This window comes from Lycium barbarum, chromosome 12, assembly GCF_019175385.1.
Source record: "Lycium barbarum isolate Lr01 chromosome 12, ASM1917538v2, whole genome shotgun sequence".
NCBI lineage: Eukaryota > Viridiplantae > Streptophyta > Magnoliopsida > Solanales > Solanaceae > Lycium > Lycium barbarum.
Window position 1 is genome coordinate 4,358,157 of NC_083348.1, and position 72,089 is coordinate 4,430,245.

Here is a 72,089-nt window from a genome sequence, read left to right on the forward strand (position 1 = left end):
GATCATTTTACTTGCTTTCTAGGTTAGTTTACATTTTTGCATTAGTTATAATTTTCTCTCAAACAAAACCAAAATATTATCCATCGTTTGGCTTTAGCTATTATTGGTGAAAATTCCTACTTTTCCTAATCGCCTACATATTGTTCTCTGTGGGATTCGACCCCGACTCATAGTTGGGTAAATTATATTTGCATACGACCGTGCCCATTCTAATTAATAGGGTGGATTTGGACGTTATCAGGGCACCCATAGTCTTCCAAATGTAATTAGCAGCTCTTCCTTCCACAAAGACATGTTGCATGGTTTCATTCTTAGGATCAGCACAACATGAGCAGTACACCTCCTCTTGATTTGCAATCCAGTGCATAGCTTCTTTGAAAGGCATTTTACCAAAGAACAGTCTCCAGCAGTTGAAAGATTGTTTGAAAGGGATAGATTTGTGCCATATTTTGTGTATTACCTGATTTACCTGTCTATGATCTCTGGTTAGATGCCAGGCAGTCTTATTGTTGTATTGGCCATCTTCAGAAAGGTTCCATATGGCATAGTCATCTGCATCTTGTTGGCCAATTTCAATGGAGAGAATATGCAAGGCCATTTGAGCAGGTAGACTATTATAGAGTTTTAGTGCATCCCACCCATTATTCATCATAAAGTCCCTCACCTTAGCTTTAGCATTTCTTTTATTCATGTAAGAGTTATAATTTTGTGCAAGAGGACCTAGTTCTGTCCAATTATCCCACCAGAAGCTGCAGTTTCCTTTATTGATCTTCCAAAGTATATGACTTTCGCATGGATCCCTTGTCTTCAACAGAAATTTCCAGGCCTGGGAGTTACCAGCCACCCACTTCTTTCCAACAACATTCATTCTTGGGCAATATTTGCATTAAGAAACTATGCCCATATAGAATTTTTGGACCTGAACAGCCAACATCTCTTAATTGTAAGAATATCAAAGATTTCTTTCATCCTTCTTATACCAATTCCATTCTCATTTTTAGGAAAGCATAGCTTCTTCCAACAACTCCAGTGATATTTGTTTTGTCCATTGGCTTGACCCCAGAACAAATTAACAATGTGCTTCTCCATGAGTTCGATTGTGCCCTTAGGAGGATTGATAGCCGAGAGGATATATATGAGGAGTGATTGGATCACACTTTTGATGAGTACCTGTCTACCACCACAAGATAATAGATTTCCTTGCCAAGCATTTAGCCTTTTAATGATATTAGAAACCATTTTGTCAAAATAAAGGATTCTTTTTTTTCCAATGTAAATGGGGCATCCAAGATAAGTAAAGGGGAAATCTTTATCCAAATATCCTGTACAATTTCTAATTCTATTGATCCTATAGGCACAAGTTTTAGGACTAGTGAGGAAGCAACTTTTATCTTTGTTAACTAACTGTCCAGAGATGATCTCATACTTCCTAGTATGCTTCATGATAAGTTCAATGGACTTAGAGTTACCACTGCTAAAAATCACAATATCATCAGCATATGCCAAGTGAGTAATTATAGGTCCATTTCTATGCATGGAAAAAGGAATGAAGTTAGGATTATGAATAAGATTATTGAGTGATCCGGACAGAACCTCAGCAGCTATAACAAATAAGGATGGGGACAAAGGATCACCTTGTTTTAGACCTTGTGAACTAGTAAAGAAACCATGTCTATTACCATTTATGATGACAAAATACCATACATTAGAAATACTCCTACTGATAAGATCATTCCAGTACTTACAAAAGCCAAACTTGTTTAAAACCTTGTTGAGAAAGGACCAGGATAGTCTATCATAGGCCTTAGCCATGTCTAACTTTAATACCACATTTCCACCAATGTTATCCTTAGAAATACCATGGACAATTTCTTGTGCAAGCATTACATTATAAGTGATACTTCTTCCAGAAATAAATCCACTCTGATTTTCAGAAATGATGTTGTTTAGAAGAGGGTTGAGCTAATTAGCCAGGATTTTTGAAATGATTTTGTTTGAAAAATTACTTAGGCTAATAGGTCTAAATTCAGCAAAAGTAGAAGGAGAGTCAACTTTAGGAATCAAAGTTAAACATGTATGAGTGAAAAACTTGGTCAAATTTTTTCCATAAAAGAATTCAAGCACATAAGCAGTAACATCAGCTTTAATAATAGACCAGCAGGACTGGAAAAACTTACCATTGAATCCATCTGGTCCTGCAGCACTTTCAGAACTCATACTGAATATGGCATTCTTGATTTCCTCCTCATTTGGTAGCTTGGAAAGCATGTCATTGTCTTGTGTTGTGATGATTTGTGGTATGCAATTGATCATCCTGCTCTCAGTGTCCACATGATTTAAGTTGAAAAGCTTCTTATAAAATCTGATGGCTGATTTTGCAATATTGTCATCCTCTTGTATCCATCTGCCCTTGATGTTTTTTATCCTTTGAATATGTAGCCTCCTCCTCCTGATTCTGAGAACACTGTGGAAGTAACTGGTGTTCTTTTCACCCTCATTGAACCATTGTAGTCTAGTCTTTTGTCTTAGCATCGAATCCTGTAGGTTTAGCCATTTGGTGTACTCAACACATCCTCTGTTAAGATTCTCTCTGGCTTGTTCAGTGTTATATTCGATATCTTGTTCCTCCAGAAACTCCATTTTGGCTTCCCAATCCTGTACTTGTATCTCAATATCCCTAATGTTGTGTCTAGACCACTGAGTTAAAGCTCGGCTTAATCTTTTCAGTTTCATCTGAAGTATCCACATCGCATTACCTCTAATAGTTTCACCCCATGACTGTTGCACAACTTATGAGAAATCAGCTTGTTCTACCCAAAAGTTGAGAAACTTGAAGTACTTTCTATGGCTTTGTTGATCACTGTGACATTTGACCAGTAATGGCCTGTGGTCTGAGCCTGTTCTGGAAAGGTGTCTCACACTGTTGTTATGAAACTTTTGGGCCCACAGATCATTAATAAGGATTCTGTCCAACCTCATCCATATCCTTTTGCTCGGCCTCCAATAGTTACACCATGTAAATTTTGGGCCATGTAACCTATGTCAGTCATCCTACAAGAGGCCATGCAGTTAATGGAGTCTATGCTCTTGGTCATTCTGTCTGAGAGGCCACCTAGCTTTTCCTCAAGGGCCATGATCACATTAAAATCACCTCCCAAACACCATGGTCCATTAATACAATTGCTAGTATTCAATAGACTGTTCCATAAGTCCTCCCTTTCAATGGGAGTACACTTAGCATAAATAGCAGTAACATAGGTGCCACTATCAGTCGCAGTGTTTTTGAGTTTAAGAGTCAATTGTTGATCAGTGTTGGTAATAATTTCTGTAAAATCAGCATTCTTCCAGAAACACCAAATCTGGCCATTATCATTGGCCATACATTGATGAAATCCAAAGTATCTCATATATCCATTGATCTTGCTTCTATCACTAAAGGGTTCATATATCGCTATAGAAACAACCTTATTGATGTTAGCAAGTTTTCTAAGTCTATAGAAAGATTTCTTAGACCTTACCCCCCTTATGTTCCAAAAAATTGCACTAACCATGGATTAAGGGGGGTGGGGCACTTTGCCTCTTTGTTTGTTTCTTATGAGTCTGTGGTGGTGTTTGTTTTGTACCTGTTTTCCTGATTTTCTTCCTGTTTTTGCTCCTGCCCCTTGTCCCAGTAGTGGCTTTTCCATCCTTTAGACTTTGAGCTGTGTCATGCCATTCTTCTCTATTTATCCTGGAACCTGTTGAGTCAACTGACAAAGCTTGGTTCCTTCCCACATTCCTGGTTTCTTTCCTTCCTCTGTTGGTGTAGTCCTTCCCTTTGGCCTTCTTTTGTTGTTTGTTATCTTCATGTATATGATGTTTACTCGCTTCAGTAGGTTTCTCCCTGTCCCTTTGATCTTTGTTCTCATTTTGCTTGCCTTCCCTCTTTTGATCCTTTTGTGTCTCACACCTCAAGTCCACAAATAAGTTCAGTCCTGCTGAATTTTTTATGAATGGAGGTAGTGTCGAAGATTGTATTTCCCCTTCCTCTATTTCATCCTTTTCATTGTCATCTATTTCTTTTTCTTTTTCATTTTCATTATTTTCCCTATGTATTGTTCCATCCATAGTATCACTAATGTGTGTTACATCCTCATTGCTTGCTTCCATTCTTGTGTTAACCACTTGTTGTTCCACTTATGTCTCTTGAATAATATCAGGTGGTTCTTTCTCTTGTTGATGTTCCTTCTGAGTCTGTGACGTCTCTGCCTTGTCTTTTCTTCTTTTTGTTTTGAACTTCTGTTGTGCAACAGTTTTGAACAAAACTTTATTTTTCTTTTTTGGCATTTTCTTCCTCTTTTTAGCTTTCTTCCCCTTCTTATTTTTAGGTATCTCATGTATTTCTTGTTCTCCATCCATACCTGGTGCTGCTTGTTGTTCATCAACTTGTTGAATCTCCTCTGCTTGCAGATTGTTCTCCAGAACTTCATTTCCCGTCTGATTTGTTACTACATCCTCCCTAGCATTTTCTTATGCATTCGAAACAGCCTCCAAAGCATGACTACCTCTGTTGTTGGTTCTTGCTAGCACTCTACAATCAATGGTATTATGACCAATTTTCTTGCAATGCTTACAATACTTAGGGACGCCCTCGTACTCAATTTTCCGATAGAATCCCTTAAGAGGTGCATTATCAAATTCCATTTTTATCCATAGTTGATCTAATTGGGGTTTTCTCAGGTCTATTTCTACTCTAGCTTTAGCCATGCTAGGTCGCGTTCTGTTAGTCGTAACAGCATCAAGTGTTAAAGGAATCCCTATTGGTCTGATACTTTTCTTGAGATACTGCTAGTTATGCAAATGAAAAGGCAAACCTGGGAGCAGGATCCATGCCAAGGCAGTAGGAAGGTCCTCCTCAGGCTTAAAATCGGGTGACCATTTTTGTAACCACATTTGTGCCCCATCAATTTCAAGCACTCTCCTAAACCAAATATTGGTGAAATCCTCCTCTGTTGTAAAATTGATAAAAACATTATAATTGTCGAAAACCCCAATCGTTGCTGTACCTTTCACGGTGACTAATTCCTTGAATTGTGCCCTAATTTTGTCAATTTGTGGTCTAGCTCTGATGAATCGACCCACTAAAGTGTATTGGCATTCCGTCGCCATGATTTCGTAGTATTCTGGTCCTTTGAAGATGATAGCATGACATCCATTGTGTTGGGTTTGTTTTGCCACAATTTTTTCACGTTCCTGACAGTTTGGTATCGGAGTTGTCATAGCGGTGTTTGTAGATGGGCCAGCGATAGCGTTAGCATAGGTAGGGATATATGGGTTATTGATAGTGGGTGGTGTATTGCCGACTTGTGGGAGGTTGGTAGCCGGTGGACGCGCTGGAATGGAACCATCCAGTGGTTCCATACCAGCGGAGCGTGCCCTCCACTCTCCTAGAAGGAGCTGTTAGTATCCGTTAAGGCCCGTTGTGGTCGATGGTTTGAGGAGAGAGAAGAGAGAGAACTTTTTTTTTTTTTTTTATCTATATGTTATTTTGAAAGAAAATGTCGACTATTACTACTAATAATAATAATAATAATTTATATTAGTTCTGGATGCAAAGTTGAACCGCAGTATAATGTAAAGAATGTACATAAACTCAACCAAATCAAAGAAAGTTGATTAGATATACCATAATCGATCTAATACTCTTTAATTTATAAGATCTTATTTTCCTAAAATACTCAAGGAATAAAATATCAGTAGAGAAAATTTTAAAAAAGTTATGTACATGAGAACTCACAGTTGAAAGCTATTTCCTAATCAATTATTAAATGATGTAATTATTATAAGTTTTTAAATATTTAGACCTTTGAAATCAACTTAAATTTTAATTATTATATTTTTCCTTATCTGAACTATGTAAAAAAGTCCTAAATATTAGGACTTTAAAATTGATTAAAATTTTGCATTATGTAAATTCTTTCCTTATCTGAACTGTATAGTATAACTATAATAATACATTCTACGCTAACTTTCCTAATATTTAGGATTTTGAAATTGGGAAAAACATACGTATTTGTGAACTTAGTACATGCTAAACGTATTATTGGTCATCAATTGTTGAAATTAAATAACATGAATGAATTTGTGAAGGGGCTATTTTCTTGATATCAGAAATCAATTACTATTTGAGGTCGAAATAAATGCAATACATGAACATATCAGAAATCACAATAAGGCATTATATTAGCTAATAGCGATCAACATATATCATTTTTTCACTTACAGTTTTTCTTTAATTTATGAAGAACTTTGGATCTCCGTCCGACTTATAAAACGGTACATATGTGATATGCACTCATACATGCTTAATAATAATTGGTCAAAGTGCTTTTACGCATGTATTTATCCCTAAAATTCAAATTTTGCCTCCAAAAACTAAAGCTTATTTGTCTTAAATTCATCGGAAAACAATTTCCAATACGATTATGCATTTCGATGACAATATAAAACACATGGTCACATTCTAATATGTCATAGCATATTTTCTCGCATGGGCAATTATATATCACACTTTCAAGTGAAAAATAAATGTCAACAATAGGTGTTAATCGAACAGATAACAGAGAACACACATCAAGAACATTGTCTATAAAGAGATGTTACGTCATTTTTACAATAATATGATATATCATTATCTCATATAATAAAATATCTATAGTTTCAAATGTTGTGTAACTATTTTACCTAAGACTTTCGTCCTTGAAGGCTCACCAGAAAACCAATTTTATTTTAACCAATTATTTTGAATTCGATTATTTTATTCTTTTATTTAAATAAAGATTGCATCTATCTCGACGTCAATTGTTAGTCATATTTGATAGACGCTAAAACACACGTGCAACGCACGTATGCTAAACTAGTATAGTATAGATAGGTTGCCATCAAAACTTTAGGGTCATATTTTTCTCCTATCCACCTAAATTTTCCAACGTGACATATTTTTTTCAACTAATGAAAAAATTTCCTGCGTGGCCATCATCTACGTCCATTTGACCTTTTCTTGGCCATTATTTAGGTTCTGTACTTTTTTTATTAGCCACTAGACCACACCCTAAACCCTAGTTTTTGTAGACAGGAAAAAACCATTGTGTGTAGAATGGAGCGTCCTGTGTGTAACGAGTATCGACTTGGTCGCAAAATTGGCAGAGGAACGTTCAGCGGGATCTATATTGGTCCGTTTCTTTTCTTTTTTTTTCCCTATAGATTTTATTAGTGTTCTTTGTTGATGTTTTCTTGGTGGTTGTAGGTACTAATATACACACTAATGAGAAGTCGCTATTAAGCTGGTCAGTCTTCTTTATGTGTGTCTAGTTGCGTTAGTAAATTGGTTGGTTCGTTTTTTTATATTACAACTTTTGCATGGTTGTTACCTATTGTATTGTGCTAATTATTAGTTTAAATACAATGTTTATTTTGATTGTTACTTAGATTTTATTGTATCGTATCCTTATGTAACGTTTAACGGACATGGTGTGATCGCGTCGTTATCCTTTTTTATTATTATTTTTTCTCATTTTGTCTTTACTTATTATCAATAATACTAGTTTTTGCTTTACCCTGCCTTTTTCTAGTAGATCTACCCCGTGCAATACTTTTCTTGTAGTTTTGATGTGTGATATTATATAATGATTGAAATGATACAACCTATCTAAATGTTGTATTCATCAAAACACTACAATACAACACATGTAATACGATATATTATAAAACAGTATGTAACAACCATCCAAACAGAGTGTAACTCTCATTTCAGTTGTTCTTTTTGTAATTGTGGTTTCGGTGATTGACCTATATAAAGGCCAGATGTTGAATGCTGTATAAATATGGCTATGTACTTCAACATATTGATAATCTTTTGATGTTATTATACATGAAATTTCCTAACTGATTGGTAAAATCTATGTTATGAATTTTCAATTACTGTGAGAAAGAAACTTAAAAACTTTTATCTCCTATTTATTGGTTTCTTTGGTCCCCAACATTGACTAGAAGGAATGAAATGGAAGCTGCTTGCTTATTAGTTATAGACATTGTAATACTACTCTGTAGCCTTGCATTGGTCAGCATTTAAGATTATTGCATATCTCTGGCTATTTGAAGTAACATTAGGAAGATGAATCGAATTTTCCTATAGACAAGTATGTATCTGCAGAATTGTTAAGTAACTGAGGTGCTTTATTTGCTCATGCTTTGAAATCTTGCTGCATTATTTGCTCATGCTTTGAAGTCTTGCCTTGGAATGTCTCGTCTTTTCTGACATTATAATTGGCTGTCCCAACATCTATTTATTGTTATTATATTACAAGATGTTAAATATTTTGCAGCAAAATGTCAATCCAAAGAGACCTCAATTGCTATTTGAATCAAAGTTGTATAGATTTCTTCAGGGAGGAAGTAACGGCTTATCTTGTTTTGTATTCCTAGTCACTTGTCTAGTTTGTTCTGGTTAGCTTTATAATTGTAGTACTTCTCTTGTAGCTGGAATTCCAAATGTGCTGTGCGTTGGCGTGGAGGAGATCGCAATGTTACGATCATGGATTTGCTTGGACCCAGTCTCGAAGATACATTTAATTTTTGCAGTAGGAAGTTTTCCCTGAAGACAGTTTTGATGCTTGCACATCAAATGGTTAATTTTAATTTAATGCAACAAATTTTTACCTTCTTAAAATGTGTTGGTTATATGGTGGTATTTACTGCAGATAAAAAGTGTCCAATTTGTTCATTCTTACTCATTTTTACATTGAGATATCAAGCCAAGCAACTTTCTCATGGGCTTAAGTAGACGTGCAATTCAGGTCCCATATTAATTATTACTTTTGCTTCCCTGATTTTGCAGGATTATTGTTTCTTTAATAGTACTTCGTTTTGGGTTAAAATGCAGACCTACATTATTACTTTGGTCTAGCCAAGAGGTACAGAGACTCTTCAAGTCGCCAACACATTCCATACAGGTAAGTTGATTATGAGTTGCTGATACAACTTAAGGGTTCACACTTTAATAGTTCACAATCTAAGAGTTTACTGGAACAGTCTAAGGGACCTGGTCCCTAAACTGTTTTCACTGATAGTTACAAGAAGTAAATAAGGCAAGATATTTACGTGGAAAACTCCTTGCTCAAAGGATTAAAAACCACGACCTACCTCAGTAGGATTTCCAACTTCACTAAACTGAGCAATGTTTAGATTACAACTTATTGCAACCTAGGAATTAAAACTCTTAATCTCTCACCCTTACAATAACCCTATTGTAAGCAACTCTTGACTACCTTTAGCCAAGCAACCTAATACACCTTGCCTACCTCTAGACAAGTGTACCCCTTAAAAGCTTAAGTAGGTAAACAGCCTACAAACAACTTCTAAGAATTCAAACTAATACACCTAAACTAACTCTAGCTTAGTGTACCACTCAAAGGCTTGTGAAGATAAACTTCCTACAAGCAGCCTTTGAGAAATCAATCACCTACAAATAGCTTCTTAAAAGAGAAGAGTAGGTTTACAATTTTATAGAACAAAAGACAAAGACTCTCAACAAACTAAGGACCTAAAGCATCTTCAGTGGGGGAACTGGTCCTTTTGATTGTTGGAGCTTTATTCTTGAGAACACCTTGAGAGGGCTGTGGCGGCTGCACTTGTATGAATTGAATTTTTAGGTTTTTCAAGTGTTAGGTTAAACAATGCCAACATGTTCTATATATATAAGGCCAAGTAGAGAGCATGTGAGTAGCATGTGACCATGGATAGGAACATTACAATGTTCCTTGTCTTTTTACTGACATGCAGCTGTGTTGCTGTGCATCTGCCTGTTGGAACAGTGCACACAGCTTTACAGTTGTCATGTACCGTACAGTCCGAGCAACTTAGGTTGTAATCACATCACTTTCTTATTGCCGCTTTTGACTAATACTCCCTCCGTTTCAATTTATGTGAATTCATTTGACTGAGCACGGAGTTCAAGAAAGAAGAGAAGACTTTTAAACTTGTGGTCCTAAATGAGTCACATATATTTTGTGTGGTTATAAATCATTACATAAAGGTAAAGTGTTTGTAGGAAATCAATTCGTAATCTGTATTGATGTATGATAGTCATTATATATAAAGTAGGTATCTAACTGTCAGCATAATACTAGGCTAAATTATAGGACCTAATTACTATACATAAGGAAGAGATCACGCCTAATATACATTTTCTCATTATGAAAAGATTATCCTAATATTTACGTTGACTATTTCATAGTCTATCACACCCCCGCAGTCGAAGCGGGAGGTTGTCGTACGCTTAGACTGTCCCTGAAATCATCAAAGAGTACGCGCGGAAGACCTTTAGTGAAAATGTCTGCAATCTGGTAACGGGACGGGACGGGACGTGAAGAACACGAACTTCTCCACGGGCAACTTTCTCACGTACGAAATGTATGTCCATCTCAATATGTTTAGTGCGTTGGTGCTAAACTGGGTTACCAGATAGGTATATGGCACTAACATTATCACAATAAACCAATGTAGCTGTCCGGATGGGACAACAGAGCTCCAAAAGAAGGTTGCGAAGCCAACAGGACTCAGAGACGACATTAGCGACACCACGGTATTCGGCCTCGGCACTCGACTTAGACATAGTAGGTTGCCGTTTGGATGACCATGAGAGTAGATTATCGCCAAGGAAAACACAGTAACCGGATGTGAATCGGCGAGTGTCTGGACACCCACCCCAATCTGCATCTGTATAAGAAACAAGAGAGGCAATAGAGGATTTGTACAGATGGAGACCAAACTCAATAGTACCTTGAATGTATCGTACTATGCGTTTAAGAGCATTCATATGTACAACCTTTGGATCATGCATGTGAAGGCATATTTGTTGAACCTCATAGGAGATGTCTGGTCTTGTGAACGTAAGGTACTGCAACGCGCCGGCCAACTTACGATATTGTGTGGGATCATCGCAAGAAGGCCCGGCCGTGGCGCCAAGTTTGGCTTTGGTGTCGACCGGTGTCTGACTCGGCTTACAGGCACTCATGCCCGCACGCTCTATAATATCTGCTGCATAATTTTTCTGAGAGAGAAACATGCCGTGTGAAGTGCGGGTAACAGCAATACCCAGAAAATAGCTTAAAGGGCCCAAATCCTTCATAGCAAATTCGGCACTAAGCAGAGACATGATGGATTTTCTGAGAGCATCTGAGGAAGTTGTGAAAATAATATCATCAACATATAGCAGAATGTAAGCAATGTCAGAACCTCGACAATAAATAAAGAGAGAGTGATCGGATCGGCTATGTGAAAAAATAATAGTGGAGACATAGTCTGCAAAGCGTTGGAACCATGCACAGGGAGCTTGCTTAAGCCCATATAACGATTCTTCAAGAGACAGACATGATGGGGATGCTTTGGATCCTTAAACCCAATAGGCTGATGCATATAAACAGTCTCATTAAGATTACCGTGTAGAAAAGCATTCTTGACGTCCAACTGATGAATGGGCCAAGAGTGTGCAAGTGCAATGCTCAAGACAGCACGAATAGTAGCCGGTTTGACAACCAGACTGAAAGTCTCATCGCAGTCAACTCCAACCTGTTGAGACCTGCCATCACAGACAAGACGGGCTTTGTGCCTCTCAAAAGAACCATCAGATTTCTTTTTATGACGAAAGATCCACATAGAACGAATAACATTCACATCAATGGGACGTGGAACCAACTCCCACATCTTATTTTTAATTAGAGCATTATATTCATCAACCATGGCAGCTTTCCAATTGTGGTCATTTAAAGCACTCATAGGATTTCGCGGGATAGGCGAGATGGAGGTAGTGGTGGAAGTGTTTAAGTTGAACGGTTGTTTGGGCTTATAAATCCCATGTTGGCTTCTAGTGACCATGCGGGTGGGCTGCTGGGCAGTGGGAACGGGTGCAGCAGTGGGGGAAGAGGATGCTGGGCAGTGGTCACGGGTGCAGCAGTGGGGGGGAGGGGCTGCTGGGCAGTGGTCACGGGTGGAGTGGGCTGCGACAGAAAATGCAAGGTATATGGAGAAATCCCATGGTCCAAAAAATCATAAGAAGTTGGGTTGGTGAGTGGAATTTTGAGAAGGGAAATTGAGTTTCCTCAAAGATGACATGCCTTGATATGATGATTTTGTTGGTTGATAAATCATAACATTTATATCCCCTATGATTCAACAGATAGCCCAAAAATACACACGGGGTGGATCTTGCTTGCAACTTATTAATAGTTGTAGATGGGAAAAGAGGATAGCATAGGCACCCAAAAATCCAGAGATGAGAATAGGAGGGGGTTCGTTGGTAGAGAATGTGTGTTGGTGATTTATACCCAAGGACCTTGGTGGGAAGTACATTAAGGAGGTATGTGGCCATTTGGAGAGAATGATGCCAAAAAGAGGGGGGCATGGAGGAGTGGACAAGAAAGGTGCGCACTATGTTGTTAATGGATTTAATTTTTCTTTCCGCTTTGCCGTTTTGAGGAGAGGTATGGGGGCAAGAAAATCTGAAATTTAAACCATTTGAGGCGCAAAAAGATTGAAAATGCCCATTGGCGAACTCCCGCCCATTATCACATTGAATGTTTTTTATGTCTCTTTCGAATTGAGTCCGTATTAATGCCTTAAAAGATAGAAAATTAGAATAAACTTGGGACTTGTTAGAGATCGGAAAAGTCTAAAGAAAATTACTATAATCATCAAGAAAGAAAACATAATAGCGGTGCCCATTAGAACTCAAAACAGAAGATGTCCATAAATCACTATGAATGATATCAAATGGCACAGTAGTAAATGACAATGAATCATAAAATGGCAATTTAACGTGTTTCCCCAAAGGACAAGAGGTACAAAAAGAAGTTCGGGCCCTATTACATTTAATTAAGGCATTACTACGAACAGAACTAAGGATAGCATTTCCCGGATGCCCGAGTCGGGAATGCCACAAGCTAGGTGATGCGGCAATGAAGGTTGATAGTTGAGTGGTCTGTTTTGTGCCAGTGATAGGATACAATTCCCCGGTGCTCTCACATCTCATTAGGCGGCTCCCCGTCGGTAAATCCTTCACAGAAAACCCAAGAGGATCAAACTCAACCGAAAAATTATTGTCCTTAGTGAATTTACGTACGGAAATAAGGTTTTTGATGAGTTTTGGAGCATGTAAGACATTTTGGAGACGTAATTGGGGATTAGGTGGGGGTAGGGATGTATGAACATAGCCACGAATTGGAATAGTGCTACCATTACCAACAACAATTCCAGAATTATTGCTCAAATTAAAATAAGACGTGAGAGTACCTGTGTTGGCGACTACGTGGGAAGTCGCTCCGGTGTCCATGTACCAATTATCATCTGGTTGATGCATGGACAGAGTGTGCATAGCAGCTTTCACGTCTGTTGAAGTGTACCCAGAGTAGGATGGACCATGCATGGAATAGGCCTGCTGAGGTGAGCGTGGACCTGCACCGAGAACGCCACTGCCGGGCCTTGGCGTCGTGGGACGCTGCTGCCACGGCCTTGTTGGATACGGACAGGGGGGCAGTGCCCATTGCTGTGGCGGCCAGGTAGGCCAGTAGTAGCCCCCTGCTGGTGGCTGGGCCGTCGGCCACTGGCCATGGCTGGTCTGTCCGCCGCCGCCGCGACCGGATTTCCCGCGATTGTTGTTGTTGTTATTTCCCTTTTCCTTGTTCTTGTTGGAATTCCTGCCACGATTATTATCACGACGGTTGGTTGAATTATTGGTGCCTCCAGGTGGCGGGGAGGGAGCATCATTATCAACAAGGAGAGCCGCGGGACTAGAATCGCGGGCACGTTCCTTGGCAGCGGCGTCTTCGAGCTTGAGTCTGGAGCACACTTCAGAGAAAGAGGGCAGCACATCCTTCTGCTGGATGGTTGTGACAAAGTGTGCATATGTCTCCGATAAGCCCGCAAGGAGGCGCAAGACCATACGTTGATCAGACACCGGCGACCCCACGTTGGCAAGCTGATCCGCGAGTGACTTTAGCCTGTTATAATAGGCCATAACCGAGCCGAAGTGGGCCATTTTTGTGGTGGTGAATTCAGTTTCAAGGTACGCAGCCCTTGAGTGCTTGTTATCTTGGAAAAGCTGAGAAACTCGGTTCCAAGCCTTCTCCGCAACATCATCCGCCACGAGAATAGAGGTAAGAATATCATGGGATACGGTGGTGTATATCCATTGGAGAACCACCGCATCGAGCCGTTTCCAGAGCGGAAGATTAGCCGCCTTCATTGCGTTGTACGCGGTGAGTTCGGTGGTGTCAGTTGGTGGTATGATGTACTCAAGTACGGAGTGGACGCGGGCTAGAACCTTGAAGAGTGTCGCCCATTCGTGATAATGGCCGGTTTCCATGTCAAGGGTGATTGGTATTAAAGATTTCACATTCGTGATAGTTAAAGCAGAATGGAAATTTTTGTCAGCCATTGAATAGAGAATAGGGAGGAAGAAGAGGACGGCTAGGGTTAGGAAGAGGGTGACGGCTAGGTTTAGGAGGTGAGGAAGGAAACCTAATCTGATACTGTTACACCTCGGAAAACAAAATTCCGTTGGTACGTAAGTGAACGAACTAGTGATAAGTATGAGTGCATGAGGTCCATGAGCAAGAAACGACGTTTGATGACCTTAGACGAGATTTCGAAGGTATCCGATGTGAGATGAGAAAGTTGGCTAAGTTAAGATGAGATATAAGGTGAGCAATGCATGTGCATGGACGTGGATGATTAAAATGAGAAGTCTAAGAGATATGAAAAGTTGCAGATTTGAAATCTGCCCAGTGGTCGTAAAGTGCAAAATACGGACCGTAAATTGGTATACGGTCCGTAAACTGGCAGTCGTAAATTACCATGCAAGACTTCGACTTTCTGCCCAGTTGAGAAATGGTAAAATACGACCAGGAGGATGGACCGTAAAGTGATTTACGACCCGTAAACCATGGTCGTAAATTACCATGCATGCAGCCAAAGTTTCTGGTTCTGGAGATGGTTAAAGACGACCACGAAGGACGGTCCGTAAAGTGGAATACGGACCGTAAACCTCCATGGACGACCACTGTTCACCCAGCACAGATTTTTGCAATTCATTAAATAAGGGAACCAACACTTATTTTATTTCATTAAAACATTACACCACTTCTCTCTAAAACCTCTCTCTACATTTATTATACAAGTTTTCAAGGATATTTAAGGATCAACAACATAAAACAAGGTGAATCAAGAGTAAGAACATCATCAAAGATCATCTAGGTCAAGAAATCCAAACGAAGGAAAACTAGGGTTTTGCTCAAAGTGGAGTATTATTAATCAAAGCTTGTTCCTACAATTTCTAAGGTAAGATTCATGATCTTTACATGATGTTTAAGGTATTGAAGAGTTGAAATACATGGATTGTAGAAAATATGGTCAAGTAGGTCATGAATGATGAATAGTGACATTTTGAGGAATAATTTGAATTGAATCATGAATGTTGTCATGTTGTGATATGAATGCGTTATAAATGGTACTAAGATCATGAACTAGACACTTTAGACGAATGGACGAAGTTGGATGTTATGACCATGAATATGGGTGAATTAGAGGCAAATTAAGGAATCTAGATAATGTGGATAATGTGAATGACTAATGGCCATCGTTATGATATTAATGAAGGTATAGACGCTAGCATTGGAAGGAAGCATGCAAGTGTAGAATAGTCCGACGAAAAGGTATGTAAGGCTAACCCTTCTTTCATAAGGCATGGTTCCTTGGCCAAACTCTTAAATCCTCTATATGAGTATGTGGTATTCAAATGATTGACACTCCGAGCTCATAAGCTCACGATCCTCGATATGTGCTACGATTGTACTATGCACCCCATATGACGAGTAAGAATAAGATATAGATGTAGCGAAAATAATGATGATAGTGAAGACGATGATAATAATAATGATGCTAAAGGTGCCTACGGGCTATTATACTTACATGTGCCTATGAAGGGCTATAATGACACCCCAAGCTTATAACGCCGGGTAGGATATATGTATATGAGTATGTATAAAGTATGTATACGATTACGAAACGCGCGCACACCTCTGCAGATGGTACGGATAACCCTGAAGCCTTGGTAGGGCCAGGTATGAGTAACCTTGAGCCTTGGTTGGCCAAGTATGTATGAAAAACCAATCCTATGAGGTCGGGTATGCTATGTAAAATGCTATGTATATGAAATGACTAAATATATAATATGAATATGAATGTGATAAGACTATGTATAAGAATACGAATAAGGATATGTATACGAATATGAGCACAAGTATGGTACGAGTACTATTATGGAATACGGATGATGTCGTAGGTGTACAAATACGTATGAAAAATGGAAAGTCCTACGAAAGGCAGGTAAGCGCTATGACGATGATATTATTGTCTCCCCCCTCCTATGCTATTTCATATGTTGTTCATGATGCTATTTATTGATGTTGCTCATGCTTTACATACTCAGTACATTCTTCGTACTGACGTCCTTTTGTTTGTGGACGCTGCGTCATGCCCGCAGGTGCACAGCGAGACAGACTTGATCCATAGCTGCCTATTCGGAGATTACATAAAGAGCTCCATTTCCTTCGGAGCCATATCTTTTGGGTACTCATTCTTTTGTGTATATAATTATGGGCATAGCGGGGTCCTGTCCCGCTAATGTGATATGTTATACTCTTAGAGGCTCGTAGACATGTGTGTGTGTGGGTAGATGTGTTTGGCCTTGTCGGCCTATGTTTTGTATATCATTTTGTCGGCCACGTTGGCCCATGTACATTGATGTGGCATAGATGCCTATGATGATATAAATGTGTTGTTGTCCAAATGGGACTAGTTGACGAATGAATGGAAATGCATGTATAATTATGTGGCTCACCTAGATGTAAGCATAAGAGTAAGCTAAGAGGGTGCCCGGGTGGGCTAGCACCGGGTGCTCGTCGCGGCCCCGAGTCGGGTCGTGACAGATACCATGTAGGAAATCAATCCGTAATTTGTATTAATGTATGATAGTCATCAGTGTTTTAAAAGGCAGGGGCGTAAGGCGGGGCGTTTTACATACGCCTCGACGAGGCGTAAGCCCCATGGGTATTTAATTTTTAGTAAATCTTACAATAATATAATTACAATAAATATTTTTAAATAGGTAAAATTACATAAAAAAAATAAAAGAAAACTGTAAATAAATGAAATATATATGTGTGTGTGTGTGTGTCTGTGTGTGTGTGTGTGAGCGCGCGCGCGCGCTTGATCCTCACAAAAAAAATGATCAAAGCCCATTATACACCGCTTATAACTTGTAATTATATATAACATAATTTTACAAGTATAAACAATACAATGAAATAAAAGCTATTATGAAATGCAAAACAATTCTAACATTTTAACTTTCAAACACGAAAAAAAACACAGTTTCTTAAAACACTATTACTATTATAATATTCATTTTATCTCCCTATAAGCAAATAATCAATAAAATTTATCAATATTACAATTAAAACATAACTTCTTCATGAACAAAAAATAAAATTATATGATAATTCTGATACATAGGACTTATGACCAATGACAAGTGAAAATGTACAATTCCGCTATGTGTTTTTTTTAAAAAAAAATAAGTGATATTCAGCCTCACGACGTTCTCAAATAGTAAATATCCAATACTACGACTTGTTATATGAGTTACACCCAATCTTCTATTTCTATAGATGAAAAACTATTAAGTATCATTATTTTGTTAAACAATTATGAGGGTGAATGATTCTAATTAAGGAATTTAAAATATAATTTGTGTAAGAACTGTTAGGCGAGCCCTGGGCGTTGGGCGTTAGGTGTGTTTAAGGCGTACGGTTGGGCGCTTAGGGCGTAAGCCTCATAGGAACTAAGCCCCGCACGTTAGCCCTAGGGCGTTTTGCTACTGGCGAGCCCCGGGGCGAGTCCTGACACTGCCTTTTAAAACAATGATAGTCATTATATACAAAGTAGATATCTAACTGTCAGCATAATACTAGGCTAAATTATAGGACCTAATTACTATACATAAGGAAGAGATCACGCCTAATATACATTTGCTAATTATGAAAAGATTATCCTAATATTTACGTTGACTATTTCATAGTCTATCAGTGTTTTCAAATATAGAAAGAGGTCATTCTTTTTGGCACGGACTAATAAGGAAATAGGTTCACATAAATTGAAACAGAGGAGTAATATTTACGTTATTCTTTAAAAAAATGATATAGTCCTGTTGGCGTCAGTTGAGTAAAGTTATAGGTAGGGTTGTTTTTAGATTTTAATATGATGGTGCGATATTCCGACTTGTCTATAATGATGCTATAATGCGAAATGTACGATATGCTTTTAATGCATTCATGCATTCCTACCAAAAACACTTACATTATTATGATTGGGTGGAAGGATTTGGAAGGAAAGGAAACAAGGATGAGACTAATGATTGTACTTAACTTTTGAAAAATACTCTGCCACACCCTCGAGGAGACTGATGATTTGTACTTAACTTTTGAAAGTTACTCTACCACTCCCTCTCCTTCCCTAAAGAAAATACTGTGTTGTGAATATCTCTGTATTACAGCTTAGAATTGTATCTCTTGTGTGCTCTAGGATATTTTATTATTTTTATGCCCATGCATTAGTGTATCTGAATCTTATTATGTCAGTTAGTTTACATGGGTATTTGGCCCTGCAGAGAGAACAAAAGCTTTGTAGGCAATCCAAGATATGCTAGCATGAACACACACCTTGGTATCGGTGAGTGTTGTTATTCTTTAGAGTTGGTTAGATGAACCTTACTGTGTTTTGACTATTTTGGAAATTATAGAACAAAGCAGGAGGGATGATTTGGAATCTCTTGGATATGTTCTTATGCACTTCCTCCGAGGAAGGTGATTTTTGCTGCAATCTGTCCTCCTCTTGCTTTTGCTTTTGCCTGCCTTCATGTGTTTGACATCTATTTATTTTCAGTCTTCCTTGGCAAGGGATCACAGCACGAACTAAGGAGGAGAAGCATGAGAAAATTAGAGACAAGAAGGTTTCAACATCTATTGAGGTAAATTTATTCGCAAATATGGTGATGGACTCCTTTTTACTCCACTTAACTGCAGATGTGTGTTTCTGCAGGACTGATGTCGGGGTCATCCAACTGAATTTGCATCATATTTCCATTATTGTCGTTCTCTCAAGTTTGAGGATAAACCGGATTATGCTTATCTGAAGAAAATATTCCCTGATCTCTTCATCCGTGAAGGTCTTAATGAGATGCTTTTTTAGCTTTGTCTGTTAATATGTTGTCTTGCTTTCCGTTACAATTCTCTTTCCTTTGCAGGCTTTCAATTTGACTGTGTTTTTGATTGGATTATAATTGCAACTCCTCCTTCCCAACCTCTTGTAAGTGGTATTACATCTCTGTTTTCTTCATAAAAGCTTCATTTATATCTGACATGGTTTGCTTTATTTAGGGACCTGACTCAGACATGGAATGGATCCTTGTACCTGACTCTCACATGGAATGGATCCTTGTATAAATTAATGCCATGCAATGCATTATCGTCTATAGTCTTCTTATAATTCTATACAAATGTTAAAAATTGCTCGTTGGCCATTGTAATACTAAAATTCCTCAAGCTTCTACTTTTCAGTTGAGTACATACAGTTTTCGGATAATTGTGTTCTAGTAATGCATGCTTACGGCTTAGGGTTCTGATATCTTCATTTCTCTGCAGTCTACTCTCCCCTTTGTCATGGTGATTAGAACTTGGTTGGCAGGGGCGGAGCTACCTGGTCCCGCCCCTTCGCCGGAAAATTACGTTGTATAGGTATGTGAAATTCTGATTTTATACATATATGTATTACTATTGACACCTCTTGTAATAAGTGGAGGGCTTAGCCGAGTGGTTGAGGGGTGTCAAAGGTTCAACCTAACAAGGTTGCGTGTTTGATCCCAGTTGGCGACATGCTTAATTTTTTTGACTTCAGTCATTGGCCTTTTTTTAAAAAAAACAAATAATAATAATAATAATTTAACACCCTTAATAAAATTTCTTGGTTGCCCAAAGTTAATACTATTAGCTAATTATTTTAAAATCTGATGAATCGAGAATATGATATAATTAGCTTCCAGAATTTGGTATCACTACCATATCTTGACATTCTAGAAAATTTCTTCCAAGATCTTACCTTTCAAACTCTACATCTAAATAAAAATAATTGGTTTTAGTTTTTAATTCTAAAACTAGCTTATCATTTTCGCCAATCCAAGCCGTGATTTCGTCATTTGCACAATGGCTAACCATGTCATTGCTTCCATTCTTCGAGGATACTTCGATGGATTTCGTTATAGGATTGCCACCCTCCCATGGTCGCCTGTTATATTAGTCATTGTGGATCGTTTATCCAAATTCAACCACCTTATTGCTATGCCCACCAACTTCAGCAGTCAGAAAGTGGCTGATATATCTATTCAGGAATTTATTCGCCTCCCTGGCTATCCTTCCACAACTGCATTTGATAGAGATTACTTCTTTCTCTCTGAATTATGGCACGAGCTTCACAGGCTTCAAGGGACACGATTGGCTATCAGTTCGTCTTATCATTTGCAGTCGATAGTCAAATCGAGGCTCTAACAGATGTCTGGAGATGTATCTCCGTTGCTTCACTGCAGATACACCAACTGCTTGATTTTATCTATTGTCGTGGGCAGAATCTAGGTATACTACCTCCTAGCTACCGTCATATTTCTAAATTAACTCCATTTGAGGTGGTATATGGCTGCCCTCCACCAACTGTTTTGTGCTATATCAAGGAGGCTCTACTAAGTAATCCTAATGTCACTGCTTCTCTTCGTCAACGTGATAAGGTTTTGGCTATATTGAAGAACAATTTAATCCAGTCGTAGGAGTGTGAAGCTTACGTAGATAACGTTTGTAGGGAAGTTTATTTATTTTTACTTTTTGGTGATTGGGTGTATGTTCACCTATGTCCCTACAGTCAGCTATCACTGCATTTGCAGAGTCAAACCAAGCTGAGTAGACGCTTCTTGGGCCGCTTCCAGATTGTGCCATGCATTATCAACGTTGCCTACAAATTGGACCTGTTTCTATCTTCCAAAATACATCCAGTGTTTCATGTGTTTGTTATTCTCATCCATCTCATCAGGTCACTCCAATTGATCTATTACAACAACTTTTTTCATTGGAAAATTGTTAGGTTTTTGGGTTTCCCTTCCTATGTGGAATTGGATCAATAAAATCTAATCCAATTTGGACCAGGACAATTTTGCCCAAAATTTCCTCTATATATTTAGGTCTTATTTTGAGAACACAAGAGTGAATTCATAGCAGCCATATAGAGAGAAAAACGCAAGAAAGAATGCAGATTTTCGTCCAGAAATTTTCTGCCACAGCAGTACGCTTTAAATTGCGTTTTCCGATTCGTTAACCGTTGGATTGTGCTTAAATTTTAAATGGGGGTTCTCAACATCTGGTTATTCGATTTCCACGGTGAAGATCGGATTTTGTGGTCTGTAGCTCCAGTTTTCGAGTACAAACAGTAGCTCGTTTTTTAGGATGATTTCTCTCTTTTCTTCACTAGTTTTGGTGCTATTTTTTATGTATTGTTGCTCCGTACTTGGCTTTGTTGTTGTAGCCATTTGGAGAACATTGTTGTAACTCTTGTTGATTATAGTGGAACTTTTGTGAACCGAAGGTCCCGTGGATGTTTCCTCTTCACCTTGAAGGGGTTTTACCATGTAAATTTGGTGTCTCTTGCAATTGATTTATTTTTGCTTGCTTTGCTATTTTATTGTTGGTATAGCTGCTGCCCGGATTTCCATCTATGCTAGTGTTTATTGTCTTCTCTTGGTTCAAATAGTGCAGGAAGTTTTGACTTGGGTATTTCTTCCGCTGTTACCTCGTCGTGCAATTTGGTTATTGCTTGTTTCTTCCCAACAAAGTGGTATCAGAGCTTGTGGTTGTATTTGGTTGTGTTGATTGTCTATTTGAATGATGGAGGCAAATATGAGCAAGATGGTTTGTTTAAATGGCAGTAATTACCATATTTGGAAAAGCAAAATGAAAGATCTTCTATTTGTCAAGAAATTGCATTTACCTGTGTTTGCTTCTAAGAAACCCGAGTCTATTAAAGATGAGGATTGGGAATTTGAGCACTTACAGGTTTGTGGTTATATTAGGAAATGAGTTGAAGATAATGTTCGAAATCATATTGTGAATGAGACAAATGCTAAAAGCTTGTGGGAAAAGCTCGAGACACTTTATGCTTCAAAGACTGGCAATAATAAGTTGTTCCTACTGAAACAATTGATGAATATTAGATACAAAGAGGGAAGTCCTATTTCTGATCATATCAATGATTTTCAGGTTGTCCTTGATCAGCTGTCTGGAATGGATGTCAAGTTTGATGAAGAAATACAGGGACTTTGACTTCTTAATACTCTGTCAGACTTTTGGGAAACTCTTCGAGTTTCTTTGACTAATTCTGCTCCCAGTGATGGTGTAACCATGGAATATGCTAAGAGTGGTGTTTTGAATGAAGAGATGAGAAGAAAATCTCAAGCGTCGTCTCCTTCAACTTCACACTCCGATGTTTTGGTTACTGAAGATAGGGGGAGAAGTAATTTCAGAGGTCAGAATGACAGAGGCAAAAGTAGAAGCAAGTCAAGATCCTCCAGGTACAAGAATCTTACATGTGATTATTGTCACTTGAAAGGGCACATCAAGAAACATTGCTACAAGTTTAAGAGAGACCAGAAAAGGCAAAAGAAAGAAGGCGATAATGAAAATCGTGTTGCTGTTGTTGCTGAAAATGATCTTCTTGTTGCTTGTGGTAAAAATGATATCAATATTGTTTGTGATAAGTCTACCTGGTTTGTGGATTCAGGTGCCACTTCTCATGTCACGCCAAAGAAGGAATTATTTTCTTCTTATACTCCGGGTAATTTTGAAAATTTACGAATGGGCAACAATAGTGAGGTTGAGGTACTTGGCATTGGCACATTTTACTTGAAAAGTAAGAATGGTTCGAGGTTGGTTCTTAACAATGTCAAGCATGCTCCAGATGTTCGGCTGAATTTAATTTCTGTTGGAAAGCTTGATGATGATGGTTATGATCAAATCATTGGTGGTGGCCAGTGGAAGCTTCTTAAAGGTTCAATGGTTGTGGCTCGAGGTTACAAGATGTCTGACTTGTACTTATTTCAAGGCTCCATTTGTGGTGACTTAGTAAATTTGGTGGAGAATGATACTTCATCAGAATTATGGCATAGAAGGCTGGGTCATATGAGCGAGAGGGGGATTGATAACTTGGCTAAGAAGAATTTGCTTTCTAGAGTCAAACAAGCAAAGTTAAAGAGATGTGTTCATTGCATAGTCGGGAAACAGAAAAGAGTTTCTTTTCAGAGTCATTCACCTTCAAGAAAGCATGATTTGCTGGAGTTGGTACATTCTGATTTGTGTGGTACTTTTAAAGTAAGCTCTCATGGTGGGGCACTTTACTTTGTGACTTTTATTGATGATCATTCTCGCAAACTCTGGTATTTCCTTTGAAGTCCAAGAATCAAGTACTTGATGTGTTCAAGACTTTTCAGGCCTTGGTTGAGAGACAGACAGGGAAGAAACTAAAATGCATCCGCTCAGACAATGGTGGTGAATACATTGGTCCCTTTGATAATTATTGTAGACAGCAGGGTATTCGGCATCAGAAAACTCCTCCAAAGACTCCTCAGTTAAATGGTTTAGCAGAGAGGATGAACAGAACTCTAGTTGAGAGGGTTAGATGTTTGCTTTCAGATGCTAAGCTACCAGATTCATTTTGGGCAGAAGCACTTAATACTGTTGCTTATGTTATCAATTTATCTCCTACTGTTGCTTTGGATGGTGATGTCCCTGACAGAGTTTGGTTTAGTAAGGATGTCTCTTATGCTCATCTGAGAGTCTTCGGGTGTAAGGCTTTTGTGCATGTTCCTTATGATGAAAGGTCAAAGCTGGAAGTTAAAACTAAGCAATGTATCTTCATTGGTTATGGTCAAGACGAATTTGGCTATCGTTTCTATGATCCAGTTGAGAAGAAACTTGTTAGAAGCCGTGATGTTGTGTTCTTTGAAGACCAAACAATTGAAGATTTTGACAAAGCTAAGAAGGTTGATTCTCAAAGCAATGAGAGCTTAGTTGATGATGATCCAGTTCTTGTGACTATTGCACCTAAAGAAAATCGTCAAAATAATGAAGATCAAGTTGATAATGAAGATAGTGATCATGTTCAGAATGACCAGCATGATGCTGTTGATGCTTCAGTGGAAGATGATGTGGTTGGCCAGCAACCAGTTGTTATTGATGTTCCAGAGAGTTCTCTCAGAAGATCTATTAAAGAGAAAGTACCTTCATCTCGTTATTCTCCCAATGAGTTTGTACTTTTGACTGATGGGGGAGAACCTGAAAGTTTTGATGAGGCCATGGATAGTGAAGAAAAGAAAAGGCGGTTTGATGCTATGCAAGATGAGATTAAATCCTTGCATGATAATCATACATTTGATCTGGTTAAGCTTCCTAGAGACAGAAAAGCTTTGAAAAACATGTGGGTTTTTAGGGTGAAACATGAAGATGATAAACTAGTTCCACGATACAAAGCTAGATTGGTTGTCAAGGTGTCACGACCCAACCCCGTAGGCCGTGACTAGTGCCCGAGCTGGACACCCATACACACTTACTTACCAAATCGACATATCAATGACTTATACAGATACAAAGATCATATGTCGCCTTAAGCGGTCACATATAACATACATATCATACAGAAGCCACCAAGGCTGTCGTAAAACATATCGCCCAAAATATATATATACGTGTTCACACATACAAGCCGTTAAGGCTGTCATAGCATATGGAATCGCTTAAGAAGCATATCACACAGACATAACCAAACAATAACGACCCATGACCCACATACATGTCTACAGGCCTCTAACAAAGACAACAGAATCATATGACGGGACAGGGCCCCGCCGTACCCCTACATAGTCATATATACGTAAATATGTACAACAGAAAGATCTGTACTAAAAGTATAGGCTCCGGAACGAGGGAGCTCTTCAACACAGCAGAATGGATGTCCTAAGCTGACGAACCACTCACGTGCGCGTTTGTACCTGCGGGCATGAAACGCAGCCCCCGAAGAAAGGGGGTCAGTACGGAATATGTACTGAGTATGTAAGACACGGAATACAGAAAACAGAAACATAACCGGAACAACGGTACAAAAGGTAAGTACATTAGTCAGAATACCAAGGTGCTTATTTTTCGAACGTAAATCATGCTTACCGATGTCATATGTCAGAAAAAGTACCGAAAATGAGTAAAACATCCAGAGTACCAAAATACTTACTTTCCAAACACAGATCATACGTGCCGACATCATATGTCACCATATACACATACATATAACCGATCCATATGTAATATGATAGTGCCGAGGAACGTACGGCCCGATTCATATATAACATATTAGTGCCGAGGAACGTACGGCCCGATCCATATATATAACATATTAGTGCCGAGGAACGTACAGCCCGATCCATATATATAACATATTAGTGCTGAGGAACGTTCGGCCCGATCCATATATATAACATATTAGTGCTGAGGAACGTTCGGCCCGATCCATAAATATAACATATTAGTGCCGAGGAACGTTCGGACCGATCTATAAATATATTGCTGCGGAACGTGCAGCCCGATCCATAAATACATATATTATATTGCTGCGGAACGTGCAGCCCGATCCATAGATACATATATTATATTGTTGCGGAACGTGCAGCCCGATCCACATATACATATACCATACTGCTGCGGAACGTGCAGCCCGATCCATTTATCAATTCTAAGACTCGATGGACAAGTATACTTACCGACACCTGAAGGCTCATAAACAAGTTTCGGGTCAATCCGATTTAGTATAAGAAAGTTATGAGCGTTTGAAGTACAGAACCTTCTACGAACGTTTCAGAAGCCGTTTTTGGAAAATCAAAGCAACAATCATATCAAGTACCTTCGGATATCGTTATGGATCAAATCAAATATAACTTTTGGAACCATATGCACATATCAAAGACTCAATGGAATAATCGAACGTGCTAGCATTTGAGGGTCAAAACTTTAGTCATATCAATTATCTTTCGAATGCCATTCGGAAACATATCAAACAGAACTTTAGACATCATCGATACGCATCAAAACCTTGTGAAACAGCTTATGGAAATCAAGAACGTTAGCCATCCTAGTGGCTCTAAGAATGGGAGTTTCTTTGAAATCATACATATACGTCATTTGCTCGTTTCATAAAGATCATGCCAAAAGAAAGAAAGGGTAAGCCTTACATACCTTGCCCGCTTCCTTAGCTAATCTAACTTAGGTCTTGGCCTTTCCAAAATCTATAACAACGTTAGTGAATAACAAACATTAGCTATAGATATCCAAGAATCTCATCTTAAACTAACACTTTGTCTACAGAAATTTCGGCAGCATTTTCCCTGTAAATACACCATCCCCGAGAATCCAACTTGGCCATATCATCAACAACAAATCCGAGAATTTAACTCGGCCAAATTGTCAACAACAATATCAACAGTCATTCTAACAATATCAACAATCAATTCAAAACGCATTCCAACGTTAACAACTTCTTTCTACAAACTTCGACGGCGTTCCATTTATGTTCAATTCATAATTGCCCACATATTCAAGTACTAATCCAAACCATTCATACAATATTTAAGAACGCTTCAAACAATCCGCACAATATTCACAATAATCCAACCAATATGTCATTCCATCCGAAACCTTCCAAATTCAACAAGAACAATAATAACACATTTCCTCCTTTCAAATTCATGAACTACACCAACAATTCACACACTAACAACATTTTTTTTCCATATATACAAGAAATGATTTTTGACATCACATTAGCTTTTAAACAACTTTCCAACACTTACAACTTCAACTAGAATCATCAAACTTTCATTTCCATCATAGATGCCATTACAACAACAACCAAAATACTTAAGAAAAATTGATTCATTCTCTTCCATGCCATACAATAACCACACGGCCACAACACAACATCCATATTTTCATAAATTTCATACTACAACATACACAACCATCCATACATATAAAAGAAGATTAATTCTTACCCTTTTCCCTTAACTTCTCACTTGGCTATGATTATGAACTTGCAACAAAGAGAGGTCTTCTTGCTCCAACAATTATACCACGTTAAAGAGGACCTTCAAATTAGTAGGAATACTAGAAGAAAATATTTTTTTGGATCAAAATTGAAGGCTTCAATTTCCTCTTGGCTTGGCCGAATGGCCCTTGTGAGTCTTCTTCAAGTTTCTTGAAAATTCTAAGTGAGAAGAATAAAAAAATGTGTCCTCTTAGTCATCTTTTATGAATTAATATTGGGCTCCCATGTGGGCCTTGGACCACTTCATGTTGGACGGCCATATGGCCTATTAATTCAAGCCCACTCTCTTTTTTTTTTTTTTTTTTTGCAATTCATGAAAATTTATTTTTCAAATTCCAAATTTGCCCTTAGCCTTCCTCCATATTTCTATGAGTCATCTTGCGAATTTCCCTTTCTACCCCTAACCATTCTTAATATTTCCACATCAAAAATTTTATAAACAACTTATGTACCAAACAAGATCAAAATATAGTCTTGCTCTTAACTTGTCGCAATTACCTTAAAATATCCGAATGCGCAAAATACGGGATATAATACAAGGGCTTTAATTAGAAGAAGGGAGTTGATTTTGATGAAATCTTTTCTCCAGTTGTGAAGATATTATCCATTCAGGTTGTTCTGGACTTGGTTAAAAGACTAGATTTAGAGTGTTGCTGCTTGATCGCCGAGATGACGGTTTCCTCCACATAGTCGGGAGGGGGAGAATTGTTAGGTTTTTGGGTTTTCTCTTCCTATGTGGAATTGGATCAATAAAACCCAATCCAATTTGAACCAGGCCAATTTTGCCCAAAATTTCCTCTATATATTTAGGTCTTATTTTGAGAACACAAGAGTGAATTCATAGCAGCCATATAGAGAGAAAAACGTAAGAAAGAAAGCAGATTTTCGTCCAGAAATTTTCTGCCACAGCAGTCCGCTTTAAATTGTGTTTCCCAATTCGTTAACCGTTGGATCGTGCTGCAATTTGAACTGGGGGTTCTCAACATCTGGTTCTTCGATTTCAACGGTGGAGATTGGATTTTGTGGTATGTATCTGCAGTTTTCGAGTACGAACAGTAGCTCGTTTTTTGGGGTGATTTCTCTCTTTTCTTCACTAGTTTTGGTGTTATCTTTTTTGTATTGTTGCTCCGTACTTGTCTTTGTTGTTGTAGCCATTTGGAGAACATTGTTGTAACTCTTGTTGATTATAGTGGAGCTTTTGTGAGCCGAAAGTCCCGTGGATGTTTCCTCTTCACCTTGAAGGGGTTTTACCACGTAAATTTGGTGTCTCTTGCAATTGATTTATTTTTATTTGTTTTGCTATTTTATTGTTGGTATAGTTGCTGCCCAGATTTCCATCTGTGCTAGTGTTTATTGTCTTCTCTTGGTTCAAATAGTGCAAGAAGTTTTGACTTGGGTATTTTCTTCTGCTGTTACCTCGTCGTGCAATTTGATTATTGCTTGTTTCTTCCTAACAGAAATAACACAAATGTCCAGCCATTAGATTTTAATTTACCCGGATAGCCTTAAAAGTTGATTTAAGTAGCCTTAAAATTATTCTAGCCATATTAGTTAGGAAAACAACGGAAAGAGGGAGAAAAACTCGGTCCTACAATTAATCCATGAAAAAATGGCAAACATTGATATTCACCAACCATAAAATTTCAAATCAAATGTTCTTTAGTGGAACCTTACAATTAATTTTTTTTATACCCGCTTAAAAAAAGAAAAGTTTATACCCTCTTTATGGATTAATTGTAAGTACCTAGATTTTCTTATAAATTATTTTATGATCTATATACGTAATAAATAACTCATGCATACATTTTCATTCAATGTATAATGTGTGTATAAATGTATATAACTCATGCATAAATTTTCATTTCATGTATAACGTAGGTATAAATGTATATAACTCGGGTATAAATGTTACAGCTGTATATCCGATCAAAATTGCAGATAATAACTTGGCAAGCTTAGCCAACAATATGTAATCACTATCCATGACAGTGAATTTGTATTCCCTACCGCAACTACTAAGGTACTTCCTTAATATATAAAGGGCAAGGGTGCAAATATACCCTTTAATTTTGCGATTTAGAGCAGATATATTCCTCGTTAAAAAAGTTATGTATATATACCCCTACCGTTACAAAATGGTGCAAATATACCCCTGCCGTTACACAAATGGTGCAAATATACCCTTTTCACTAACGGATTTTTTAAAAAAAAAAAATCATTTATCTTATATTTTAATTTTAAAAAATGCCACATTACTTTAAAAAAAAAATCTACCCATTTTTTTTAAGAGAAATAGTTTTCTAAAGCCACATGGTAATTTTTTTTACTGGTGTGTCGGGTCTGGTTCGTTTAAAAAAATATCCCCGTGGCTTTAAAAAAATAAGTCTACTCATTTTTTTAATCGAACCAGACCCGACCCACCAGGAAAAAAAATTACCATGCGACTTTAGAAAAATATGTATACTCAAAAAAAAATGGGTAGACTTTTTTTTAAAGCCACTTGACCTTTTTTTTAATTAAAAAATAAGCTAAATAATTTTCACAAAAAAATTGTCAGCAAAAAGGGTATATCTGCACTATTTTGTAACGGCAGGGGTATATATACACTTTTTTTTAACGAGGGGTATATCTGCGCTAAATCACAAAGTTGGGGGTATATTTACACCTTTTTCCATATATAAATAAATATCCAGTTCGCCAAAAAAAGATAATACAATAATAATACATACTAGATAATATATAACTAAAATATCAATACATATAATATTCAACATCATATACGCATATGATGTATGTTATTATTATGCTCAATTATACATTTGTAGTACAATAATTGTATTTATTGAAACCAACTTAAAAGGCTCTATAGATATACTCAATGGGGGTTGAATAAAAATGCAGGTTCATTGCGGATAAATAGAAACAAAATCACTGCAGTAAAATTGGTATTTTCAATTCCTTCAAAATAGGAACGGAAAAGGGCCAAAATTACCCCTCAACTTTGGAAAATAGTTCATCCATACCCTTCGTTATACTTTAGGGCCAATTATACCCTTACTGTTATACTATGGAGTCAATTATACCCTTATGTCTAACAGCTGCCACGTGGCATCATCCCAGCCCTTCAAAATTATTTTCCCCTCAAATAATTTTTTACCCACTAAATAACCCAACCAGACCCGACCCGAATTTTTTTCCAACCAAAGTGATACAGACCCAACCCATTACCCCTTGGCTGGAAAAAAAATTCGTGTCAGGTTGGGTTATTTTAGTGGGTAAAAAATTATTTGAGGGGAAAATAATTTTGAAGGGCTAGGATGATGCCACGTGGCAGCTGTTAGACATAAGGGTATAATTGACCCCATAGTATAACGGTAAGGGTATAATTGGCCCTAAAGTATAACGAAGGGTATGGATGAACTATTTTCCAAAGTTCAGGGGTAATTTTGGCCTTTTTCCGAAATAGGAATAGGTATTTGGTACAGAATGAACAATATTTCCTTAATTTGGGTAACGGAATAAAAAATTCCTAAATTATAACCTTATTCACATGACCAAGTATTATGGTTAGCCGGCTAAAAACGGAAAAGAGAATCATGGAACAACTTGTTCTTCAATTTCTTAGCTTGTGATTGAGGGTATACAAGTCTATAATTCTCTTCTTTTCTCTTGAATATCCACCTCTATTGTACTATAAACTACTGCTTGAATTATGTTTTTTTTTAACCCTTGAACTATCCTTTCGATGATGCTACATTATCAGACCTTAGTAGAATTTCCACATGTTGCAAGAGCTCAGAAAGGTGTAGGCACCAATTCATTCAGTTAATGAAATTATTTTGTATTCTGATGATTATGTCGTTTCAGGTGACAATCACCCTATACAAGGGCTTTTCAACTTCATTTGGTCATGCTCTACTATAATATAAAGTAGAGTTGTCCAAAGGAAGCAGAATTTGCGGTATATATGAATTCTTTTTAGAATCGTGAATGAAACTAAACCAACACCAAAAAAGCAAAGCTAATACTTACTCTGTCCTAATTTATGGTGAAACGCTTTTTTTAGCTTGTCGCACAAAGAAACTTCTCAATTTAGCCTTAATGAAATGTTTATAACCACACAAACGTCTATTGACTTGTTCTAGACCACAAGTTACAAAAATTCTCTTTCTTAACCTCGTTTTCAATCAAAGTGCATCATATAAATTGGGACGAATGAACTGTTTGTATGAGCGCAATGATATACGTTTGGTAATTGGATTTAAGAAAACTTCATCTTCTCTAAACTTCTACCAATTTGCCCAGCGACTCCATATTTTATTTGTGCGTCAGTTTCTGCTTCAATAATCTATTCTAATTGTTCTTGGCAAAACAATCAATTTCCATTTCCATACCATATGATCTTTGTAACCTTATCTTTTCTGCTAAAGAATGAGCTCTTGAACACAAATATGATATATCATAAACAATGATTAACTTTACAGAAACGCTGTATTTCCAAATTACATACTAGGAGTCTCACATGATACTAACATCCCTTTCACTTCTATACAAACTTGCTCACTGCACAACACCTGCCTGGTATATAAAGCAAAATCTTTGATCCAACTCAATGCAAGATAAGAAGGCAATATTAGTTAAACCTTGTGCTATTCCTCCTTCCCCACCATTTCTTTTTCATTTTGTCGCTGCTGCCCCCTTCACTGCCCAGTTTATTCAGAATGACCTTTGTTTCTCTCAATCTTGACCCGTAATCTTTCTTCCAAGCTTCAAACATCTGCTTCAACCTCCTTAGCTCACGATCTGGACTCAAGTTAGCCTCAACTTGACCTGATTTTACTTCCACCAAGAACTTTGCATCGTCACCAAATACTTGACTCCTCTGCTCAAACTCCTCGGCTAATCGGCTTATGACACTAAGACCAGCGCTCATTGGTCTTACTCCATTGCTGTCTCGGGTCCTATGGTTGCTTCCCGTCTCCCAACTAGACTCTTTATCATCAGTTGGATTGACAGATGCATCAGAGTTCCTCCTGCTGGAATCATCCAGGGCTAAGCTCCTTTTTGCAATGGAAAGACTTGACTGCAGCGATCTCATTTGTTTCTGCCATATTTCTTCCATTGATTTCATTTTCAACTCATACTCTGACCAACGATTCTCATACTGCTGTAGTCTCTGGTGAAGTATGTCATTCTCCTCTTCTTTTTCTCGTAGAGCAGCTTCAGCTCTAAGGACTCGACGTTGTAACTCTGCCAGGAAAGAAGATTTCACCAGCACCTCTTCTGACTCATTACCCTATAATTAAGAAGCTAACCAGGATTAGAAGAGAATGGGCCCATCGCTAATGGTATGCTTTTGTCAACGTTAACTAACAAACTTAAATAAGCAGTGAGTGAAATATAGCATGCAACAAAGAGACATTGTCATCCCCAATTTAAGGCCACCCATCATTACCTTTCTGCCTCCAAATTGTAACAGTCCGATGTCTCCTGAGCATCTTCTGACTAACCAGCCACGAATCACTGGAGAAGAAACTCAAAGAGGTTAAAAAACTACAACATTAAGTTTTAAAAACCAGGATAAAACTATTGGATGAGCAAGCCAAAATCCATATATAACAGGAGTCTAAAACACTATAAAGCACAAAAAGTAGCGATCATGCAAAATAAAAACAAGTTACTCGATCATGTCTGAAAAATTGATCAATTACCAGTTTGTATGACAATTGATGCATCATGAACATTTTCGTAAGACTTCCTTTTGGTCCTGCCTTTTATTTGCTTTTGTATACACACAGCTGCTCTGTATCTCTGTAGTAAGTTTGCATATTCTTTTCTAGCTTTCTCACCACGTATAACTGCACAGAGAATTAGCATGATTCATAAACGCTACCTACAATAAGCCAATAAGCAAACAGTTCAATCAAACCCACATACATGACTGAAGTGTAGCAATTCCTCTTTGAAAATGTTTGAGATGTCGGCGAGCTTGATGACCTCTAAAACAACTTTGAACACGTAAGATGCCATGGAGAGTGCGATTTCTGGTATCTTCAAGAACCCCAATCTGAAAAGAGGTACTTGAATTAGTATATTGAACAATGCTCTTTAGTTTGGAGAAATAATTATTCAAGGAGATAATTGGTGGTCTTGCTCACCTGTCCAGTTCGGAAGAACAACTTTGTGAAGCCAACTTGGTACATATCAGGCAGAATATTGAACTGATGCAATATTGCAACTGAGACACTGAGTGGATCTTGTGATGCAACATGGTCTAATAAAAGGAATCCGTACCTGATGCATGCAGAATGAATTCCAGTAAGTAAGAACTCAAGGAAATGAAACCCAGATAATAAAGCATTAGTGATCGATAATACCTACCTTCTAGCAAACTTGTGATGGGACATTCTGGTAGGAAAGCCAGATCTTGATATCCGAACTACTTCTAAGACACCACAACATCGTAATTGCTGCAATACAAGTCCTTGCTCATACTTTCCAGGAGACTGAGAATTGTTGGGCTTGATACAACGTATGAAATGTGGAGTCGTGTTCTCTAGTCGTTGCATCAGTTGGAATAATTGTCCCTTGAATTTTGTGGAAACACTTAATTTCTGGGAGTCTGCTCCACCAGATTTGTACAATGGGCCAACAACAGGCTTCTCAGATTGAGAAAGCATATTTGATGCAAATGTTTGAGGAAGGCGGTACTTGCAAGAAGATAGAAGCTGAATTGAATTGGAGTGCATTAAATCACGATTCTTCTCTAGAAATCCAGTTGTATCATAAGTTACCTAGTAACAAACAATTGTTACATTTCCCAGTAAACATAAACAAGCCATTCACATCACAATGTTATTTGGGGGAACAAAACAAGTAGGTCATACCTCCCCTGCATAATGGCTTACTGTAAAAGCCTTCCCTCGTTCCCCTCTGAAACAAAGATTAGAATTTAGATGCTGCTTGAGTTTGTTGGCAAATGACATGTCTGTGCCATTAGGAAAGGTGGACTCCTCGTCTAACAGAGATAACAAACCCAGTGGTTTCTGCATAAACCAGAAAAGACAAGTTTCAATATGCTGAACCAGATATATACTTCAAGAACCACTAGACAATCTTGGTTTCTGCATAAAATGTTTTATGACAACTCCTTAAATTCACTAAAGAAAACAATATAAATGGATAAGGACATTTAAGAGATTGCACATATAAACCTTCTCAAACAGATTTAGACAATCTTGGTTGTCGTCAAAATCAACTTTTGTCCAATCAATGCCATCTTGAATATACTCCTGGAAAGAAAATCAGCTGTTAATGAAGAGTTACATATGGCTATATACAAATAAAACAAACTAAAGCTCCTCGAAAATTACTAAACCATAGCCACAAGAATCCTTTGAGTTGCCTAGTGGTCATGCATGTCACAGTAAAAGTGCTGCCACCTAATTCTGCTAGGTGGATTTGCAAACAGTATTTATGTTTAACACAAAAATATCCTTATTCCACCATAAGCTTCGAGACTTCTTAGGTAACAGCCAATGGATTGGAAATCAGTATTTTTGTTATGAATGAACAAGTTGCTAAAGAAGCCTTTAGTACGTACAATCAAATATAGAAGATCAACCCGAGGCAGGTAGAATCAAATTAAACAACCCCCTTGAAGTCAACATGTTGGTGTCACAATTATTTATTTATTTAACTATTTCTTTGAGAAATGCTGTGACAATTAAAATGTTTGGAGCGATCCTTTAGTACATTAAAAAGGAAATAAAGACAAATAAATGTAAGCAACAACAATAATAAAATTTATCATTCCCGTGACCATTCCACTTGCGTCATGACCTTTCCTTGTGACCGTTCCGGTGGCACCATGCTTCCTTTCGGTGACATTTCCCTAAGGCGGCATCCGTGTTTTAAAAGGCGGAGGCGTGAGGCGAGGCGTTTTACTTAGCACGGGGCGAGGCGTAAGCCCCATGGATCTTTAAATATTTAATTTATAATATAGTAAAATAATATAATAAACAAAAATTATATAAAAAATATATATTAATAGTTTTAAAAAATTAAAAACATTAAAGAAACTCATAGAAATTAAAACTCCTAACATGATTCTACAAGTATAAATAATGCAATGATATAAAAGCTATTATGAGATGCAAATCAACTCTAACATCTTACTTTCAAACAATAAAAAATCACAATTTCTTAAAATACATTACTATCATACTATGAAAGTTACCTCCCTGAAAGAAAATAATCAATAAACTTTATTTGTATTATAATTAAAACATCACTCCTTCATGCAAAAAAAAAAAAATCCTTTCAAATAGTGAAATAATAAAATATGATAATTTTGAGACATATGACAAAAACAAGAAGACCAATGATAAGTGAAGATGTAAAATTCGTCTGTTTATTTTTAAAATAAATGTTAATTGCTATTCAAACTCACGTGTTCTCAATTAGTAAGTATGCAATACTAGGGCTTGTTATTTTGAGTTACTCTCAATCTTCTTATTTCTAATTTTCTATAGATGAAAAAACTATTAAACATCATTTTATTAAAGAATTATGAGGGTCAACAGTGTTAAATTAAGGAATTTGAAACATAATTTGTGTAAGAACCGTTAGGCGAGCCCCAAGCATTGGGCGTGTTTAAGGCGTACAATCGGGCGCTTAGGGTGTAAGCCTCACAGAACTAAGCCCCGAGGCGTTTTGCCAGTGCCCCCCCCCCCCCCCGGGGCGAGCCTCGAGACGAGTCCCAAAACTGCCTTTTAAAACACTGGACAGCATGCATCTTTCCAACCATTGTTCAATTAGGAACTTCTCGTGCCAAGATTCGAGGGTCCAGAGATTTTTCGGCAACTTTCCGACATGTTTTTAGCATTATTTACTTCATATTTCAAAATAAAGTGAGAATAACCTTTTTTTTTTTTTTGATGAAGTAAGTTGTTATATTCATATTCAAAAGCATCAAGCAGATGCAAAACTTTACAAAGAAAAGGTTATTCTCACTTTATTTTGGAGGAGTGTTTTTAAATAACTTTTTATTGTAAAGGTCAGAATGTTGAGTGTTGGTGTGAAGAAAGAGTGAACATGTTCTAGCGTAAGATATCATCCCACATCAGACAAATATCATGTCTTGTATTCATCAATTCATGTCTTTGATAAGTTTCTTCCGTTCTCTTATTTTCTTACACCCTTCTTCCGATACTTAATATTCACATTCTTTAATAATGCAACCAACAGTAAAACTAAAAGTTCCCTCCTGCAAAGCAAAAAAGGGATAGAAGCCGGAAGACGGACGAAACCACCTTCACTGACTCAAGATACCTAGGAGGGTAAAGTCTTCTATACTTGGGAATTAAAAATCCACAAACCCATGAAGAAAAAGAATCCAACTCAATAGCTAATATCGATAAAGATTGTGCTTGATAAGATTGAAAATAAACTTCTTTCACATCATTATGTAAAACTCGTTTAGGTTAACTTTCCAAGTGAATACCATCTGTCATTCCTTCCAACAACAGGGAGCTGCTCTCGAAATGCCTCTTATTGGACGGAATAGCTGATGGATGTTTTAATAATTAGGAAGCAGCACCATTGTGAAAGGAAAAAAAACTTTCTTGATCTGACTTCTAAGAGGCTGCATCATGCTCAGTCAGGCATTTATATTATACCACCTTCACTTCTATTCACTCTGTCACATTAATGACGTAATTCCTCTTGGGACATTTATTGAAAAAGGAAGTTGGAAAGGTGCATCATGTTAGTTTTAAAAGAAATCTGTTGTCACCATCTGTTCAAAAATAGAACTATAAAGCAGTATGTTTATTCTAAAAAAATTCAGATGTTTGAAAAATTGTTAAAATTCTTAACCTTACATGGCAACAGATTCTAGATTGGTATTACATGGTCTCAGGCTATAAAATAAGTACTCCCTCTGTCCCTAATTTTGTGGCATTGTTTGACTAGATGAGGAATTTAAGAAAGAAAGAAAGACTATTGAAATTTGTGGCCCAAAACAAGCCATCGACATTTGTATGACTATAAATCATCACATTAAGGGTAAAATGGGAATTTTTAAGTTAAACTATTCTAAACATAAAAAGGTGGCACTTTTCTTGGATAGACTAAAACATAAATGGTGACACATAAATTGGGGACACGTGGAGTATAATTTATGAAATTACTTGATCTAATAATTCATCATATGAAGTCTCATATGTCGAATACGCATATAGTAAGAGCTGAAATCTACTACTCCATCCGTCTCATTTATGTGGCATTATTTGACTAGGCACATAATTTAAGAAAGAAAGACTTTGAAACTTGTGGTCTAAAACAAGTCATAGAATTTTGTGCAGCGATAAATCATCTCATTAAGTGTAAAATCAAATTTTAAAGTTAAATTGTCTCTAAATACAACCGTTAGGACATGATTTCGAATCATTGGTTCGAAATCAGGTTGATTTGAAGTTGAAAGTCATGTGCAAATATATCAACCAAGGCATCAGTTTCTAAAAGGATTAAGTAAAGGGGTCATCACCTCCTGTTCCAACTTGAACAAGTGACGGTTAAAGTGTTGTTGCAACCGTTCATTGGCATAGTTAATGCAGAACTGCTCAAAGCTGTTCCTCTGGGAAGGAAATCAAAGTCAGCATAATTACAAATAAAAGAAAGATGAATGAACCAAGCATTGTAAACCCCATACCTCGAATGATTCAAAACCATAAATATCAAGAATGCTGATAGATCTTCCAGTTCGACGTTTGCCGACTGCAAGTGACTTGTTTATTTGTTCAACGAGCCAGTCAAACAAACAAGAATAAATTGATTTTGCCAATGCATCTCTTGTGTCAGTAGCCTAACAAATTGACAGAAAGATCAAAATTGTTCAAGTACTTCTTAAATGGTCCATTTGGTCAAACGCAACTAACAAGCTTTCAGCAAGGCATATAACAAATCATTACCTGAGATAGTGTTAGCTTTTGGACAATATCATCATTTCTTACTCTCATTTTCCGAGTTGATAAAGCTAGTTTTAGCTCTTCCACACCACACCCGATTAAAGTGGAAACAGTTGTTAGGCCTACAGAATTAGACATCATAGAGTCAACAATAAAGCATGCTACCGTTGTAGTTTCTTGGGAAACTAGACAGTTCTGACTGACAAACATAAGAAGATAATCCTATGATACTTTAGGATTGATATACAATATAAATCACCAGCATCTTAACCTCAAATTAGTTGAAGTTAGCTACACGAAACTTTTATAGCCATTCTACTCTAATTACATTAATAATTGTTAGGCCTACCCTAATTAAAAAGCTTTAATTAGTCTAGAAAGAGCCCTTCCTAAACATCGACCAAATGTAAGTGCAACAACTAAATATGTCACAAATTGGTATTGCTCGTATAAATCCTTTTGTTGAGTTATACGTCCCACATAGGTATATAATGACACCCTACAGACTTATAATGGTCATGTACCGATCCACTTTCGTTGATACTCAATTTTTTTCATATGTTGGAACCAACAATTGGTAAGCCCATCCTCGTACTCATAAGTCAGCATTCAAATTCAAATTGAGTTATATAATGCTCAACATCTGGCGTAAAAGGCATCCAAAGAGGTCTATAAGGGGATGGGTCATTCCACCAACAGCCGTAAGGTTTTGGTTAAATGTTCACATTCTTTCTTTCTTTCTTTCTTCATTGTGTTATGTTCTCAACTAAGCAGAAGTGATTCCGTGAGATTGTAGATCATTGAGCTTTCCTCTATATTCTATCATTTATTATTAAGATGATTCATAATCTGATAATTTTGAAGCTAGTTGTCAACCTACTGCAATCCTCCTCTTTTATCCAAACTTGGAACTAGATGCGCTCTGCAAATGGCCATACAAATAGAAGATCTTTGCTATTTGAAGAAGTATGAAATAGGTCAATCTCTCCTATTGAGTCACGTGAAGATGCAGAATCAAAACAAGGGCTGCGGGAACGAGTGTGTGCTTGCCCCGACCAATACCACCATTCATTACCATGAACCAGCCCCTCTTCAGTGTTTTATGTAAGTAAAGGAAGGCAATAGTAAATAATGCCTTAAGGATTCTAAAGTGATTATGCAAAGTCTAAAAGTTGGGCGAGTATCACACGGTTACATTACATCCAATTTTTTTTATCAGAACTAGCATTTTATTAAAAAAAATTACTTTTCTTATATGTCCGGTAGTTAACTACAAAATTCAACTTGAGTCAACCAAAGTACTATATATCAAAGAGGGGAAAGGAAGGTGGCGAAGAAAAAAAGACTACCGCCAATTAGGAATTAGAAAGGCCACAAGTAGCTGAAGTGATAATCTTTTTACTTTCCAAATTACCTTCATCCACAACTGGCTCAGCATGGTTTTCATTATCAACAGCTGTAAAAGAGATATTTCCAAGCCATAAAACTGCAGCTAGCATTGAGAAAACACTCTCTTGATCCTCCTTGCTGATATGGACAACGTCGAGTGCTTCCTAAAACAACACACCATATTTAGCGTCTCAACAAGTTTAAAGAAACAAACAAGATCCAAAGTCAATTGGCCTAAATATAAAAAGTGAAATCATCTTTTCGTGGAATAAGGATCAAACTTGACTTGCAAGACTAGAAGAATATTACCATTACAATACGAAATTCTTCAGCATCATCAACCCCAGAAATTGAACGGCAATTGCTTTGTCTCAGATAGTTATACTCACTCACATCCTTCAAATTTAATTTCTCTGCAGATGAGGCACAAAGAGAAATGAAATAACACCTAAGTGTCTGACAAATATAGTAATTACTTGTAACTTTAAAACAAAGTACTTGGTTTTAAGTTTATATTAGCCATAGTACCTATCAGCAACCACTACAAATCTAGCACATACTATCATTCAATCTAACTTCCATTTTTGTTGAACTGTACCTGCCTTGTACATGCAATTATCATCCAAAACCTCTCATATATTGATATGAAGCTTCATTAGCATATGCTATATTTCCATCCTCATTGCAAGGACATACAGATTTTTCAGGAAAGGATTGTAAGGAGGACGGGGAAACCAAAATAAAGATTACCAATGTGCATTCCAACTAAGGTGCACTATCTTCCTCTGAATAATCCACAAGTAGTTAACGGTTTCAATGACATTTACTATAAACAATGGAAGTGCCAACCAAAAATATGGAACAAACATATAACAGCCGTATCTCAAGGGAAAAACATCTAGAGAAGATGTATTGAGAGATCATACAAGGAAAATTTCACCCTCATATAGATAATCAGTCCATACCTTTGAGAGCCCCTGGAGCTCCTGCACAGAGCTGATAAAATATATGATATGACCTTTCTCCCTCGCTACATTGAACCACTCTGGACTGTTCCATAAAACTACTTCATTAAGTTTGTATTAAAAAAAATATATATAATCAGATTTGCTGTCGATCCAAGGCAATTTGAAGGGAAAAGTACCTTTTCAAGTAAAACTGTGAAGATCCAGAAACCACACCAGCAGTCAAAGGAAAAATGCAAATACATGTCAGCCACTTGATTTGACTTATGTATAAAAAATTCATTTCAATGAAATCATACAAGTTACTGTCTTACATGTTTGAATATTAGCCCCTGATATTTTTCCAGTCTCACTAAAGTGAATCTCAATAAGCTTCCCCTGTCAAAAAATTGTTAACAGTTTCTCAAACACTTAGAACAGAAATCTTGAAATATGATTACAAAGTCAAAATCCAGTTCCGGTTAAAAGAAAACTACTTACAAATCGACTTGAGTTGTCATTTCTTAACGTTTTAGCATTACCAAAGGCTTCTAAAATCGGATTTGTTTTCAGAATCTCATCCTCTATTCCACTACCACCTCCAAGGGCAGCCAAGTATTGCATTGCTATTTTTGCTGTTTCAGTTTTGCCAGCTCCACTCTCCCCACTGGGTATGAACAAAGCAAGGATTATTATAGGATAAAGATTATCTAAGATGGTCTAATGCAATAAATTGCTACTAACAATATTCTTAAAAGTCAAGATATATCACATGCATTATGGGAAATCAAAGAGGATCATTCGTAATAATCAAAGAGTACTGTTGACATAACTACTAGTCGGAGTATAGATTAGGCAATAATTGGAAAAGATGTAGAAACAAAAGAATGTATATTAGTCTAACTCCAGCTAGCAGGAAATAAGCACACTAGAAAATGCCAATCAGCCTAAACTATAAGAATTCATACTTCATGTAAGACCCCAAGCGAGAGTCCCAAATTATCAAACAAATCATCCCCATTCTGAGTTTACCAAAAGTAATCTCCTTATTACTATTTTTTTTTTCTAAAAAAGAATATCCTTAGTGATACTAATTGTGCCAAAGTGCATATGGACCACATTCTCCATATCTTGATACTATCATTTCACTATATAAATATGTAATGAAATAGTAGTATTAAGAAAAAAAGACTGCACCTATATCTAATATGCAGTGAAACAATTATAATCAAAGAGGAGAGGGAGGCACTTAGTTAATCAGAATTTAACTTCTGCTTCTTTAAGCAAAAATAGGGGGCTGTAAATTTTGAATATCCTTCAGACAAGGTCAGAAAAATATAGGACTCTTTAGGTAACTTCTCATTACATCAATCAAAAAAGAAGTTCAGACAATCCAGGCCTTAAAAACGGCCTTTACCTCTCGTTGAAAGGTTCTCTTCCTCTCTAACCATATGTATGAAAACATGCATTTTAAGCTGATTTATTTTGATGAGACATACATTTAAAGATAGGACCTAATTACCGCACTATCTTTTCCTGGCTTTATCCAGACCTTCCCTAGCAACAACAACAACCCAGTGAAATCCCACCTCGTGGGGTCTGGGGAGGGTAGAGTGTACGCAGACCTTACTCCTACCAAGGCAGGACGGCTGTTTTCGAAAGACCCTCGGCTCAATAAAAGCATAAAAAGAAGTCAGATAAGGTTAAGAGATTCAAAGCGATATGAAATGAACTAATGCAAGCGACACAGATAACACAGGATAATCAAAGCACAGGAAATAACAGATAATAGCAGAAATATGAGCACAAGAAATTATATTGCGCTAATGCGACTACTAATAAGAACGGAAAACGAGACTATCTACTAGTCTTCTACCCTAATTTGGGTCCTCCAAACCCTCCTATCTAAGGTCATGTCCTCGGTAAGCTGTAATTGCGCCATGTCGTGTCTAATTACCTCTCCCTAATACTTCTTCGGCCTACCCCTACCTCGTCTGAAACCATCCATGGTCAACCTCTCACACCTCCGCACTGGGGCATCTGTGTCTCTCCTCTTCACATGCCCAAACCATCTCAATCTCGCTTCTCGCATCTTGTCTTCCACCGAGGCCACCCCCACCTTATCCCGAATATGCTCATTCCTAATCCTGTCACTCCTGGTGTGGCCACACATCCATCTCAACATTCTCACCTCGGCAACTTTCATCTTTTGAACGTGAGAGATCTTAACTGGCCAACACTCCGCCCCATACAACATAGTCGGTCTAACCACCATTTTGTAGAACTTGCCCTTAAGTTTTGGTGGCACCTTCTTGTCACATAGCACTCCGGAAGCAATCCTCCATTTAATCCACCCTGCCCCAATACGATGTGTGACATCATCGTCAATCTCCCCGCTGCCTTGCACAATAGACCCAAGGTACTTGAAACTACTTTTCTTCTGGATGGCCTGGGTACCAAGCCTCACTTCCAAGCCAGCCTCCTGAGGTGCTTCACTGAACTTACACTCCAAGTACTCTGTCTTGGTCCTACTCAGCTTAAACCCTTTAGACTCCAGAGTATGTCTCCAACCCTCCAGCTTAGCGTTAACTCCGCTACGAGTCTCGTCGATCAGGACTATGTCGTCCGCGAAAAGCATACACCATGGCACCTCACCTTGAATTTGCCGTGTCAATCCATCCATCACCAAGGCAAATAAAAACGGACTAAGAGCTGATCCTTGATGCAACCCCATCTCAACTGGAAAGTGCTCTGAGTCTCCTCCTACTGTCCTTCCCTGGTTTTGGCTCCCTCATACATGTCCTTGATCACCCTAATGTACGCCACAGGTACACTTTTAGCCTCCAAGCATTTCCATAGACCTTCCCTAGCAAAAGACAAATAATTAAATATTTTGGCAGCATACAACTATCAATCTGCTGCCCGTTCGCAGTACAGTAAAACATGGCTAACATTTCTCCCCTTTGATACGTAAAAGACAGCAGTCACAGAGATTGCGTACTTCTATGATTATGTCCTTGCCTTTTTTCTTTTTTTTTTTTATAGGCGCGAAATCCCCGAGGCCAATGGCGCACAGTTCAAATTAAGGTGAACAATGGTTCGGCCCCTCTAACTTTCTCCGATTAAATACAGGATTTTGTCTGCGGCAGGTTCAAACCCATAACATGCGCCTTATCCACATATCATGTGTAGCGCTCTTACATTTTGAAACTGTGTTATTTTCGAAAATAGCATATATTTAGAAAAGATTGCCACTATCATTTTCGGCCGTTACCTAAACCTTACCTAGCAAACAAGTTTACTTTTTTTTTTTTTTGGGCATCAACTGCTGACACACCCCCAAATTAAAAGGCATGCACCAACACTCTGCAGCCATTGATATATGAGAAAGCAAGTTAGCATTTTCCTCCCTCTCATTACACAAAAGATAGCAATGTCATAGATTTTCTTCCTTCTAAGATTATGTCCTTTCTGCTTCTTGAACTTAAATTTAGATAGTGTACTTTCTGATTCTCATCTAACTAATCATGTCTGGTAACTAAGGAGATCGGTCCCCCTATTTGTTCCCCGAACCAGCTATTATAAAGGATATCAACATTTTAGAAAGTCTTTATATACATGTTCATACAAATATACAATAGCTTGAGTCAGATTAATCTCAGTGGGAGCAAGAGAAACAATAAGCACGTAAAATGATACAACATTTGTTCGCCTTTGTGGATGGATTCTTTGATTCCAATGTGGTTCTATTCTTTCAATAACGTCAACATGGTTGAGAGATTTTTAGTCTTTCAAGATAACTTCTCTCCTTGTCACAGGTACATGAATGGACCAGTAAGTAAAAGCGGTACATGCCGAGCTCGACAGCATGGACTTATGGCCCAAGCGGGGACAATAAAGTGATGGGGACAAATAACATTTAAGAAGAAAAATTTAAAGTAGCGCATATTAGTTAGATGAGATTCAGCTCTGAAGATACTAGAAGAAAGTGGATATTAGAAGACAACAAACAAAATGAAAACCAAAAGGCATTTAACTCGCTGACCTTATAATGATAGACTGATTCACTTCATCTGCAGAAAAAAGAGAACTATGTAAGATTTATCATGATTACCAGGAATGATGTTCAGCCTCAATCACTATATATATATATATATATATATATATATATATATATATATAACATCAGTACCTCGAACCATTTCTCTTATGGCCATATCTGTGATGGCATATACATGTGGGCTCTCAACGGATTTACGTTTATAAGCTTCAATGTACTCGTTGCTATACAATGCGACTTTCTTAAAAGGATTCACGGCAACAAGAACTGGACCAGCTTTTGTCTAAAAGAGGTGAAGAGGATAAGAAACAAAAAGGCATAAGAATAAGAAAACTCAAGAAAAAAGTTAACTACAATTCAATTAGGGAAATGTGTGCATACATAAATCATATCTCTATTGTATCTGTACTGAAGATTGTACAGCACTGATGGCTCATTTAGATAACTCAATTGCATAAGATCATCCACACCATCAAGAATATCAGGATTTGCAGGTGTTAAATCATCAGCTTTAACTTTTAAGACCTGCTTTGACCAAGAACAAAAAAGGGGTGAGATTAAATCATAAACTTGAGCCCTCAGTAAGCATGAAAAGTCTTTTAATTTCAAGAAGAATGAGATGTGTTTGTAAAACAAATTTGGAAGAAAGTTCGACAGGTAAGACATAGAGCACTTGGGTTAGGAAAAAGTGTCGAAGGGACTTGGAATCTGGGGAGGGAGAAAAATGGTTGAAGCAGGACAAGGGTAAGGTGCACAGAGGCCATGAGGAAAGGAGAATGAGAGTGGACAGATAGAAAAAAAATTTTAAAAAAAAAAAAAGGAGGGGCAGCCCGGTGCACAAAGCGCCCCCCCCCCCCCCCCAAAGGTTTGCAGGGTCCGGGGAAGGGCCGCATCCGAAGGGGTGTAATTTAGAGAGCCTTCCCTAATGCAAGCATTAGTTGCTGCTTCCACGGCTCGAACCCATGACCTATAGGTCACACGGAGACAACTTTACCGTCGCTCCAAGGCTCCCCTTCACAAATAGAAATAAACATACTTCTTTTTGTTTTCTAAGGCATCCCTTCTTTTCAACATTTTGAACAGATCGACTAGAGAACTGCCGAAACAGTTTGTTTCTTTTATCAGAAAGCTCTGTAGGCAAAAAGATGAAAGAATCTCAGTAAACTGCCTTACTTTTCCTTCAGACAATGATATGAGAACTTCATTTCCAGATTTCGAAATGAATGTTGCCAGCTCCCAGCTCCCATCAGCTAGTTGAAACCATGAATGAAGCTTCTGCAACAAGTCAACACCAAAAGTTCAAAAAAGTCAAAAAAGAAGGTAAGAAAATCATTGAAAAAGAGGAATATCTTTGTGCATTCAAACCAGCATATGATGACTACAAGCCAGTAGAAAACAACCCAACACATAACATATGGGAGGGGGGAGGGGGGATTATCCCGTTTGAAATCATTGTAAAGGTAAATAATTGCACTGTTGAACATTACTTGTATTACATCGCAACCCAAATCCAACATAAAATTCAAAAGAACTAGGATTCAAACAAGCAAGTATAACAATTGGAAGGATATCATTGACTATTTCAAGTCTTAAGTATGTTTCTAAAAGCTGTCTACAGGTGAGATCAACTAAGCCATCTTTTGCCTTTTGCCAAAGCTACACCAACAAATGATCCTGTAAATAATTAGCCACCAGCCATCTCACAAGATCCAATGCACTTTTCAAGAACCAATAAAATATATCCGGATTAATGAAACCCCTGTAATTGGTTACATTGTGTCTAAATTTACGGGTTGCACAGAAACAGTGAGATTTATGTTCACAAAATCAAAAAACAATCTCCTTGGTCTACTACACACATCCTACTGTACTCACAAATTCAATCCTTTTAGTCAACCAATATGTATCGCCCCATACTCCTTGGTAAGCACATAGACAGACTTTCGAATCACCGAGCCTTTCTCAGAAGCAGATGCGTCTCTCATAATTCACAAGCCAATTACATAATGAGAAACATGGGAGATAGTCTTCTATCTAAGAACAAAAGATGCAGCATGCGTTATGTTTGATTCTTCTGCTATTCACATGATGGCAAATCCATACTTCATTCGACAAAAAGAGGACTAGGTAAGTAACCTCTATGTGCTGAAACTTTAATGCATTATTTTCACACTGCATATGGTAAGTTGATCATCTTCTAACTGTAACACAGAAGAGAATCTCCAGAAAGACATTCCTAGTAGAAAGTGTTGAGTTCTCCCACATCGGCTAGGGATTGGAGACTTGGTCTCTTTATATGGACTTGGGCAATCCTCCCCTCATTAGCTAGCTTTTGGGGTTCAGTTAGGCCCAAGGTTCATTCTTTACAGAAAGGTTGCAGATATCGATGGTATCTGGGCCAACTTGTATGCACGTCAACTAGTCCACTGGACAGCCTATCCAGCCCACAAGCACAGGTTGTTAAGGATCTTGCTCATACAGGCTGAAGCAGATGGCCTCACACCAAGTCACCATCAGATTGATACTCCCGTACCTCAAACTCTAGGTCATCGCCTTGGGAACAGAAAGGAAAAGACAGTTGCTGATAAAGCATTCTTCTTCGTCCAGATTATGAAGATTAACATAAGCACCTCTGGGACTTCATTTCAAGCAACCAGATCAGAGAAAATTTCAACCTTTAACAGGCAACACATTGGAGAAAATGTCACCATCCCTTGTAAAATTCCATTTCTTGGTGAGTCATCCATAGTAGGAAACACTACCCTTAATAACAAAAAGAATATATCTCATTGTTCATAAAGCATTTTCTTCTCCGGATACTGGGGAAAAAAAAAAGCTCTCTGGATGCTCCCTTCCAAGCTACAGATCAGAGAAAATCTTCAAACTATAAGACAACATACTTGGAGAAAATCCTACCAACCCCTCTAAATTTTCATTCCTTTATGGCGAGTCATCCATTGTATGAAACACTACCTTAATTACAAGGATGTTTCCATTGTTCATCCGCATTGCTACTGTTTCATTCGTAATGAACAACTACGCGGTTGTATAAGATTTGAAAGGCAACATTCTTCAAAGAGCATTTATCCACCATTTTTTTTGAGTGATGAAATCTTAACTATGTCATGACAGTCTAGTATACAAGAAAATACTGCAGTCCAATCAAATGATAGGAGTCCATAGGTAGATTAACTTACTACAGAATGGTAAGCTTTGAGTATTTAAGATAGGCACAAGAAACATGTGATCTAGAATTTCCTAAAGTTTCTTTAAGTAAGATAACATTTTGATATATACACTAACTCCATTGTGGGAGAGGTTTTCCCCAAAAAGGGGAGAAAATTGATTTGTTCAAACAGCTATAGAAAAATTTACAAGCAATAAGTAAATAAATAAATAAACGGATAAAATGTGAACTACCGACAATTAATAATGATGCCTCTTCATGTTTCGAAAAAGCAGCTAAAATTAATATCCACCGAAAGCACAACACTCAACTCCGAACAAAAGCAAGAGTGTGGAAAAGAGTGACAACACAAGAAAAGAGATGATCCAGTGCTGATTTGTGGCCTACATCACATTAATAATCACAATATCCTATCAAAAAGACTGAAATTTAAAAATAACCCCTTCGTCATATATTTATGAATCAACAATGATATAATTAGCTTCCAAAATTCTTAAGATATCACCACTAATATCTTGACATTCTAGAAAAATTCTTCGAAGATCTTACGTTTCAAACTCTACATCTAAATAAAGATAATTGGTTTAGTGCTTCATTTGTAGACTAGCTTATCATTTTCCTGAAAGAAAGGATACCAAAGTTGTCCTCCCTAAGAAGCTACTGATACCTAAAAAAGTTCAGGCTAAGTATCAGCTCTCAACCATTCCCACAAATCACATCAAGGTGTACAAGCATAAGTAACTTTCATCAAGTAGTTTAGCCAGCAATATTATAAGCCAGATGCATTAATGAGGAACCGAATATGATGGTTTATCTAATATCAATCAAGCAACCAACAGACAAACAGATGATACCAATCTACTATGATCATCGAGTACCTTCTTTGTCACATAAGACGTGGTGTCACTCCATTTAGATTCTACACGAGACGAGTCGAATGCATTGGCGCTCGGATCATCATCACCACTAGACGGGCTTTCCTCTACAGAAAAGTTCAATCTACTATAAGGGGATTCATCAACATAACCATCAGCATTACCATTAGCCTCCTTCTTGGATGCCATTCTATGATTCACAGTCTCAGACTTGTTCGAATCGAATGCATATCCCACTGGCAGTGATTTAATGGACTGAAGGGATGCCACACCCTTAACTCTCTCTGCCATTTCTCTTCTTCAAAGTAATAAAGCTTTAATACCACACAATCAAGATTCTAATAATTGAATCAAAAAAGTTAACTTTTTTTTTCTTTCTTCTTCTACAAATAAAGTGAATCAAAAAGGTCCCAGTGGGCTTATCTGCCAAACCTAATGGAGGGGACAACAAATAATGCCTCCTAACTCACCAATATCAACATCATTTCCCACTTATAGCATTTCCAAAATAAATAATTGGTCCAACAAAGTTTCTTGATTTACTATAAATCTTCCCTTCAAAGATTCAATTTTTGCACAACAAACTCCCCAGAAAGAAACTGAACTAAGCAAAAACCAAGAAATCTAATGGCAACCCATAAGATATTGATCTATTAAGAAGCACTTAACAGCTTCAAACAATTGCATTACAAGAATAGGACAAACCCAAGATCTATCTAGCAAGAAAATATGACAAAAAATGTAAAATAAAAATTAAAGTAGACCCAAAATTCCCAAGATGACTATAGTTTTGAAGAGAGAAAATAGGGAGGTTGAAACTAAGGGAAAAAATAAAAGAGAAAAAGAAAGGGTCAAAAGCAAATCTAAGGAGTATAGAAAATAGAGAAGGTAACAGCTTTAGCTTTACTTTATTCTCTTTTTCTTTTTCCCTTGTGTGAATGTTTGGTCTTTCACTGTACACAAACACTGCATTTTGAAAAAAAAGGAGATGAGAGGCGTGGGGGGTGGGGTGTGTCACCGTGACAGCCTCCAAATTTCAATATTGTTTTTTTTTTTTGAACACCAACCATAATTTAAAATATATTCAAATTCACATGTCATAAGGTAGTGAAATGACTAAAATGTCTTCATACTGTTTGAACCATAAAAAAATTGGATTTTTGCCCAACACGACAGGTTATTTAGTTTTTTGTTTATTTTATGAGGTGAGTATGTATCTATGCCATTTGTCTCTATTTACCTGTCCTAAAAAGTATATGCTTAATATGTGGAAAACAATGGGACCAATGTCATAGACTGATTTTTGAAGATCAAATTAGAGTTTGGTCAACAACCATTGTAAATAAGAAACGTTTAAAATTCGTTTTTTCACTACATGATTTGACCTTAAATACAGTTGTATGTAAGGATATATTTCAGAGGTTTCATTTTACTTATGAATACATAATTATAAAATACTTAAGTTTCAATTTTATGTGTACTTTTTTTTGTTGGTTGTTTGGATAACGGGTAAGTATGATATGCACTTCTAAATTTGGTATATTCATTAAACTAAAAGTTCATTACATAATATTCATTTTATTTAAGTTAAAATTTACAGTTTTGCCATTTTTCGCCAAGCAAACCCTCATTTAGATTGTTTTGCTTTTTTGACTACTACTCCCTCAGGATAAAAAAAAGAGTCCACTTAGCCATCTGCACACCCCTTAAGAAATTACTTACAACAAGAAAAAAAAATATGTAAATTGACTAAACTATCCCTAATTAAATAGGCATTGAGATTTGATCACATAACACTTAATAAGGGCAAATTTGGAAAGATAAGGTTAATTGTTTCTTGGTTTAATAAGTGGACACTTTTTTTAACAAAAAAAAAAAGGCTAAGTAGACACTTTTTTTAATTCGGAGAGAGTAATATTTATTAGACATTATTATTCATGTTGATTTTAGCATTGAAATATGAAGGAAAAAAAAAAAAAAAAACCCTAAGCCTACACTAGAAAATGGAAAATGTTGGAAACGTAGCATTAATCAATTGTTGTAATTTATTTACTTTTTCGATAATAAATTCTTGTGTTAGTCCAATAAAAATTCTTAAAGCCTGTTTGGATTGGCTTATTTTTATGTGTTTTTAAACTAAAATAGCATTTAAGCATTTTTGTAGTGTTTAGTTAAGATAAAAAAAAAGTTTTTAAGCACTTTTTTTAAGTCTAAATAACAAAAATAAGCCAGAAGTCATATGTTAGGATTACAAACTTATGACTTATGCGAATAAATCATAAGTTATAAGCTCATCCAAACATGCTTTTACAGCGATTCTTGATTTTTATGTAAAAATCTATATATTATTAAAAGGAGGATAGTTTGTCATAGGATTGTGACAAGTGGCAGTTTTAGGACACACTTTAGTTAATTAGTTTACAATTAGTTATTAGTTATTATTATAGAATTCAAATTTAAAAATTACTATCTGAGAAGATTTAAAATAGAAAAAAAATGAAAAAAAATAAAAAAAAAACTTCCAGATCAACTTACAACTTACAACTTCCATGTTAGAAAAAGGAAAAAATAAATGAAAAAAAAAATAAAAAAAATAAGAGAAGGTGGTTTAGGAAGAAAATAAGGAAGAAAGAAAGTGGGTAAGAAAAAGGTCGGAACCGAAAGCACGTTATTTACATAAAACTGCTCTTCACGCCCTTTCAAATTTCAAATACAATATTAGGAGAAAAAAAACTAACCTAAACTAACCCACATCTGCACGTTCCTATTTCCCCAATGATAGTGAAACAATAAATAAATCACAATTAAACAAACAAACAAACTCAGAAGTTGGTTGCGGTAAGAGCGTTTGTGGGGTGCGTAGTTCAAGAACTCCGGTAAGGGTTAGTGAATTCCTTAACTTTCATACTACACTGAAATATTCTGTTTTGTTTATTCTGAAAAAATTATCTTAAATTAAGTTTGGAGATTGTGGTTGCGGAAATTATGTTGTAATGGCATGGCTTTTGGTGCCTTTGATTATTCTCCTTTAGAAGACATCAAGACAAGTCCAGACCCTTTCGAGACCTTCCAGGTCCTTGAGATATATAGCTTCCGGAAATGTATCTTTTCTAGATACAGATATATAGCTTCTTCATATATATAATAATATTTGAATTTTTATGATGCATTGCAGGAGCAAAAAGTCCACTTCTTTCCGCCACTCGTGACCCTTGCAAAGAGGGAGTAGTAGTAGTAAAAGTGAGTGTTTGCAGGAGCAGAAAGTCCACTTATTTCCGCCACTCGTGACTCGCGACCATTGCAAAGAGAGAATAGTAGTAGTAAAAGTGAGTGTTGCGGCAGCAGCGGTGCTGCATTGAAGTTTACTTATAAACACTATTTGAGCATATTGCAATGAATGGGACAGTAAGTAGCAGCATATAAGAAGAGTACATTAGCAGGTCAAGACGTCAAGCTTACAACGTATAAAATGTTTTGCAGATTGTATTTGGATTACGGCTTATGTACCTTTTCTTTTCAATGCAAGAGATATTATTCCATAAATCTGTCATTCGCTGCAATGTTAAAATTATATTATAAATTTTAAAATAAAATAACACCCCATAGAAAGAATTAGCATCAAAAGTTGCGTTTCAAAGAGGATTCCCGGGGGAGCCAAAGGATATGAGGCCAGGAAGAGGTAAGTTTCATGAAAATTCATATTATTATTGAAGGAGCACACATAATGTACTAACAATCAACCCAGTTGGAATGATAAAGTAGGTGTACTGCAAATAAGATATTGAATCATAGTAGACATGAAACCTTAAATATAGAGTTATCCTTTTGTCAACATACTCAATGTAACTTGATATGGAAAGAAATATACTAACCGTTGTACAAGTTAATTATTGATAAAAATGTCATTCAATTTTTTGCTGGGCTTATCTAGAAAATCATATCTTTGAAGTGTAAGAGAATGATAGGATCTTAAAATCCTATACATTATTTTTCCAATTCAAAAAATTATGTCGTCATACTATTTTGAGATTTCAGTTGGTATAAATTTATTAAAAGCAATTTATCTTCTCTTGGTAAGCTTGGATATTAAATTATTAAGTCAAGTGATTCGTTAGAAAAAGTCACATGATAGTTTTTGGACAAAAAAGTTAAAGCATTTTAATAATACCATCCAATTGAAGCAGGACAGTCATAATAAAAAAAATTATAATGAAAATAAAATAGAGATAATATAATCGTATTTGAACTTTGAACTGGTAGATAAAATAAAAAAGTATTTGAACAATGAAAGAATTTGAGCAATACAGTTTGTACCTTATATATATAAGCTTAAACAACGAAAGAATTTGAGCAATACAATTTGTACCTTATATATAAGCTTAAACAATGAAAGATTTTGAGCAATACAATTTGTACCTTTTATATATATAAAAAAGTTATTTCAATAGTAATAGATCATACTTCTATTAATATCTATCTTATACTCTCTCTGTTTCAATTTGTTTGAACTTATTTCCTTTTTAGTCCGTGCCAAAATGAATGACCTCTTTCCTAATTTGGAAACAAAAATTCACTTTATGAATGATTTCAGCCACACAAAAAGTCTTCTCTCTTTCTCAAGTGTCGTGCCCAGTCAAATGGGTTCATATAAATTAAAACGGAGAGAGTATTAAATTAAATGAAGAGTTGCGGGAAGGGTATTAAATCAAGTGAAAAACTAACGAAATTTTCATATAGGTAATTTCAAAATGAAAAATTAAATCTTAAAATTTTATACTGATAACAAAAGAGGAAAATTCGATTTCTTATTATAATTAATACAATATAAAAAAATCAAAAATATAAATAGATTTAGAACAAAATATTCAAATGACTTATATATTTGTTTCTAGATTGCTTCAAAATTACAATTTAGGGTAAACTATGATACTATTTTGATTATAGATAAAAAAAATTAATGGTAAAAGCTAATTAAACTATAGATAGTAGGCAAATGAATAAAGAGCAGAGTAGTTTTACAAATATAATTAATTTTTGATAATTAAAATTCTAATTTTTATATTGATAATAAAATAGAAGAAAACTTTAAGTTCTTATTTGCACGTAATGAAAAACAATCATTGAGAAATATCAGTACATATCTTGATAATATAATAATAAGAATTTATCTTTTTATACTTTGGACGAATTCAAAACCGTAGCTTAATTTTAAGCATGAAAATTTCATAATAGGTAAAATAACAAACAAGAGAAAACCAATTAAATTATAAAGGTACGAAACACGTACAAATAGAGATAACGTGAGGATATTTCTACATTTGAATCATTTTAAAAATAAAATAGAATAATTAAATAATATTAAAGAGTTTTACTTATAATTTTAGACAATTTGCAAACAATAATATGAAAAGTAAATAAAAGATAATTCAGGCAAAAGGTTTTATTTATTTATGTGATATTAAAAGTAGTGTAGTAGACAAGAATATTAATTCAAGTGATAAGTTATATTATTCGCGCATTTTTACTCAAAGTTCTTAGTGTTTCTTAATATATAGCTTTGAGCATGAGAGGTCTATGGCTATAATGGTGGTGTTGTTCTTAATATATTTTTTTCCTCATGCCTGAGGTTCATCCAATAAAATGAAGACTTCTGATCGTGAATAAAATATGCTAACACTTCTCCATTAATTTATATATTTGTATAAAATCGAGTTAGGCTTTTAAACATTTCATAACAATTGTTTAAACATTCATGTTACAATTTATTTGTTGTAGCAAATATTGCTTAAAAAGTGCTCTTTGGTTTTGTAAAATAGTTTGGGCATAATACATAATGTGACTTTTTTCTTTTGTTGCGCGGGTACTTATACTAGTAACAGTAAACAAGAGAATATTCTGGTATATATTGAGAGAGGCACAAATTTGAGGGCAATATTGACATGATGAAAAATAAATTTGCAAACTGTTACAGTTACATTGCGTATTGAATTTGACCCAAAGAAGACCAGACAACACAGTAAGGCCGGTGGAGGGAGGGAGTCAAAGGTGCGTGCCCCCATTGGCTTGGACCCATTTCAAATTTGAGCTGTTGGATTGAAATCGACGGTTGCGATTCGACCACGTTGGCTTAAGACTTGTCCTTTTTTGGTGGGCGGCAAATGGGCTCCCTTTCATTTAAAAATGGGCTTTGCTTCTGAATTGTCTTTACAAATGTTATTTTTTTATTATTTCGTCTTTTTTTTCTTTTTCTTTTTTTTCTTTTTTTTTTAGGTCTTGCTTTATATAGACCTTCAGAGGACATTTGGCCCTCCAGATATTATTACTTCTCCATTTCAAAATATTTGGCTGGTTTTAACTTGACACAGATTTTAAGAAAGTAAACAACTAAAGATATGAAGAATGTATCAAAATGTCATTTAATCTTGTGGTCTTAAACATGTCATGTGAAAAATTAGAATTAAAGAGTTGTCAAAAAAAAAAAGACATCATTTTTTAAATGGATTAAAAAGGAAAGTAAGAGAAACATTTAAATACGGAAGGAGTAGAAATGTTGTATTTACATGATTTATTTCATCACTAAAGGAAGAATAATTATAGTCATATCTTAACTCACAAAATAATATTTCTCCGTCTCTAGTAATTCTCGTGAGAAATCTATTTCTCGTTAAGGAGTCTCTTGATTAACGAAGTAGTTGTGTAGAGCCGGATACGTAATGTATGATAATATAAAAATTTGTTAGACGATAAATAAAGGCTAAATATAGAGAGTATTATGCATGAATCCCCTATTTAAGGATATCTTTTATTTAGATTCTTCTGTCAATTTTTTTTTTTTTTTGGGCATTCTATCCAAATGATGTTAATGCATATATTTGTATTTTACATTACTTTCAGGACGGAGTCATATGACGCGAGAGTGCAACACTAGAATGGAGCCTTATTAACGCAACAGATTTAGCAGAATTCACTAGCTTTGGATCAAACCTTGTTTTTCTTGTATTACAAAATTTATTTAATATGTAAAGATAATTTATCCAAAATTCAGTAAGTAAATGTGATATCACCACCTATCAAGCCCGACAACAATATTATCTCTTATTAAGCAATATAAAAGTTTTAGTAATGCAAAGTTTAATATTGAAAAAAAAAAAAAAAAACATTAATCACGCAAAGTCTTGTTATACCCTATTTTAACCGGAGTCAAAATAGTTTACAACATCCCGGTAATTTCGGGGTTAATTAAAGTTAAGGGAGTCGCCACCTAATTAATTATGGTGAATTAGGGCACCTAAGGTTAATTAAAGTTATTTTTAAAGTTAACTCTATTTTACTGTCTACGAAACTTAAGATTCTAGGTAAGGGTTCAACTAATCTAGAGGGAAGGTATTAGGCATCCTCTAAAATCCATTAACAATGGTTAACAGACCGGACTTATGTTAATTAATTAAGGCTAAAAGTGCGGATATAACATTTTACAATATTTAAGAAAGTATCTTGTAAGTATTGCTAAAGTTATAATAGAAATATAAACATGTTGTTTTAAATAAAACTTGTAGAAAAGATAATAGTTTGCATAAAAAGACCTTAGTCATAAATAAACCAAAGGAAATACGGGATTGTACAACGTTTTATAAATATTTGAAACAACTTAATAACTAGGTGTTAATTGATTTTAACAGTTACATATATATTAAATGACTAGATAAGATAGATAGTTTGCTAATGCAAAAAATAATTTTATAAATAGACTTTCTTTGATTGATTCAGGCGTTTAGTGAGATAAATATTTTAGTGAAAAACATTTGGACCGACTCCAAACCTATAGTAACTTGTTCACTATTAATTAAAGTAGAACTTTAAATGAAGCTGGTTATAAATCATAATAACTTAGGCATTGCTAATATAATTAATTAGACGTGAAGTGAGTATATTTCAGCATTGCTAACGTGTGTAGATCAACTAACAACATGGATGAGATCAAAATCACTCTGTCATTTAACTAAAGTAGCAAACAAACCAGAAGACAAATAATGATCACATAATTCAGCAAAAAGATATCGTCAAGCAAGCATAACACAAGTAGAAAACGAGCAGATCTGCAACCGATATTGACTCTCAACAGAAAGATCAGATTTTGGTTCGCTTGTAAGCGACGTGAAGCTGGGAATGAACAAGCATGTACGGGCTCCATGTGATAGTAGCATCGTTGAGTTTCAAAGTGAAACTCTTCGGCTCCGGTGTGGTCATGCAAAATAAACAAAGTAAAAGAGGAGGAGTTAGAGATGCTCTACTGCTTCTTAATAGTGAAGGAAAAATACAAGCAAATCCATAACCACATCATCATTCAAACATTTAAATGATAGTAATAACGTTAGAGGAACACACTAAGCCACCACTATTCTTTTTGAGCAAAACAGTGAGGAAAAATCTGGAAAAAAAGGGGTACTGATCTGGTAGATGTACTTGGATTCAATAGAAACAAATTCCTTCTTAACTTAAAGGAAACATTTGAACTTTGAACATAGGCCAACATGTATAGATCTTTCATCCGAACTTATTAAAATGTATTTATTGTTTAAATCACATCTAGATAGAGTTTAACAGATCAAAACAAAAACTTTCAGAACACAAAATGTGGAAGATCTTTGCTATTTTTACAAAAAATGTCTTCAGACCAAATGAAAATGGCTTCTAAATTTTAATAAAGGACTATAGAGACATATTGATTGTATTTCTAGTCATAAACTCAACAAACCAAAAGACACTGTCTACATTAACTAAGAGGGGATATGAGATGCTCAAGCATATTTGAATACTCTTGAAACTGTCAACTTAAAATAACTAAACACACTCTGCAAAATGTCGAACAAGGAAGGGATTCGACTCATGTTTATCAAATGACTCTAAAGGAGCCAAACTATTTAAAGCATTTCTATTCTTATATTGACTTAAAGATAGGCTAGAATGGTCAAACAAGAAAGCATTGCTCAAGTCAGGAAGTAAATTAGTTTGTGAAACTAAGGTAACTAAATCCTAAATGAAAGGTAAACTTCCATCTTAATGTCGAAACAAGAAAACATGTATTCTCCATAAAATGCTCAATAGGATGACCAACCATTTTCCCTTTTTTCTAAACATACGACAGTGGAGTAGAGTATGTGTGTATATCACCACTTTAACCCATGAAAGGCATTTACTACAACAACTAGGCCGTGTATGGCATCACACAAAATAAACCTAATCAAAATCGCACTGAAGAAGGGGAATACACTTAATAACCTTCCAAATCAGGAACAGACTTATTTAACAACAAAACACATGAAGATGAAAACAGAACAGGGCAACAGAAAGCCATACTCTGCATACATGTTGAAAGTTGAAAGGAAATTAAATATCTAAATTCGTAAAACTCAACCATGCTTAATTAATTCCAGATTTCTAATAAACAAGACAGAGCTAATTATCATTTCAAACTAAGGTTAACTAGACTAAACTCATACAAATTGAAATGAAACTGGGAGAAGAACTTTACATTCAAAAACTCTAGAAAAACAGAGTTAATATGATCTGGTTTATGGAGCCTTCATAAAACATATCTAAATATTAAAAAATGGTAAAACTAAGACGCGAACCTTAATGTCTATTTATCATTCGGCAATTATAGCTACTACGCGAAATAAGAAATGCAAGCAAGTTTTCGAATCACAAATGGCAACAGCAAGATATTAAACATGATTTTTCTATACTAACATAATTTTAACAGAACGATAAATCGAAATAGCATCAGATTTACCTGTTGGTGGTGCAGTGAACGGGGCTTTAAGTCCCGAATCTACACTCGATTTTAAAGTAACAGCAGAAAGGATCAATGACTTAATCCTTCAACTGAATATTCCCAGGTATAGTGAAAAAAGTGTAAATATTTTAGGAGGGGTTCAGACGGCTGAAAAAGAACTGTCTTTGTTGGATCAAAAAGTGAATATTTATAGGATGATTTAGGGTTTGCTCGGTTCCAAATTGGGCGGGATTCGAATTTTTTGTTTTGAAAAACGAATCAAAATGAGCCGTTGAAATCTGAGCAAATCCTCGCGTGATTTGATTCGGGTGTTACCGAAAATGGTTCGACCATTCTTGATTTTTGAGGATCGACGCGTCTTGTAGCAAAAGAGGGACAACCTTTCTCTGTCAACGACAGAGCTCAGGTGAAGCAGACGTATAGACAAGTTTCTTTGTATGGAAATGGTGTGGACAAGGGCTTTTCATGGCTAAAGGCAACTGAGATTTTGCTAAATGGAGGGGAGAGAGAGAGTGACGAAGGGAAAGGGGAGAGGAGAGAGAGTGCGGCGTTAGGAGAAGGGATTAGGTTTTGTTTAGGTTAGGACGATGAATGGGTTTTTAAGAGAAAGTGGGCCGGGTCACGAATATTCGGATAATGGGCTGGTCTCGACTGGGCTCAGTTGGTCCGAAAGTGTGGGCTGGTGGAGTTGGTGAATTTAAAGTGTGGGCTAGTGGGATCCAAATTTGGCCCTTTTCCTCCTTTAATTAATTTATTTAGACATCTTCATCTTAATAATTCGGGCTAGCATTAACCACTTCCAAATATATAATACAACTTTTAATTAAAATAAATAACCGTGCAATAAATATTTTGAAAGTATTAATATAGTGCTTTGTTAAGTAAATTTAAAATAACTCGTCCGAATTATTAACGATCAAGAAACGCAGATAAATTAATTGAAGGAAAAGTGGGACAAAATTGCGTGTCAACAAGTCTTATATCATAAATGAAATTTTTTATTCATTATATGTATATAATTAGTAACAGTTTACACGAAAAACAATACAGTTGAATTTGTGTACGTGGATCAATATGATCGAATAATGAGATAATATGTAAAATTAAGCAAGATAATTATAAAGAAAGCTAAAGGAATTTAAAGCAATAGCTTGAGAAGCTTTTGAGCTAGAGTCTCCAGGCAAGCAAACTATTAGATCTTTGCTTAGCTGAACAAAAGTAATTAGGAACTAAGAGCAAAATAAGAGCAAGGTAATTCTTGTATATATTTTCAGATGATCCTTACAATGAGATGAGGCTATGGGGTGCATGATCCTCGAATCATGCCTCTTCATTACCAATATTAATGCCAAAGGTAATAAAGGGATTTAATGTTATGACAATGAGTGGCAATGAAGGGCAATAATGCTTATTTAAGATCGGCGGAAGACTTGACGTTTCTTGTAACGGTTGCACATTGAATGACATTTGAATAGTGAGTTGGCATGCTTTTCCGGACCCTTTGTAGTTTCTGTCTCTGGTAGCGGCTGCCAAGTTACTCCTCCGGAGCGTCGTTATGCTTTCCCGGAGCCCCTCGCTTGCTGACTCAAATATGACATGTCACCATTGCAGCGTGTCATCCTTTTGATACGTCACCTTAGTGTCGACAGATTTTACCCTATACAGTAATGCAAAGTATTATGTAGCGGTGGAGTCAGCCCTTTAGCTACGGATTCGGTAGAGTTCAATAGCTTCTGTCGAAATTCTATATATGTGTTTAAAAAATTATTTGATATATATGTATAAATATATATCAAGAATTCTTTAAATAAAAATAATTGTTATTCAAGATACATAAACTAAAATCTTGACTCTGCCTGGTGTTGTGTAACGTTGCAAACTAAACGTTGTATTGGTAATACAATACCACATGATTATTTTTCTCATAACTTAAACCAAAGAAACCCGAATTAAAGAAATTCTAGTTTTATAAAGGAAAAAAAAAAAACTAAAACATTTTGAGCCATGGTATATGGTGATATTTGGGATTGCTTGAACTACAAAGTTGCACTCATGATCTATTTATTGGTTTTTTTCTCAGTGGGTGGTATTAGCACCCCGGGATGCTCATCCTACTGAGGAATTATCAATATTTGGAGAATGTAGTGTACTTAGGCAAGGTACGGATGATTGGATCATCAACTGCTCAAGATCAAGTTATTTATTTCATTTTCACTTTTACTTCACTTCTTTTAATTAATTCTTTAGCAATTTGTAGTATCAAGTTAAGACAAACTATAAGTCTTAATTTGGTCATTAGTTTAATTTGCTCTTATTATTAGCCTTTGGCTACATTTGTAAAGAATTTTTGGAGTTGTTTTGAGAAAAATTAATAAAATTAGCCCTAGGCACCAAAATGCCTAGTGGACTTTATTAAAAAAAATAAATTAGAAATAAGTTCACATTAAGAAAAATCAATTTCTTCTTTGAATAACCTTTCTTCCTAGTGTACATTTAAGAAGTTAAGAAACTTAAATTGTGTGAAAATCGAAAGGTTATATCAGATATATTCTTTCCCTACTTCTGCCTGCTAAGAAACGAATGAAAGAAAACTATACTTTTTTCACTTCTTTCAGAATTTCATATTTTTTATTGTTGCGTTATTTATTTTCATAGGTTAATCTTTTCTCTTCTTATTTGCTGGTCAATTTCTTTTATATCTCTGTTTGAGAAATAATAAAGCAAAGTAGGGAAGCCAGGTATATCTTTCGTTGGAAAAAAATATTTATTTAGTGACACAATATTCAATAGTTTTGTTTTCTTGGTTTACCTTATGCACATTATCTCTTCAGATTATGTTCATTCATATCTATTTATTATTCTTTTTCAATGTTAAGTTGTATTTAGTCCAAAACTTAAATGCTACCTTTATGAAAGATCATCCATCGTATAAGTTAAAAATTTAACTACCGTGTAATTTTTGTTAGGTGCTTTAAACTTAAATAGCAAAAGTAGTTAAAGGAAAGAACCAAAATATTTATCTGTGAAGATAGATAAATTATAGGGACAAAGGAAAACATATCCTTCTCATTTCTATTTTGCTTGATTTAATTTTCATTATTTGGTATATTAGTGAAAAGGGTTAAGTTTTCAAACTAATCATTCCTTTTCCCTCCCTGCCTTGTATAATTTAAGACAAACATTCAAAGCATATCTTAATCAAGCAACGAATAATATCAACAACAAGCAGGCATATTCCATATTATATATTGTTAATTAGAAGTGTCCCATCCTACTTAAGATGCTCGATAACTCTTTTTTTTTTCCGCAGTTTAATTGACGAGTGAGTTGACCTAATTAAATTGTAATGATGAATTGATGATCCTAAAATTGTCAAGGGCTTTTAAAGGAATGTGTTAATTTTTAAAGGTTTCTTTATGATCCTAAAATTGCCAAGGGCTTTTAAAGGAATGTGTTAATTTTTAAAGGTTTCTTTATGATCCTAAAATTGCCAAGGGCTTTTAAACGAATGTGTTAATGTTTAAAGGTTTCTTTATATTTGTTTTGGATAATCGTTTAATGTAAAAGGCATATGACTGAAAGGGGTATCATTGTTAGTTGTTAATTAAGATGACTTATTTTGAATTTTCTACCCGGGGATGAATAACAAACGGAAAATCGAGTCTTATTTTTTTTTTATTTTTTATTATTATTATTATTATTATTATTATTATTATTATTATTATTATTATTATTATTATTATTATTATTATTATTATTACATGGGGAGGGAATTACAACGTGGGATTCGAATCCTCACCAACAAGGTGAAACTTCACGTAGCCAACTAACTGAGCTACTAGATTCCTACCTCTTATTTCTTTTGTTACAGACTTTTTTTTAAAATCTTTTTATTTTATATATATATATATATATATATATATATATATATATATATATAAACTATTATATCGTAAACATCATAATGAAAGGATAATCTGTACTATATTAAAAGTACGAAGGGCCTTAGAAATGTTGATTGAACTTTTTGCCCTTCATTAAAAAACTCCACAATAGACAAAATTGTCATTTACTACTTTTTACTCAAATTATTATTTAATTATTCTTATAATATTAAGAGTTCTTTCAAATTAAAAATTCTTCTCCAAAAAAGTCGATAAATTTACATCCCTTTTGGCGAAGGAAATCTTCGTTGACAATTAATGTCATTTAGGTTTAGGATTTTTTTTTACCAAAATTACTTTATGATACCAAAGTAAAGGGAGATTCAACTATAAATGTTACCCTAGGAGTCTTGAAGTACCGTCTTTCTACTTTTTATTCCAATTTTGCGATCTTTCTTTTTTCGTGCTCTTTTAATTTCTTTTGCAGTACTTTTGATCACATAATGCATGTGTTGATTTTGAGTTACATAACTGAACATTATTTTAATTAATTTCTTTGTTGGTTACATTATATTGAAGCGTTTGTATTAAGTTTTTTAAGTTTTACGTTTCATGAAAATTGATAACTATAACTCGAAGGTTTTTGATTGTAGATATTTTATGTACTCCTTGTGCCATGAATGAGAAATCCGACAAGGCCTGACGCCAATCCGAAAGATTAAAGAATTGAAAGAATATTTTCCATAGTTTCCTTTCATTCCTTGAATTGGTTAATATACAACAATCTCCTACTCAAAATAGGAGAGTCTAAAATATTACAAAATATTCTAACCTAAATAAGAGATTACAAAATATTACAAAATATTTACATAATCTATCACACCCCCGCAGTCGAAACGGGAGGTTTACGAACGCTGAGACTGTCACGAAAATCTTCAAAAAGGACCTGAGGAAGACCTTTAGTGAAAATATCTGCAATCTGATATCGGGACGGGACATGAAGGACTCGAACTTGTCCCCGCGCAACCTTCTCACGCACAAAATGAATGTCCATCTCAATATGTTTGGTGCGTTGATGTTGCACCGGATTACCAGACAGATATATGGCACTCATATTGTCACAATATACCAACGTAAATTTGCGAACCGGACAATGTAGTTTCAATAAAAGATTGCGAATCCAACAAGACTCAGAGACAACATTAGCCACACCTCGATACTCTGCTTCAGCGCTAGACCGATAAAGAGTTGGTTGTCGCTTTGACGACCAAGAAATCAAGTTGTCACCCAAAAATACACAATACCCCGACGTAGAACGACGAGTGTCCGGACAGCCACCCCAATCTGCATCGGTGTAGGAGACAAGGTCGGTGATCGATGATGGGTAGAGATGCAACCCGTGATCAAGAGTGCCCTGAACATACCGCACAATCCGCTTAAGAGCATGCATATGATCGTCCCGCGGGTCATGCATATGTAAGCACACCTGTTGGACAGCATATGAAATATCTGGTCTCGTGAAAGTGAGATACTGAAGAGCACCTGCGAGACTACGATAATGAGTGGGATCTTCATAAGGAGCACCCGAAGTAGCACTGACCTTCGGTTTTGTGTCAACCGGAGTGAGAGAGGGCTTGCAAGATGACATACCCGCGCGATCAATGATTTCCTCAGCATACTTACGTTGAGAGAGGAACATCCCCCCTTGTGACGGGTCACAGCAATGCCAAGAAAATAATTCAAAGGACCTAAATCCTTCATAGCAAATTCGGAACCAAACCTATCCATGATGGAACGACGGAGAGCGTCTGAGGATGCAGTGAGTATAATATCATCAACATAGAGTAAAATGTATGGCCATTTCAGTCCCCGCATGGTAGATGAACAACGAATTATCAGACCTGCTATTAGAGAAGCCAAGGGAAAACACAAAATCTGCAAAACGTCTATACCAAGCACGTGGAGCCTGCTTAAGCCCATAGAGAGACTTACGCAATAGGCAAACATAATCAGGATGTGTGCGATCCCGAAAACCCATAGGCTGATGCATATACACAGTTTCCTTGAGCTCACCGTGAAGAAAAGCATTCTTCACATCCAGTTGATGTATAGGCCAATGCTTTGACAACGAAAGACTAAGAATAGTGCAGATAGTTGCCGGTTTCACCACCGGACTGAACGTCTCACCACAGTCAATGCCAACCTGCTGAGTTTTGCCATCACCTACAAGGCGGACTTTATGCCTCTCAAAAGCACCATTAGACTTTTCTTTATGAGTAAAAATCCACATAGAACGAATAACATTAACATTAGGTGGACGGGGGACCAAATCCCACGTCTTATTCCTAACAAGAGCATCAAATTCATCATTCATAGCCATTTGTCAATTCGGGTCACGAAGAGCGGCCAATGGGTTACGAGGTAGAGGAGATTTCGTAACCGTGGTATGTAAGTTAAACAAACATTTAGGATTGACAATACCCCGTTGGCTGCGGGTGACCATGGTGGGACGGGGAGTGGGGATAGGTGGCTGGACAGGAGCAAGTGGACGGGGGCTGGCAGTCGGGCTAGTTGGGGCTGGCAGTCGGTCCAGCTGGGGCTGCCTCACCGTGGGACCAGCTTCGGTGACGGGAGGCAGCGGAGGAGCAGTGGGTTGCTGGGCAGCGGGCGGGGAGGCAGTGGAGGGGGCAGGTGCCGATTTTTGGAGGTGATGAAAAATATAAGGAGAGATTCCTTCATCCAAAAAATCGTATGTATGGGGTGGAGGAGTAGACAAGTTAGCAAAAGGAAACCGAGTCTCATCGAAAACAACATGACGACTAAGGATGATCTTATGTGATGATAAGTCATAGCATTTGTAGCCTCTATGGTTCGATGGGTACCCCAAAAATACACAAGGTGTAGACCGGGCCTGCAACTTATGAATTGTAGTTGACGGGAAAAGAGGGTAGCACAAACACCCAAAGACCCGAAGGTGCGAGTACGTCGGTTCCTTATGATATAGAGCATGGAGGGGAGATTTGTGGTTCAATAACTTGCTTGGTAAAATATTAAGTAGGTAAGTTGCCATTTGCAATGTATAATGCCAAAAGGAAGGCGGGAGAGAAGCGTGGGCAAGAAGAGTGCGCACGACATTATTGATAGACCGAATTTTCCTTTCGGCCTTCCCATTTTGTGAGGACGTATGAGGACAAGAAAGATGGAAAGACATCCCATTCGACTCACAAAGACGCCAAAAATCATTATTTTCATATTCTTTCCCATTATCACATTGGACATTTTTTATTTCTCGTTCAAAATGCGTTCGGACATGGGCCCGAAATTCTAAAAACTTAGCAAAGACATCAGATTTCCTAGATAAGGGAAAAGTTCACAAATATTTCGAGAAATCATCCAAGAAAAGAACATAATATCGATGACCTATGGAATTTAAGACAGGAGAAGTCCATAAATCACTATGAATAATATCAAAAGGCATACAAGTGTTCGAATTAGATGGAACAAAAGGCAACTTAATATGTTTTCCAAGCACGCAAGAACGACAAATACTAGAGCAACTAGAATTATTACATTCAATGCTTTTATTTATCCTAAGAGAATTCAAAACTAACGCTCCCGGGTGACCCAAACGATCATGCCAAAGAGAAGAAGACAAAGCAGCAAAGGTTGATGGAGAATTGGCTGTGTTTGTGATGGTGGTGGTGATGGGATATAGATCGCCCCGACTCTCACATCTCATTAGTGGCATCCCGGTCTGAAAATCCTTCACAGAAAACCCATATGGATCAAAATTAACAGACACAGAGTTATCAGTAGTGAACTTTCTAACAGAGATTAAGTTTTTAATGAGTTTTGGGGCGTGGAGGACATTTTTCAACGATAAAGGAGGGTTTGGGGGAGGCAAATGAGTATGACCACAACCGTGAATTGGAATTGAATGACCATTACCAACAACAATACCATGATGATGATTGTTCAAATTAGAATAAGACGAGAGATTACCATTCGTGGATGTCATGTGAGATGTGGCACCGGTGTCCATGTACCACTTCTGGTCCGGAGGATTCAAAGTCATCGTATGCATTGCCGATTCGATGTCCGTGGGAGCTTAAGACGGGGCATACATCTGCTGAAACGGGGCAGCAGCATACGCCTGCTGCGGAGGTTGGGGAGCAGGGCCGAGAATGCCCGGTTGTTTGGCCGAGGGCCCTTGCGAAGACGTCGGCCAAGTGGACGGATACAGGCAAGGTGGCACGGCCCATTGTGGCATCCATCCCCAAGCATAATTGGGAAGCTGCCATGGCTGAGGAGACGGTTGACGCGGCCAGCTGCCTGGCGGTGGCTGGTGATTTCCGCTGTTGTGACCACGGCTGCCGCCACGACCAGCTTTGCCGCCAGCGTTGCCACGGCCAGCGCCGTTCCGACGGCCAGAATTGCAGCCTTTGTTGTTGTTATTTTTGCCCCTGTTATTCACAGCATGACTAGACGAATGAGTATTATCAAAAAAATTAGTCGAACCCTCACCATCTGTGGCAGCCACCATCGCCGAAGGAGTAGAGTGGGCCGCCTGCATCGCCTGTTCTCGTTCCTCCAGAACGAGTGAGGAGCGCGCCTCGGTGAAAGGAGGCAATGGTTTGCTGTGACGAATCTGCGTTCCCACACATTTGAATGCGTCGGTGAGACCCGAAACAAGCTGAGGAACAAGGCGGGAATTGGAAACCGAAGCCCCCACATTTTTTTAACTGATTGGAGATGCTCTTGAGCCTCTGACAATACGCAGACGCGTTCGGGAAGTCTTCCATCCTAGTTGTAGAAAAATCTTATTCGAGCATAACGGCACGGGAGTTTTGATGGTCCTGGAAGATATCACGCAAGCGATCCCAGGCTTCCATGGCCGTTGCTCCAGGTTCAAGAATAGTAGTAAGGAGGTCATTCAAAATCGTGGAATAAATCCACTGGAGCACAGTCGCATCAAGGGTCGACCAAAGTTCTTTGTCGTCATCGCAGGGAGGGGCTGCCTGCTTCCCTTTCTCTGGTGCGATGATATGGTGTATGACCCTATGGGATATGGCGTGGATCCTAAACAATTCCGCCCATGTGCCGTATTGTGCATTCTCTATTTCAAGAACCACAAGAATGTGATTACGGATGTTGGAGATGGCGAAAGCGGGGTGGAAGGATGATTTAGAGGTGGACATGGTGGCGGAAAAAAAATGAGAGAGGTGGCAGCCGACGGAGCTAGGGCAGCGGAGAGGAGAGAGGAGAGGAAAAAAGAAGAAAATCCTAGACTTCTGATACCATGAAAGAATATTTTCCGTAGTTTCCTTTCATTCCTTGAATTGGTTAATATACAACAATCTCCTACTCAAAATAGGAGAGTCTAAAATATTACAAAATATTCTAACCTAAGTAAGAGATTACAAAATATTTACATAATCTATCAAGAATATTACAAATAAATTCAGGTATTCAATTTCATCCTATTAACATAGATATTTTTAATTAGCTTAGTCTTTCAATATGCTCGATCTTGTTCAGTCACATAGTACCAAATCATCCGTGCTTAGGCATTTGTGGTCAGGTTTGTGTAAAGTTCGGATGTTTATTTTAATTTGTTTTATCTTTTTTTGCTTTGTATCTTTCGTTTCCCTTTATTATGATTTATGAGCCCGGATTTCACCTATTTGAACTAGCTCTGGATTTAGCTTATAATCTTATGGGAATCATTACTATGAAGTACAATTGAGTTAGAGATTGAATTGTGATATGAGAACTTGGAAATTAAGTGTTTTCAGGCATATTTAATTGCGTTTGGTGTCTAATTGATATGACCAACCTTGGATAAGAATTATTATGCTGACATTGATCCTTTGATGGTTGACCGTTGACCTACAGATTGCCTATGGAGAAATTGTCTGGAATTAGAGGAGAATAACTTTTATAATTGAAGTTCACGTGGCAAAGGTTTGAGGTGTGAGTTAGGTCAGACATTTGAGCCCGGACATCATGCTAATTAAGCCCGGTATTTAAGAGGAAAAACTTTTAGAGGCGGGCCCATTATCTTCGAGTTGTGATTGGTCCTAAGAATTAGCCGATTACTGGTCATAAAACAAAAGAAGCCAAGTTGAGGGACCTCGAGTTAGCCAAGACTTCAGGTAACAAGCATTGTATTGTGATTTCCTATTTTTTAAATTGATCAAATTATGAAGCTGATAGGTTGAACTATGGTTTTTTCCCTTCATATAAAAGCATGGTTTGGTCTTCACCCCTATTGTTATTTATCCAATTTGCTCACCTATTTATAAGCTAGATTAGTTTAAATGTAAATCTAATGAATCCTATTATGTATGAATTCAATTTTATTTATGATTCGGAAAAACTAATTGGATTTACAATTGTTCTTAATCCAATTAGCTCACCTATCTTAAGGCTTAGATTGTTTAATAAATCTAATGAATCCGATTATATATGTAGGAGTTCCTTATTGCATAGGATATTAGGTTGATATTTGTTGCTTGTGTTTGCACCAGAAGTTGCTTGCTATCCAGTTTAAATTTGGCACACGAATAGAGTTTTTGGGTTTTATAGGACTTTGCCTAATAATTTAAACCTTTTAATTCAATTAAAGTTTATATGCTGCTATCCAGTTAACCGGAAAAAAAATTATATGCTAGCTTGGGAAGATTTATGTTTAGCTAGGCCTAAGCTATCATGTCTATTTGAGACTAAAGGGGATAAAATTTGAATAAATAAATACAATATGGTTGAATATTTATTTTTACTTACAAAATATTATATATGATAATATTTTTCATAATAAATTAAATCTAGCAACATCACGAGTTTGATACTGTAATTATAAAACTGATAAAAGAATGCATACCTTAAGCGACTCAATTTTTCATCAATTAGTCAACAATAAGCAAAATCGATCATAATATAATGTTAAATGTCAAATTACAAAATACAAATTTTTAAATTGACACGGATGAAATAGTAAAAAATAAAGTATATTCTATATGGATTGACATTTTTGTTTTTGTTACGCTTATTAACAAATGAAAACTCTCAATATTCTTTTATATATTAAGTTATTTCACGACAGAATACACATGATTTATTGACTAAAAGTTAAACAGTGAAATTCATCACTAATTTTATTTTGCGATGAATCAGCAATGAATTATCAAAAAAAATAAAAAAAATATTAGCTATGAGCAATTTAGCGACGAAGTTCGTAGCTAAGTCCAATTTATTTTTATGAAATTTGCTGTTAAATCATAAATGAGGTACGTGCTTTCGTTTTGCGCGTACGCTAAGCTAGTATAACTAAAAAAACACAACAATGGGATAGGAACCCAGCATTATTTAGCTAGCAACTGCTGGTAAGATAAAAGACGAGGGGTTACATGTCACGACCCAACCCCGTGGGCCGCGACCAGTGCCCTAGCTGGGCACCTATACGTACCCGATACCCAAATTAGCATATTATCAGAATAATATTATAATAATATTAGTGGATGCCACAGAATTTATCAGAAAAAGCAGACTTGGCACACATAGGCCGATAAGGCCATCATAGAACAAAGTATCCCAAACATATGTACAGAACCCACACAGATGTATCCACAGACCTCTACAGAACATATCATAATCATAAGACGGGACAGGGCCCCGTCATACCCTGAACAAAGTACATATCCAGATAGCAGTGACAAACTGTACCAAAAGATGGGCTCTGTAGAAGAGAGCGCCCCAAATAGCAGAAATAGGATCCTAAACGTGTGGATCAACGAACCTGTCGTCAGTACCTGCGCGACATGAAAACGCAGCCCCCGAAGAAAGGGGGTCAGTACGAAATATGTACTGAATATGTAAAGCGGAATCACAGAAGTCAAATCATAATGGTTACAGAAAATGAGTACAGAATCCAGAGTGTCAAATGCATATTTCCAAAACAGACAGAATGCGTACAGAAACATATGTCATATCATATCATATCCGGTCCCTGACACGGGACTCGGCAGACAGAATGTGGCCACCCTCCCGACGCTGGTGCCACTATACAGAGGAATCAGAAAAAGGGGCGTGGCCCCGTATCATATAATGTCATATCAAAATGGCCATACAGATCAGATCAGAATAGGCGGACATGGCACATCATACTCCACAGACCCATGTACGCGTATACCTGCCCCCTCACACCGGGACGCGGCGAACAATGCAGAGAATTACGCTTGACAACATATCCTGGCCCGGGCTCAGTGTGGGAAACATTGGGACATCCACGAGTGGAGTAGTGAGAGACTAATGCAATTTAAAAAATATAATAAATGTTTTCAAAGACTCGATGAAGCGTATCGAAGACAAACAAATCCAATGGGGTCGGACGGAATCATAATAAATGTATTTCGGATATCATAATAAATTACAGAAGTATAACTTTCCCGAAGTCATTCCGAGTGTCAAAATAATTTATAATATTTAACAGAATATTTAAAATAATATTCGTTAAGCGATTAGTAGGGTAATTAAAACATTTCTTTCAAAAATCGCTTAAAAAGGAAGCTTTAACACATTAGGGGCAAAACCGTAAATAGCGGGCCCGCCTTGGGACAAACAAGGCGCCGGGCTCAAATTGTGCCCTCTAAGCATATAGTATCACCTAAAAAGGTTATACAAACATTCTATGATTTTCTGAATAATTTAGAGCAAAATTGCATAATTTCAGAAAAAAAAGCGTATCAAAATGGTTCAATTCTACTGAAGGAAAAACTGAAATTTTGTCTTGCGGATTCCGAGGGCCAAGAGGTCCTTCGAGGCCCGGATCCGACCCTAACACACTAGGGGCATGCCAAGGGAAGAATTGGGTTTACTTTACATACCTTTCACGCTCCTTAAGCCTTTCCAATCTCACTTCCCGTTTCGTCGAAAAACTGCAATTGGTCAAGTTTACCAATTGTGAATTATTAATGCCATTATTTCAACTTTAAGCATATTTGGCTACCGAAATTTCGGCAGCACTTCCCCTATACATATGACACCCCGAGAATTCAACTCGGCTATAAATCATCAACAACAACCCAAACGACAACAACAATATCAACAATGAACATTAAAAACACAAATATCCTTCAACTAGTCATTTTTCTCACAAGTTGACATAATCTTCAATTCAACCCAACTTTCAACTAAGATCAATAATTTCATATTCAACAACCATCATGATCATCACCATATAGTTCTAGAAACATTTCATATCGTTTTCCTTAAGATATACACTCGATATACATGATATACAATCTTCCGCCAAAAACATAACTTATGCAAAACATCAAATCTTTGGCATACAACTTCATAACAAGTTTCCAACTTCCAAATTCATCAACCATAATCATAATTCACATCTTAACAACTTCATTTCCATAATATCACAAAATTATTCTAAAGTGACATAATCATCTACATTCCAACTTCAACCAAAATTCATTCAACTTTCATTCCCAATATAATTTCCATCATAACCACAACTAGAATGCAACATAAAATTCAACTCATATATGTATACAACATATATACACCCATGGCTACATATATATATACATACCCACTTTGCAAACTTCCTTATTTCCATAATTTCTACTCATTTCCACA

The 72,089-nt window shown here is 36.5% G+C and overlaps 1 protein-coding gene and 2 long non-coding RNA genes across 3 annotated transcripts; 2 read left to right on the plus strand and 1 right to left on the minus strand.

Moving 5' to 3' along the window:
* The first annotated feature begins 7,053 nt into the window (after positions 1-7,053).
* LOC132622377 (uncharacterized) lies at positions 7,054-8,805 on the plus strand. Its single transcript, XR_009575879.1, has 3 exons — positions 7,054-7,211; positions 7,286-7,325; positions 8,364-8,805. It is a non-coding gene; the product is annotated as an uncharacterized LOC132622377 (long non-coding RNA).
* A 10,384-nt stretch (positions 8,806-19,189) lies between these two features.
* LOC132622376 (uncharacterized) lies at positions 19,190-19,704 on the plus strand. The gene is made up of 3 exons (XR_009575878.1): positions 19,190-19,318; positions 19,397-19,458; positions 19,530-19,704. It is a non-coding gene; the product is annotated as an uncharacterized LOC132622376 (long non-coding RNA).
* A 12,058-nt stretch (positions 19,705-31,762) lies between these two features.
* LOC132624962 (myosin-1) lies at positions 31,763-49,751 on the minus strand. Its single transcript, XM_060339721.1, has 22 exons — positions 48,759-49,751; positions 45,867-45,968; positions 45,075-45,218; positions 44,826-44,976; positions 44,679-44,706; positions 41,135-41,300; positions 40,969-41,032; positions 40,834-40,847; positions 40,655-40,739; positions 39,999-40,102; positions 39,715-39,853; positions 38,304-38,422; positions 38,045-38,197; positions 37,880-37,969; positions 34,545-34,622; positions 34,218-34,376; positions 33,712-34,124; positions 33,489-33,624; positions 33,268-33,397; positions 33,042-33,188; positions 32,786-32,853; positions 31,763-32,626 (listed from the first exon to the last, which is right to left on the minus strand). The coding sequence occupies exons 1-22, from the start codon at positions 49,044-49,046 to the stop codon at positions 31,964-31,966; spliced, it is 3,441 nt and encodes a 1,146-aa protein (XP_060195704.1). The 5' UTR covers positions 49,047-49,751; the 3' UTR covers positions 31,763-31,963.
* Positions 49,752-72,089: the final 22,338 nt, after the last annotated feature.

What these genes read in the sequence shown, in the direction of transcription:
- LOC132624962 (XM_060339721.1), bottom strand. Translation starts at nt 49,046, where the DNA reads ATGGCAGAGAGAGTTAAGGGTGTGGCATCCCTTCAGTCCATTAAATCA. An exon ending in ACAATAGAGATATGATTTAT is followed by an intron (nt 44,977 to 45,074) that starts GTATGCACACAT and finishes CACCTCTTTTAG; the next exon opens with ACAAAAGCTGGTCCAGTTCT. An exon ending in TGTTCTTCCGAACTGGACAG is followed by an intron (nt 33,398 to 33,488) that starts GTGAGCAAGACC and finishes ACCTCTTTTCAG; the next exon opens with ATTGGGGTTCTTGAAGATAC.